This window comes from Leptonychotes weddellii, chromosome 6, assembly GCF_054177405.1.
Source record: "Leptonychotes weddellii isolate Sample4059 chromosome 6, ASM5417740v2, whole genome shotgun sequence".
Taxonomy (NCBI): domain Eukaryota; kingdom Metazoa; phylum Chordata; class Mammalia; order Carnivora; family Phocidae; genus Leptonychotes; species Leptonychotes weddellii.
The window spans coordinates 11,933,505-12,005,593 of NC_138374.1; the positions used below are offsets into that span (position 1 = coordinate 11,933,505).

General features: G+C 46.7%; 1 long non-coding RNA gene and 1 pseudogene across 2 annotated transcripts; one reads left to right on the plus strand and one right to left on the minus strand.

The window, feature by feature from the left end:
* Positions 1-18,153: 18,153 nt before the first annotated feature.
* Positions 18,154-49,766, minus strand: LOC145722131 (uncharacterized). Of its 2 annotated transcripts, none has more exons than XR_014146175.1 (5): positions 49,586-49,766; positions 46,786-47,011; positions 46,031-46,074; positions 42,260-42,470; positions 18,154-20,109 (listed from the first exon to the last, which is right to left on the minus strand). It is a non-coding gene; the product is annotated as an uncharacterized LOC145722131 (long non-coding RNA). The 2 variants fall into 2 exon arrangements; XR_014146174.1 differs by lacking the exon at positions 18,154-20,109 and adding an exon at positions 28,314-31,571.
* LOC115937366 (U6 spliceosomal RNA) lies at positions 33,552-33,648 on the plus strand (annotated as a pseudogene).
* Positions 49,767-72,089: the final 22,323 nt, after the last annotated feature.

A 72,089-nucleotide genomic window follows, 5' to 3' on the forward strand; every position in this document is an offset into this window, starting at 1 on the left:
CCACTCGTCTCTGGTCAGTGTTTACCATCAGCTCTCTATTGTGGCAGCCTGCTGTCCCCCTGGCCGCTTGGATCCCTGGAGAACCACAGTGACATAGGCCGTGGGCTGCGTCTCGCCTGTCAACTCCTAGCATCTCCGGACTCAGTGGGCTCCTTCCATTCCCCTTGTCTCTGCAGGAGACATGGTGAGGGGGGTGGGCTGGGCTAGGCAAACCTCCCCCTCCTCTCCCAAGGCGCTGCATTCAGTGCCTTGGAAATGGTAAGTACGTGGATTTGTATTTTTTTAAAATTTTTTTAAAGATTTTATTTATTTATTTAACTGAGAGAGAGGGAGAGAGAGAGAGAGCACAAGCAGGGGGAGTGGCAGGCAGAAGGAGAGGGAGAAGCAGGCTCCCCGCCGAGCAGGGAGCCCCATGCGGGGCTCAATCCCAGGACCCCAGGATCACGACCTGAGCCGAAGGCAGATGCCTAAGACTGAGCCACCCAGGCACCCCGGGTACATGGATTTAGCCATATGACTGCACGGTCAGAATGGGGGGCAGGCATGCAGACATCAGGAACACGCTACCCCAGCTGACGAACGTGCCTTCCTGTTCCTCAGCCTGGTAAAGAGAGGGGCCGGGGAAGATTCGGAGAGCTGGACACTGTGAACAGAGGGTACAGAACTTCTCAGGGGAGCCACTTCCCCAGGAACCATCATGCCTGCTCATGTCGCTGGACACCACTGCAGAGCCAGATGACTCTCCGTTCCCACCCCCATGCCCCAGCCACAGCTGGATTTACCTGTCACCCTTTGATAATTCTCGACTCTTCCACGAGTCAGCCATGAGACCGGCACCAATGATTTACTCTCTGATCTTCGGTTTTCCCATCAGGGAAAATGAACGCAAGGATGCCTACTTCTCAGAGATGGCAGAATTGAATGCGCTAACCCGGGAAAGCATGCAACAGAGCCAGCGCATAGTAAGTGTTGGATTAATTTTTTAAAATAATGATTGCTAGGTAATGTTCACATTTAACACCTTTTTTGAAAGAAAGCCTAGAGTCTCACCGGGTATTGTGAGTACCTCTGTCTATCTCATCACACCCCGTGAGGAAAAAAAAATAGTCTCCAACGCTCAGGCCCAGACATCTTGATGCGGCCGCCCGCCGTGGCTCCCTGGTTGTGTGCTGAGCCTGCACAACTGTCCATGGCTGCCCGGGGCTAGCTCTTACCTGATAACGTGTCTAGAGTCCAAGGGAAGTTCTTCCCTCAGTTTTCAGTCCTGAAAACCATCCAACTCCAATGGGGAAAGCCAATCTTTCTAGATTTGAAAAAGGAGCACTTGTTCCCTCACCTGTCTGTCCATGAGCCCTCTCTTCCCCTGTCTGTGCTTTTCTGAGTTTCCACCTCTGAGCAGAAGCTCCTGGTGACTGTCTGTGCTCTTCTGAGTTTCCACCTCTGAGCAGAAGCTCCTGGTGACTGTCTGTGCTCTTCTGAGTTTCCACCTCTGAGCAGAAGCTCAGTGGGTTCAGGCTCAGATGCCAGGCTCAGATGCCCTGCCTTTTGTGGTTTGGGGCAGGCCCATCTTGTCCCAGAGCCAGGCCTCCTGGCAGGATCTCCCCCCTTCTCCACGGCAGCACATCTGCCCAAATTAGGTTTTGCTTAACCCTAAATGCCCCCTCAGCAGCACTCCCTGCTAACGTCAGACTGGTCTCCCTGCCCCCTTTCCACACTTGGCCTTCTACAGTATGAATCCCCTCATGTTACCCACCCGCTCTTAAAACCAACCGAGAGCTTCCATAACCCTTGGCTGAAATTCCAAACTCCTTCCCAGGTTTTAGAAGGTTCTTCTGAGCTTGCCTTCGCTTCTCTGCCCAATGCCCCACTAATTCCTACCCCAGCTTCAGTTCTCAGCCTAGGTGTCACCTCCTCTGGGAAGTCCTCCCTGATGCACCCCCTCAAAGCTCCCACAGCTGCCTATTCCTTCTTGTCCAAACATGTATCAAACTGACAGGTGCCTGTGCACCTGTCTCTCTGAGAGGCTGAACTAACTGACTCCTCTCTGTTTCCCAGCGCCCGGTACGATGCTGAAAACTGCACAGAATTCATGAGTTCACAGGTCGGGGATGACTACTTCTGGAGACGCGATCCGAAGCTCTCTCAGCATTGGGGCAAGCAGCTCAGAGCTGCCCCAAGGCCCACGGCCCGGCAGAGGTCTGTGGTTTTACTGCTAATGGAAACTGGGCTGGCAGGTCAAAGGCAATGACTCCTTCGGTCCAGATGTCAGCAACCAGCACCAGCACTATCGAAATATCAGTTGAATCGGGAACTCAAAATTAAGTGGGTTAATGATTGACACAGGTTTGTAAAACCCAGCCCACCACCTCGCCTCTTGCACACACACGGCCTTTCCTATTCTGGGTTGTCTGGGAGCTTAAGCTTCCCAAACAGGAGTTCATTTAGCGCTAGCCCTGCCCCGCCCCCACCCCACCCCACCCGGCTTTGAAGGGCCCCTGTTCTCAAAAACGCTACACCATTCCTGTGAGGTGTCTTAGAAAAGGCTTAGCACCTGAGATCCCCTTTCGGAAATAAAAACTCACAAATTTGAGCCAAGGGAGAAAAGCCTGGTACAACTTTGCACCTGTAACCCATGAGTCACCTGATTAGGAAAATACCCAAAATCAAGTTCATGATTCTTGGTGTGGGGTACAGGAAAGTGGGGGGCAGGTGGAGAACGAGAAATACCTTCAGCTGCAACAGCTTTCAAATCCCAACCATGATCTAAATAATCTGGGCTGGCCACATCTTGGAAAATATCTTTTTCCTTTCTGGTGCTTTATTGGGCTAATCCGAGGGCGGCACCTACATGTGAACAATTCCAGGAGGATTTCAAGGCCACCCCACCAATGCGGCAGGCAGGGCTTTGTTCAGAAACTGGGGAGGAGAATGGGGGCCTGGGCGAGGGAGGGTGGGGGTCCACCTGTCAGATGAGGGAGACCCAGCCGGGAGCAACCCTCAACAAAGCCTCTGGCGCACGTGGACTTGTAAATGCTCTGACAATGCATGGAGAATCGGTAAGAGAAAAAAAAAGTCCTTTGTGAAGACCTCCAACCCTGCTGGGGGCCTGCTGGGCCACTGGGCAGAGTTCAAGTCCAGATAAGGCACACACTGCCTGGTCCGGTCTATCCACACCTCCTGGCATGCTCATCAGCATGATTCTAAGAAGGCTGACCCGGGCTAAGAATGCCCTAAGCACCCGAGAAGAAAGGACAGGGGCAGCCCTGGGGCCCAAACTTAGAGCCTCTATTTCTTCTCTAAAGTAGGGATGATCACCCCTTTCCTTCAGGTGAGGTGAAGATCCGGTAAGATCCTTTACCTACCGCAGCTGGTCAAGTGCCAAGCACCGCGCCTGCCCCCAACTCTCCTGAGAGGCAAGCGTATTAGTTCTCGATGACTGTGACCCACATGGTCATCCGGGGTCACTCTAGGAATGCTTTTTCCTGCTGTTTGTTTGTTTTAGGCCTTTCTGGGAAAAAGGCGGAAGAACTGGGAAGAGAGGAGGAAGGTGCTTTGTCACATGGGTTCTCAGACCAAGGGGACAGGAGGACAGGCGGGGACGGCTCCCTCCCAGAGCTCTGCCTGCCCACCCGCTTCCTGCCGGGGCTCAGACGGAGAGGACATGGGAGGGCCAGGGGGCCAAGGAAGGCCAGAGGACAGAAGGCCACCTCCATCCTCCCCCTCACGTCCTTTTGCCCAACTTCCCTTCAAGTTTGTTATGAGCAAGAGATCCTGGGCTGCATATTAATAAAACAATGGAATTTTTATTTCTTCTTCTCATAAATTACATAATTCAAACCTTAAAACACCTTTAATGAACAGTGACTGGGCATGTGACACTTAATAAAACTGGGCTCAGGTCAGTTTCTGCTTGACAGGCTACCAGCCGAGAATGTGCCTTACGAGTAAATGATTAAGAGGCGGGGATCTTTCCTGGGCTCTACTATTAAACACTTCAAAGGTTTCCAAAGTCAGATAAAATGAAAAGCAAATGTGTTTCACTGCCTCTCAAATGCCTCAAATGTTTTAGCAGGTGCAAGCAATGAAACCTTCCATGGTGACAGCATTTTAGGGTCTGCAAAGTGCACCCGACTGAATTCTGGGAATTCTGGACTGGCTTCATAAAAATTCATGATTCCCAATGAGGAGAGATGTTCAGTCTTGAGAGCCCATCTACATATGTGGCACAGAAGGAAAATAATCTCAGGGTCTTCCAGGTCATGGGTCAGCTTAACCCTTTCTGTTCCAAGAGAGACCCCTGCCTGGATCCCCAGTTGGAGTGGTCCACCTTGTGCCAGCCAAAGGGGGGGGAGCAAATCTCTGGATTGGCCTAGACTTTCCAAAGTCACACTAATGGTCAGGTTAAACCCAGGTCCTCTTTTTCTGGGCACGAGTACATTTTTATGTGATCTAGGAATGCATCACAGACTATGAGAGCCAGTGGACTTCGTACGGATAGACGGTGGGATTCTGCGCAAATTACTTTACCTCTTCATAGCCTCGTTTCCTCATCTGTAAGGCGGGGACAGTCGTAGCACCCACCTCACAGGGTTTGTGTGAGGATTAAACAGGGTTAACATCATAGAAGCACTTAGATCACATAGCAGAATTCAGTACATGTTCACGATTCTTATTGTCCCATTAGGAAAAATGAATATGAAAAGTGAACATTCTACAGCTTGGTGATTTGAGCTTTTCATTTAAAATTTGCTGTAACTTAGCTTTATAAGTCATAGTAATCTCTCACATAGACTTATAATATTTTATAGTTTACAAAGGACATTCTGAGACGTTACCTCATTGCAACTTTTCAACAGTAAAGCCATGAAGGCAGGGATGCTCTTCCATAGACCCAGGATGGGTTTCCAGCTCTACCGTGGCTTTCTGCCATGTTGGACCCATCGCTCGGAACTCTGAGTCTGTGAAATGGGTACAGAGAGGCTCCCTCCAAATCCCAGCATGTGCCACACTCCGGAACGGGCGCCACCACCATTTGCTGAGTGATCAGAGCTCTTGGCTCCTTTCTTATCCTACATTTTTCTTATGTATGAAAGAACGCAAATACACCGAACATATTATCTCTGTAATCTTGCAAGCAGTTGCTTATGAGACCTCAACTTTTATTCTTCCCCTTTCATGATGAGGAGGGCCATGAAATGGCATTCCAAGAGTCAATGAGGGAGAACCCCCTAGTTCTTTCCTCGGGGAATAGTTGAGCGGCGATTGTTATCAGAGAACATTCTCCTGATTTCCTGGCAATACAAAATTACTCACCTCCCCCTCAATGATGCCCGATACTCAACGCACATCTCTGAAAGACTTTGTAGGCTCTGGGTACGTGAAACTGAGCCACATCTCATAGCTCCTGCCCCACACGGAGGATACTTCAGATGCACACTGTCATAAACATCTCACTAACCAGCCCCCCAGCCCCTCCCAAACCCCCGCCAGTCAGCACACAGTAGATTCCCTTTGACAAAATCACGGTCAGTGTTTTGGCTCAGACATCTCTCCTCTCCTTTCCCAACAGAAAGCCCGCTGCGGCCAGCTTGGCCTCTCCTCGCTGTTCTCAGCATACAACACCCATTAACTATGCATCCATACCTGTCTCACCATCCAATTTCAAGACATAATTTTAAGACACATGTAAAGACATAATGACCAGGATGTCCTTCATAATATTATTTTTAATAGTGGCAAATACAAAACATCTCGAGGGTTCAGCATTAATAAAATTTGGAACAGCCATTATGCTAAAGAACTAGGCAGGCATTTTAAATGAGGTTGATAGCGACATAAAAAGAATTTCGCGTGTCAGGCTGAATTACAAATAAGTATGTTGTAATGCCGTATGTCTAGAATGATTCCTTGTTTGCTAGAGTACAAATTTTATATATAAATACTAAAAGATAAGTATACCTATTTTTTTTTTAAGATTTTATTTATTTGACAGAGAGAGCAGGAGGACATAAGCAGGGGGAGCGGCAGAGGGAGAGGGAGAAGCAGGGTACCCGCTGAGCAGAGAGAGCCTATGCGGGGCTCAATCCCAGGACCCCAGGACGACGACCCTAGCCGAAGGCAGTGGCCCAACCAACTGAGCCACCCAGGCTCCCCAAGTATACCTATTTCTAAGAGCCTATGAGGATAGACATAAGTTGGCTAACAATGTTTACTACTCAGTAATATATTTCAAATTTAATTTTCTTTCAATTTTTATTCTCAGTACTGTGATTTTAGATTTAATATTTTGTTCACTTTTCCTCTTTTGGGTCCATCTGTATTTTCCAATTTCTCCCTGTGAAACATGATTTCTTTTGTTACATATTTTTAAATGTTATTTTTAATTAAGAAAATACTTAGAGTTTCATACCTGAGAGTAGCTTTGGAATTCATCCAGTCTAATGGCCTTAGTTTCCAGGTGGGTAAACTGAGGCCTAGAGAAGTGAGTTACTTCCATGAAGGTCCTCAAGTTACTTGGTGGCGGAGCCATGACCAGAGACCAGGTCCCCTAACTTATCCCAGTTCTTTCCAAGAAGTCCTGTGATGTCTCTGAGATTTTGATAAATATTTCCATAAAGCCGACTGCATGGACAGAACTACCTTCCCTCTCAGTGAAACTAAGCATTCCTCAATTGGCTTAAAAGCAAACGTGCCTCATGCTGTATCCGTCTCCACCCTTTATCCCCAGGTTATGGGACCGATGGCAGGGTTACAAATCAATGGCACATATCCGTGTAGGTGCCAGGACCTGGGTAGAGCGTGACGCCAGATTTCAACACATTATTCTTGTCCATGCTCCCATTGTATACACGGGACGAGTGTGAGACACTGCCCTGCCCTCAGCCTGCTCCACCCCTCCGCTCATCCTGGTCCAGCCACATGGTTAATGAACAACGTGGCCAAATGAATGGGTGGAGATTCTATCAGCCTGTTTCAAACAAAGATTTTTTTTTTCCTTCAGCCACCCTAAGCATTTATGGTTTTCCTTCTCACCCATCATGACTCATTCATTTGTTGACGCTAAAATGGAAGGTGGTTTTTCCGTCCAGTTGCAGTAATTTTCCCATCAAGGACAAGAAAGAACCAATGTTCCAAGCAGTAGCTTTAAGTGAGGCCGAATAGCCCAGTTGAGACCACAGCAGCAGGTGGGCAACAGGGAGGACAGCTGGGTTGTAGCAGGGCTTCTGCCAAGGCCTCCGAGAGCAAGTTCAAGCTGGTGCTAACAGCGTCCACCCCGCCCAGGGCGTGGTGCTTGCGCCTTCACCTCCTCTTGGGGATCCCCAGCAGCCCTCTGGGGAGATCCACCCAGACCTACAGGGCTTCCTTTGCAGTGGAGGAGAATAAAAGGTGTGCAGAGAGGCCGGGTGGATTTTCAAGGTCACGGGCTAATAAGAGGCCCCTGCCCCCTTCTCCAGTATTTTTTTTTCCTGTATTAGCCTCAGGGAGCATTTGAATAGTTGTGGGACTCCTTGCTCTGACTATCTACAGGAGGCGGAAGGAACACTCTGACCCATTTAGGAATGAGGGCAGAAAAATTAAATCACTGAAAATGTCCCAACATCAGAAGCTCCGAGCTTGGGGCTTGGACCACATGCATCACTTGTCTTCCTTCTCTCATATTTTCTCTTTTAAGCCTTAAATGATCCCAAAGTCTCAGAGTTTCCACTCCTGGGAATCCATCCCATGGAAACAAAAGCACAATTTCCTAAAGATACGGATCTACACATAAACGCAGAAGCATGTTCCGCACACCATTGTTCCTTGTTGCCAAAAATAAAAATTAAAAATCAAATGAATTCTCATCAGTAGAAGAATGGCCAAACAAATAAGGGTTCATGCCCACTATAGGGGAATGAGGGCTTCATTGTCAGAACTGGGGGATGGATTTCCATGAGACAGGGGTGAGGGAGAAAAGCAGGAGGCAGGGGGAATATATGTATATACTTCGTACATGTGTTTATGTTTGTATGTCTGTGTATGATTCTCTAAGCCTTGAGAAAGGTAGAGAAGGACACAGAACAGGTTGCTGGCACGAGTCGTCGGTGGGGGAATTGAGGGGAGAAGCAAGTGAAAAAGAAAGCTTGTGCTGAAAATCAGCATATGTGATTAGGCCATACACACAAGTCACGTGTGTGGGGGGCACATGAACTTCAACAAACACAAAGACTGAGGTAGATTCAGATTAGCTGACTCGTAAAGCCATCAAGCATTCAAAGCAAGGTGGGTTGAGAAAACCTTATAAAGTAGGATTCCATTTCCATGAAAACAACAAATAAAACTCTGAGGTGTGTTCACACGTGTTTGGGGAAGGGTGTGGGAGAAGGAGAACAGTGTGGAAGGCCTCATGCCCACGAACATTGGCTATTGGCCGAGGGTGGTGTAGGAACAGGTGGCCAGACGGCTTTTCTTTACGCAGCTTTGTCTTGTCTCACTTAATGCTTTAAAAAACCATTTTTTTTTGTATTCTGAAAAGTATCCAATTGACATTGTTTTTAATGCTCCAATGTGCCGATTCTCTGATGGCCTTCCTTGAAACATTAAGTGATTCTGTAACCCTAACTGGTGTTCTGAGCCAACGATGGCTGTCCTTGAATGTGGGGAAGGCTTGGGACAGGCACTGCTTGGGGGTTCGGGGCTGGGCTGCTGGGACCCGCCTCAGGGCACCTGGGTGAAGGGCCGCGCTGTCTCCTGTCAGATGGACGGCGAGGCCTGGCCACAGCGCAGGTGAAAACACGTTCTTCACACAGACCCAGGGAAGGTACTATGCCTCTGGGCTCCTTTGACGGCTAGACAAAGCCATGTGGCCCATCCTGGCCCCTGGCCCCTGGAATCACACTGTCACCCATGCCAACCTCAAGACTGTGGAAGGCTCAGTCGGAGACACTGCTTTCTGAGGAGGCAGAGTTGGGGTCCTGAGGAAGTGACTTGGCTCAGGTTGTGGGGATTTGGGTCTCTACCAGCCAGCCTGCCTTATTATAATCATGATATATATTCGTGCCGGTGAGAACGCGGGTAAAGAACAGGCTGATATGAATTTTAGTTCCTGCAAAGTTTTCCTGGGGAGGAAAAAGCATGAGGTAGAATTTCTCCAGACTCGACCCTAACAGGGATGGGAAAGGAGGAAGGTGGAAGTCGGGTATCAGATGTCCTGTTGTCTCAGGAGGAGGGTATGGAACCCTCACAGGACTACGTGGAGATCAGCCAGGGTCATAAACTCAAGGTCAAGACTTGGAGCTCTGCTCAGGCCCAGGAGTGAACGTGGCAGCCCGTCCATCCAGACCTACCACTCTTTTGCAAAGTTTTCTCCGTGGCACCTACCACCATCCGACACACTCTGTGTTTTACTTATTTATGGCCAGGTTTCCGTTACTAAATTGTAAGGTCTCTGTGGTCATGGCTTCTTGTCTGTTTTGTTCACTGCTATACTCTCGTGACCTAGAACAGTGCACACAGAGCTTCCCGACAGTTACTTAATGTGTAAACAAATACACAGTAAGTGAAGACCAGAAATTCAGTGAAAACCTGAAAATATAAATGTTTAACAATGGAGGCAACAAGTAAATAGAGTGGGGTGTATCCACTTGAAGAGATGTTACACAGCCATCAAAACCGCTTTGGCTCATGGAATGTGCTCCAAACCGTCCACAGAAACTGTCTCTGAAGAGGGGTTTATGGGAGGCACGGTACCTTTACTTTCTTCTATCAGGTCATTCGAAATACTGTTTTGCTTCGTATTTCATTTAACAGAAAAAGAAAAATACACTATGTAATATAGAGAAGGGTTTGAAGGTTTTTGTAATGACATGACAAAATAAATGCGAATCGGAGTTAAATTTTAAAAAAATCAAGGTATAAGCGTTTACATAGAACAATTCTTTTTTTTTTTTTAAAGATTTTATTTATTTATTTGAGAGAGAGAATGAGGTAGAGAAAGCATGAGAGGGGGGAGGGTCAGAGGGAGAAGCAGACTCCCCGCCGAGCAGGGAGCCCGATGCGGGACTCGATCCCGGGACTCCGGGATCATGACCTGAGCCGAAGGCAGTCGCTTAACCAACTGAGCCACCCAGGCGCCCTACATAGAACAATTCTATGTACTTATGTGTCCAGAGAAGAAAGGAGGAAACTCTAACAATGATTATCTTGATTTTTCTTCTGTTTCATATTTTTCTTTTCTTCCAAATTACCTGCAGTGAGCATATAGTCAGTAGAAAACAAACAAACTTTACTTAAAAATACAAATTAAAAATAAAAATTTAATGCAGCTATCTATACTCGACTATGAGAAATGTGGTTATGTAGAAATAGAAGATGGGAAACAAGAAAATTTAACATTTTGTTTTTGATTTTTTTTTTTTTAATTATCAGATCAGACAGAGTCTCCAGGCTGCGGTGAAGGCTGGACCTGTTGTGCAGAAGACAGACATGTCTGATTGGTTCTACAGGGTTTTCAGGATGGGATGGATTCTACAACCTTGGTCCCAGGATCATGGCTGTGATAAATTACCCTGACTTCAAGTCAGCCTTCCTCAGATCTAACTTAATTCCCTCCTGCTTCAAAAGACAGAGCAAAACAAAACCAAAAAGCCACGAATCTCCATGGTAATGAGAAGTCTGGTGATGTTCTTACAAAAGCCGTCCGCAGACTGGAAAGTGGGTAGTCAGCAAGCCCCTCCAGGCTCTCTACATCCTGGCCCCGCCGGCCCTTCCCCCCTCAAAAGGCAAAATACTTCTGGCTCCTTGAATCCTGCTTTCCAACACTTGCACGTGATTTCTGCCTCTCTCTGGCCTCTTTCCAGGATCTCTGCATCATTCCCCAAACAGGTGCCCAAAACAGAGCTCAGGAACGGACTTGGCCACGGTTAAAATGGCTAAGCCACTTGTACTTCATGGGCCTGGCAGAGCCCCTTCCCACTGATTTGTCCCCCTGTCACTGGCGCAAAAGAGAACACAGTACGTTGTCAACAGGACCGCTGGCCGCTTCTCCGGGGAACCGGGCATTGGGTGACAGCCTCGGTGTCCCTCATTAGCGAGGCCTCACGACTCGGATTCCTGGGTCTCTTTGCCTTTTGGGTTCAGGATGGCTGCATTCACATTGTCCCTTTCTCTTTGTGCCCCTTGCCACCGTCATCAGTCACTAACTGCCTCAGGAGAAGAGCAGTCCCTAAGGGGGCTGGCAGTTTTAAGCAGCCTTTCCACCAGGGACAGACAGCCTGAGCAACTGTACCACCTGGACGGGAGGACGGACACTGACACGGTCAAGGCGAACAGGCAGCATTTCTGTGAATGGGCGGGTGGGCCCCATTCAAATGCAGAGCAGCCGATTTCAGAATGGTCAGACTGAACCGCGCGCGCGCTCACACGCAACACACCTTATTGCTGCATTCCAAAACAGTTTTAAAGCACATTTATGGAGTTAACAGACCGTGAGAGTTTGTTTAATAAAGTTAATTTGTAAAAGTTTCAAGATGTTAACATATGATCAATAAGACTGTTTCATAATTGATTTAGAAAATTCATTAGGTACACAGTGTGGCTTTCTTATTCACTTTTACTTTCGTTTCCAGTTGAGCCTCTGTTGCACTTAAGTGGGTCCAGGAAGAGGAATTCCCCCTGGCTGCCTGGGTTTGAGCCTCACCCTTTCCCTCAAGGCTCTGGGCCAGGACGTTGACCCCGGCACCAGGTTTAGTTACCTTTCATGCCAGTGAGGAAGTGGGGGTGGAGAGGGGCTTCAGAAGACTCAGGGAGTCCTCTAGTGCCACCCAAGCCTGTCTCATCCTCCCCAAAGTGTCCCTTAGGGGCAGTGGGCAAATGCCAGGGTGAAGCCACCCACACTCCCAAAGTCCATCTCTCCCCTAGATGGGTACAGGGCTGTCCTCAGCTCCAGCCCACCTCAAAATATTCCCATGTCAACACCCTTCCATTCACCCATCCAACCATTTATCCATCCATCCATCCATCCATCCATCCATCCATCCATGTATTTATTCATCCAGTATTCACTGAATGCCCACTAAATGCCAGGAACTTTGCTGGATACTAGAAATTGCACTCCCTATTTCTCTGTTTTCACTTGATTGTTTCCCAAAATGAGGACAGAGGCAGGAGCACAGGGGTCTCAGTGGAAAGTGGGCTGCCACTGGTTACCTGTGACTTCCAAGACTTCTTGTCCTTTGGAAGGAAATTCTGGGAGGCAAGTCTGTAGGCTTCTTTGAGGTCTTGATGGTGAAGCCTCTGTAGCCCATCACTCTCTCCTCCCTTTCCCATGTTGCTTTATTTTTCTTCACGGCACTTACTATCCTTGATATGTTCTACATTTACCTGATTTCTCTTTTATCATCTCTCTCCACCTACCAAAACGTAAGCGTCAGACATGTAGAGATTTTGTTTTGTTCACTGTGATTTCTCTCGTGGCCACATCAGTGTCTGGCACATGACTGGAACTCAGAAATATTTGGCTTGGGTGGATGGATGGGAGGATGGATGGATGGATGGATGATGGATGGATGATGGATGGGTGATGGATGGATAATGGTTGGCTGGGTGGATGGATGATGAATGGATGATGAATGGAGCAACAGACGGTTAGAAAACAGATATGGTCCCTGCCTTTGTGGAGTTTTGAGTTTTGTGAAGAAGACAATGAATTTAAGAGCCAAGAACAAAATCAATGTAAAATTGCAATTGTGTCAAATGCCAGAAAGAATAATAATCCAGTTTCAGGGAAGAATCTAACAAAAGGCTTTGGCCTGATCTGCGTGGGTGGGGCCCTCACTCTGAGGAAGCACTCGCCCCTTTCTAAGAAAAATTGTCCAGATATGATGGACCATAGTGGGGTTGCAAAACAAGATTGAAAACATAATTTTAGCCAAGTGGTGCTAGCTGGGGAGAGGGTTTTGTCGAGACTTAAACAGAACTTTTGAGGACCTAGAAATCAACTAAGTATTTCATCATCTCCTGGTGCCCTTTTAGTAATGCCTAGGAGACAAAGAAGAGCACTCAACATGGTGTCAACCTCCTTGGTTCAAATTCTTGCTTTGCTTCTTCCCACCTGTGTGACCTTGGGATACTTCACCCCCTCAGCCTCAGTTCTGCCATAAGTGGAATGGAGATGGTTGTAAAAGTGTTTTCTAACACAAGCCAGGAAGAACTTTATAAATATTGACTGTTTTTTTTATGATTCGTGGTCAACGATTCTCACAGAAGAGGAAAATGGACGGTTCTACTGGTGCTAATTGTCCATTCACTCAAAAAAAGTAACTATTGTTTGCTCGCCATGAGCTAGACCCAGTGAGGCCACAAAGATGAATCTGGTGTGAGTTCTGCTTCCAGATACACGATAACCGAGTAAGGGAGATTTGTGGGCAGTCATGGGCAGACTAAAGAGCTCTACTTGGGGGCAGAAAGAGTTCAGAGGGGAGTTCATAAGAGGGCAAGAGTACACTAGCAGAGGGAATCCCAGAGGGCTTCTTGGAGGAGGTGTTTCAGAACCCACTAATCTTAGTCCCTGAAGCAGCACCTTTCCTAGATTTTCACGGTCTGCACTTGGAGCTGCATTCTCTGCATTTGTGACTTCTTCCCGAAGGCTCTTCTCAAAACACAAACCAAAAGGTGAAGTGGTAATGCAGCAGGCTACTTTCAGTGTCCTGTGTCATGCTTCCTCGGGCTGTGTCTGATTCCATCTCTGATTTCACCAGAAGCGGTGGGCAGTTCTGTGCATGCTTGCAGAGTCCTACCTCCAGGGCATTCTTAGTGTTTCCCCCGTTTCTGTATTAGAATCTTCTTCAAAGTCAGGGGGGTCCTACTGAGCCCACCTGCAGGTGCAGTGTGGACGTGGAAGACAGGAAGCACCACTGGGCCAGCCTTTAAGCAACGGAGGATGGAACCTGGGGCTAAGTTCTCCAGAGTCCTGTCCTGTGGCCCCCAAGTTCTAGAAGGCAGTCAGCAGGCTCCGAAGTTCAGGGAGTTGAGCCCTCACTGTCCTGTGGCAATGACCTCATTAACAGCCTTCATGCTGATTTTTCTCCCCCCTTTTTCATTTTCTCTATACTCTTGCTTGTGCCTCTTGGGAAGCCCTCAATCATTGTCTGTTTTAATCATCATGATTATACTACTGGAATTCATATTAGGGTACTGTAATCTGTGCAATGTTGCTGTAACCAAAACACACCAAAATCTCAGTGGCTGAGCAGAGCAAAGCTGTATTTCTGGCTCATATTTCATGTCTATCTGGATTAGCAGGGGGTCTGTTTTGCATTCCCCTCCCTTGGGGACCCAGAGCAATAGAGCCTTCACTTGGGAACATACCAGCCTGTAGCAGGTAGAGGGAAAAGTGGTATTCGAGCACTCCATCTTAAAAGCTCTGCCAGGAATTGACCCACGTCACTTCTCTCCACATCCCCACTGGCCAAAGCAAGTCACCGTCCATGCCTAACTTGAACAGGGATGGAAAGACAACCCAAACTTATGCTTAGAAAGAGGCAAAGAGGACTGTAGGTGAACAGCCCTAAGTACTACCACGTTATTCTCCCTGCAAATAGCCCAGCTCTGTGCCCAGTGCTGGGCTAGCAGCCCTGGAGGTCGGGAGTTGGGGGGCAAGGTGGAATAGCAGATGGTGCATAAAGGAGAGGACCCAGGCTCTGTCCTCAGGCAACCAGAGCCTGCTCCCTCTTTCCTTCTTTCTTTTTTTTAAAGATTTATTTATTTATTTGAGAGAGAGAGCATGAGCATGGGGGGAGGGGGAGAGGGAGAGAATCCCCAGCAGACTTCCCACTGAACACAGAGCCAGTCGCGGGGCTTGATCCCAGGACCCTGAGATCATGACCTGAGCCGAAACCAAGAGTGGGACGCATAACTGACTGAGTGACCCAGGCGCTCCACCTGCTGCCTCTTCCTTGCCTTCTGGCCCTCATGTCTGCTGATGCATCTGCCTGGACCCCTCTTCTCACCCACAGAAGCCCTGACTCTAGTTCATTCTGCAGGTCTCAGACCAAACCTTACACTCTCAGAGCTCCCATTACCGCCCCCCTGCCGACAACTATCCACAGCAGGATCCCTGATTTTATTCTCTCAGTTCCCTCCATTCTTTTCCATCATAGGACTTACCACATTTGTCACTAAACATTTATTTTTGTGCAGGATTTTTTTGGGCTGCACCCCCCCCCCAGACTATAAGCGTCCATAAAAGCTGAGATCACATCTGTGCTTTCATAGTTATATCCTCGGCACCTAGCACAGGGCTGCATATGTAGTAAATACGTATTTATCAAAAGAATTTAATATATTAGGAAGGCAAGAAATGCATGGAATGAGCAGAAAGGAAATTAAGGGAATATAATAATCCCCTTATATTTGTATCATGCTTTTCATTCACACTGCCTTTAGCCAAGCACAAAGGTTAAGTGTGAAAACTCTATGGAACCCACGGGTGACTGGGTGGCTCAGTCAGTTAAGCGTCAGAGTCTTGGTTTCGGCTCAGGTCATAATCTTGGGGTCGTGGATCGAGGCCCGCTTCGGGCTCCACGATCAGTGTGGAGTCTGCCTCAGATTCTCTCTCCCTCTCCCTCCCGCTCACTCTCTCTCCCAAATAAATAAATAAAATCTTAAAAAAAAAAAACAACTCTATGGAACCCAGATCACCTCCATACTAGTGGTTACTTACCCCTCTTTCCTGTAGTTGTGGTTACTGCCTCAACATCCCTCATCCCAGGACAAGGATTTTTATCCTCATCTTACAGATGAGGAGTCTCAGAGAGGGGCAGTGACCTGCTTTAGGTCACCTGGAGAGTATTCCCGTTTGAGATCCTAAGCTTTTTCCTCTTCATAACCCTTTCAAATGCAGACTCTCAGCAAAAGCTCGGAACCTGTGCTGGTTGGTTAAATATGGCCACTGCTAAGTTTGAGTCCAAAGGTCAACCAGAAACACCTAAGGAATATTGCGAATGAATGGAGTTCATGATCTTGGTTGATTTTTTCAGCAGACTTCCATTTCTTCCTCTGGGGGGAAAAAAAAAATGTAGAGCTGGAAAAGGGCAAGGGGTTTCTGCAAGGCAAGGTCCTGAGAGTCTTTAGGGTTTGCTCCACAGCCCCGCATTACGGTTTTATTTTCACTACCGAATTCGGTCAATTTTGCTTCTTTGCCAAGCCTGAAAAGTCCAGCTCACCCTGCAGATGGCTTTAAGGATCTGAAGAAGAGCACAAAGGAAGGGCGTCTGGTAACCCTGCCTTTGAGGGACCTCCCCACACCCACCCCCGCTCTGATGGAGAGGAAATGCAAAGTCAGCCCCAGCCGCTGCTCAGAACCTGTTGAGGGATCCTGAGAGTCGAAGGGAGGCCCTCCTCTTACTCTGGAGACAAGGCTGAACCTGAGCCTTACAGTTCGTCCTCAGCCATGAAAATAAATTTCTGGCTAACAGCGGAAACTCAACTCCAACTGGCTTGAGGAGGCGGGAAGATACAAAGGAAATTTTGTCTTATGTCACCGAAAAATCCCAGAGTGAGGCTGAATCCAGCTTCTCCAGAGCCTGCCTCTCCTCCTCTCTCTGTTTGGTCTGCGACAGAAAGGCCTTCTGCAGGGGGCCCCCCCACCCCGCCCCTCCTTCTAGGTTCGAGCCCCCTGCAAGGGGCGTACAGCTTTTAGAGCTCTCTGGACACAGCCCCAGGATTTTGCTCGGACTCATTCTGATTGGGCCTCATTGAGGCCAGAGGGATGGGACGCTCTGATTGGCCAGTTCTGGTCACACGGTCACTGGAGTTTGGGTGTTGGAACCAACTCCCACCGCACCGTGTGAATTAAAAGCCAAGGAGCGAGGCTGCACCGAGCATTGGAGGCTGTTCCTGCAAGGATGGGAACTGGCTGCTCAGCAGGACAAAGCAAATGTTCACCATAGAGAACTGTTATTAGTATTCTGCTCTTAAAAATGAGAAAATTGAAGTCCAGAGAATTTAAATACCTTCCCCCAAATCACACAGAGATTTGGGAGAAATAGTCGGCATTGTTTAACCATTATTCTCCAAAGAGTAAGTACCCTTGACGCTGGATCACCTCCTGCTGTGTCCTGAAAAATCACCATTTCTGCCCGCATTTTGGGAGACAGGTTCTAAGAAGGATGTTTGTAATTCAGGAGGCTTTAGTGTGAACAACCACACCATCTGCCCTGTGGGCTAAAGAAAGCCACACATCCTTCTCCATGAATAGAGCTCAGAGTCATCCTCCTTTGACAGCCCCCCCCTTTTTTTTTTTTTTGCTTTTTACTTTTAGTGGGTTGGAATTGAAACATTATTGTAGTAACTGTTAGTTTCAAGGCAAAATTGTAATTGCTTCTAGATCCACTCACTGGTTTCAAGAGCGCTTTAACCTTTAACTTTCTCAGTACAAAAGGAGGCTTGCTGTGCCGGGAATCTAACAAGACCATCATTTATCCCTGGCAGAGTTCATTAGTCAATTGTAACAGTTTAATTATTAGCATTTTAATGCATGAGCATTTAACTAGACAGAACAACAAGCTTTGGCGTACAGAACAAGACTTCTTAAACGGAGCTGAATTAACTCACACAATTGTTTGTATTGTGTGTTATTAAAACGAGATGATTAAAATTCACGAAACAAATAGTTTCATATATTTAGCCAACAAACCAGCATTTAGCTTCACAGTATTGAGAGCATGCTTTCTTTTTCAGCTACAATTTTGAATTTTAAAATCTTTGGTATATTTTTCCTGTTCCAAATTATAAGCTAACATGATATAAAGAAGATTCACTTCAATCCACTGATTGTGATGGGTGGCTTTAATAACAAAAATTGAGACCCAAAGAGGAAGCCTGGGAATGGTCTTGAGTGGCCCAAGCTGGGAATCCTACTATTAGGTGTCCATGGGCAAAATTCCAGATGCACAGAAGAATCACCTAGAGTGTTCTTTAAACTGCACCTCCAGAGAATGTGACGTTCTAATGGTACAGAGTGGTTTCTTGAGTTTGTTTGTTTGTTTGTTTGTTTGTTTGTTTTTAACTCCCCAGGTCATCCTAACATCCAGTCAGAATTAGGAAGCGGGCTCTATGTGAGACAAGGTGGATCACTTAACCAAATTTGTCAAATAAGAATAAGTCTTGCCAATTTTCACAACAGCTCTATTCACAATAGCCAAAAAGTAAAAATGATGCAAATGTCCATCAACAGGTGAATGGATAAACAAAATGTGATACGTGCATATAATGGAATATTATTCAGCCTTAAAAAGGAATGAAATTCTATACATTCTGCAGCATAGATGAAAAACTTCAAGACCTCATACTCTGTGAAAGAAACCAGACACAGAAGGAGAAGTATGATTCTACTTCCATGAGGCCCCTAGAACAGTCAAATTCAGAGACAGAATATGGGTCAGAGGATACTAGGGCCTGTGGGGAGGGGAGAATGAGGACTTAATGTCTGATGGATATAGAGCTTTTGTTTGGGCTGATGAAAAAGTTCTGGAGATGGATACTGGTGATGGTTGCACAATGTTGTAAATGTACTTAATGCCACTGATTTTTACACTTAAAATGGTAAAAATGGTAAATTCTATGTTATATATGTTTTACTACAATAAAAAATGGAGAAAAAGGAATAAAGCGTGCTATATTCACATTGTAGAATCAACGTGTGTCATCAAATGAGATTGTGGATAGAAGCCTTTTGTAAGTTTAAAATGGTGTACACATTTAAAGTGGTAGTAATAGTCTTTAATTATTTGTTTTAATCATATTGTTTTAATAAGAGGCTACAATATAAACAGCTGGGAAGGTTAATTAATAATGTCAAACCTAAACGAGTATAATTAATGTCACTCAGCAAAGGCCTTCACTAGACTCAAAACATATTTTCTCCTGGGGGTAATCGTGGCCTGATTTTTCTAAACAGTTTCTCCTGTGAGTGGGAAGCAGGATCTCATAGAGAAAATGGGAGGAGATGGAAAGTCTTGCATTTTTCATTTGAGACTAGATATTCATAGCTCAGTTTCACATGGTGTCAGGGACACCTGCATCCTGGCCTCTTGGAAGAGGAGGTCTGTGAGCCCTGGAATGGGCCTTTCCTATGACAGACAGTGAAATGGACAAAGTGCAACAAACATTATGAGCCACCACTGATTGAATCTTTCCTCAATGCCAGGCTTCTGATGGAAATCAGGGTTGGGGGTGATTGGAAGGATAAATGGGCAGAGAAGCGGTGGGAGACCTCCTCCCATGTCCAGGCAAAAACAAACTCAAAATCCCAAAGAATTTTCTATTACTTTTTTACTTCTGATTCAAGCAATATAATCTGACCCGGGGAGTCTGGATTGGTGGGGATTTGGGCCTGACTCCTGGACTATGAAGATGTCACTTGCCCCTCAGCAAATGAGAGAATCCCCCTTGTTCTCCCCTCTCCTGCCAGATTCTCCTTAGAAAGTGACTTTGGTTCTGGGATGACACCCAGACTGATAGGCAGTAGAGGTTCTAACAAACCCACCATCTCACATGGCTACTCATTTTGGCTGAGAAGTCTCCTAAAGCACAAGAAACCAAGTCCCACTTAGGTCTTAATTTTATCTTGGTAATATCCCCATCTCCCATGTATAATTGGGCAACAGAACTTCCTGGAAAGTTCTTCAAGGCAAACTAGTAGCAAAATGAACCCAATAGGCAGAATCAGGATTTAGGCATCACATACAGTGATTTTTTCCCATTTCCCATTTGCCAACTTTCTCAGCAATATTTGTCTAGGGAATGATAGTGGGAGGGGTCACTCTTTCCACTAATCCTAACAACACGGACGGGCTATTCTTAGTACTGACTGAATTGTGGGCCACAGAGTATTCTCCAGGATGTCCTTGGTCCATTAGTTATTGAAGTTCAGGTTCATGAGTTTCCTGCCTATGACTGGAGTTAACATTTTTCATTACCAGTATTTGCAAAGATCAAAAACCACGTTGCCAGTCTCAAAATTCCATCAGCTCTCAATGGGCTGCATTCATGGAGAAGAAGCTGGTGCAGATGTTCCCTCTGTTGCCAATTCTGGAATGTGTCCTCGTCCTCCTCCTAGAGCATGTATGAGTCCTGCATTCCATGAAAAGAAGATTTTCAGTGTGAAAACATTCCTTCTTTACAGGAAGTGCCCAGGTCCCAAGTGTGCTGGCTTCCTACGGTTTGTCGGGACCACATCGTGAGAACAGGGATGGTTTCTACAGAGTTCACTGTTCGGTCTTCAGGACCTAGGGGAATGACTAGCAGTATGTATGTACTTAGTAAAAATGTATCTAATAACAGAACCCATCTTAGCTGTCATTTCTGAGCATCTCTAAAGGATGTGCAGATGGAGTGAAGAAGCTGGAAAGAAGAATGATCCTGATGTGCAAAAGGAGAGCCACTCTGGGGAACTGGAGAAAATACTGTCCTAAGAAACTGGTACGGCAAGAAGCAGAAGAAATTTCAGGAATGATCTAGTTGTGTTCTCAACACTATATCAAGAGCAGCTGATAATTTAAAAAGAATATCGGAGATCAGGAAATTCTATAAAATGATGAGAAGCACAATTGCTGAATTGAAAGCAACAAATAGCAGCTTGAATACTTCTTAAATTTTAAGTCAGTGAAATACAAAATAAAGTCAAGAATTTTTCCCAGAATAAAGAGATGAGCATTTTAAAAGGAAATAATTTTTTAAAAAATGATTCAGTAGATTCAGTTATCATTTATCAGGAACGTCAATGGAGATGGTCAAAAAAATGGAAGATACAATAATCTAACAATAGAAGAAGATTTTTATAAAACTTAAACAAAAGAATAATATCTTTAGATACAGTGCTCCCTGAAAGTCAGACAATATTAATTAAAATAGCCGCTATATAGAAATATTCCGGAAATAATGTTTTAGTCTTAGGTAAGGGAAATTCTATAATCCTACCCAAGAAAAGAAAACCTATCTGGCCTCAGAATTCTCCCCAGCAATACAAAACAAAAAGATTATATAGCATTAGCTATGGAGGTTTTTATTTTCTTCTTGGGAAAAAGTAAGAAATAATATACAAAATTTAAAGTACACAAATCATGAGTATACGGCTCAATGAATTTTCAAAAGGAAAACACCCATGTAATCAGCACCTAGTCAAGAACCAGAACATGACCATCAGCCCAGAACTCTTGTGCCCAAACAACCACTTATACCTCAGAGTAACCACCATCCTGACTTTTAACACCATAGGTTAGTTTAACCTATTTTAGAACTTAATATAGATGGAATCATTCCAAGATTGCCTTGGCTTTTCTTGGCTCTTAAATTTCCATGTAATTTTAGAATCAACTCATAGACTCCACAGAAAGTAAAGGGTTTCTAGAATTTGTTTGGGACGACATTTAATCTATAGGTGAATTTTGGGAGAAGCAACATCTTTACAATAGAAAGCTTTCCAATCCATGAACATAGTATATCCTTCCATTTACTAGGTCTTCTTTAATTTTTGTCAATAATGTGTTGTAGTTTTTCTTGCATACCCTTTGCTAGATTCATTTCTAGGTATATGTTTTTTGAATATGGCATTACCACAAGGATAGACAAGTAGATCAATGGAGGTTCTATTCTATTCTGGAGTGTTAAAAATGTTTAATATCTTAATCTGAATGTTAACACAGACATGTACCATTGTCAAAACTAATCTAACTATACTCTTAATTAATATACTTCATCTATTCTCCCTGTTTGTTTTACCACAACAAAGCAAAATGAAAAAGAAAAATATATAAAAGATATGACAGATAATTTAAAATAGAAAAAATATATTACTAATAAAAATGTATAAGTAATAATAAGTATGATTATTTTGACAAATTAGCACAAAATTTTCCTCTTTTTGATGGTATTACCAGTATAATAACCATAAGGGTACAAGAAAGCTGATACTTTTATATACTACAAGAGGAAGTATACACTGGTATAAACTTAAGAGAGGGCAACTTGGCAAAAGATTTAAAAATGTGCATGCAAGTCCACTAGAAATTCCACTTTCAGGAATGTATTTTAAAGAATATATCATATTCTTACTTAAAGAATACAGCATAAATTTAGCTATTAGGATGTTAACTACAAAATTGTCTATAATAATAAAATACTGAAATCTGTCTAATAATAGGGAATTAATAAAATAAACTATGATATAGAATAATGAAATAATATCAACCAGTAAAATTTATGACATAGAAGAAAAGTTAATGATATAGGAAAGTATTCGCAATGCAATATTTGGCAAAAGAAAGAAGTCTACAATAGTGATCATTCAAGAAGTTCCCAATTTGAGTTTTTAAATTTAAATTTATATATCTCATCACAAGAAAAAAATTGTAAGTGTGTGAGCTGATGATGTTAATTAAACTTACTGTGGTGATCACTTCACAATATATACAAATGTTGCATCATACTGTATACCTTAAACTTATACAATGTTATAAATCAATTATATCTAAACAAAACTGGGGAAGGAAAATATATATAATATGTCATATATATAGAGAGAGAGAGAAAGAGAGATACTACAAGGATATACATATAAATGTCGGCAGTGATTTTCTGTGTATTGAGATCATGGGTGATATTTTTGTTTCTTCCTATGCTTTCACTTTTTCTAAATGTTTAACAACGCACTTGTATCACTCTTGTTCTAATAAATGAGTTTTTTAAGAAATTATAAAAGAAAAATGGTAGGCATAGCACTATTCAATGTCAATGAATAAAACTGTTCTCTTGCCAAGAAACAGAAATTGACTAAGGAAAAAAATATATATTTATATGTATATATGGAGAAAAACACACCAGAGTTTTACTGGGATTGTGGGCGACTTCTCTTTCTTAACATCCATCTTTAGTTTTCAAGCTTCTTCCAGTAAATATGTATCCATATATAATCTGATAAAAAGCCATGCGAACCCAGGGGAAAACAGGGGACCAGCAGGAGCCCCCCATGTGGTTGGAGGACTGGCCTTCGTGTAGGATAGTAGACACTTTGCAGCTCTGGACACAAATACACAATCACCCTCTTGACTCAAACTCAGTCTCAGTGCCTACACTCCCTCCCTGCAGATTTCGCACACATTCTCTCAAACTTCGCAACCCATGGTGGTAGACATTACTCTTCAGATTTTTACAGGTGAGGAAACTCAGCCCCAACAGAATGGTCACTTACTCAAAGTGGCCAGGGACATATAAAGGGGAAGGAGGGATTTGAACCCTGGTTGACCCACTTTCAAAGTCTATGCTGTTTTCACTACTTGAATACTTTCTTATTATCATATCACAATCAAGACCACCAAAACTTTGTTATAAACTCTAAAGCCACATACACAAGGGCCTTCTTCAAGATAAATACAATCTGTTTGGAATGCACCAGCTTTATTGAAAAATATTACTGAAATCAAAGCATTTTGCACTACTTTATTCATTATTTTTATGGTACTCCAGGATTTTTGTGGGATTTGTTTTTCATTTCACTTCTGTAAGCCTGCCAATGCTTTAAAGCAATACTTCAATTGAAGAGGGGGGGAAAAAAACCCCAGTTTTCCCAGAAAAAAAAACTCAACAGTGTTTTCCATCCTTTCCTATGGTTTGGAGAAATCCTCCCCTCCTCCCCCTCCCCGTCCCCTCTCCCCAACTCCCATAAAGTGCAAATTTAATACTCAGGCTACTGTTTAAACAGCCCCAAATGTTTAAAAGAAATGAAATTTGCAGTTGCAAAGTTTTGAAATGTTTACATCGTCAGACGTTCCACCTAGGATGTCACAGATCATTCTGATACAGAGACAACCGAAAAACACGCTCTGTGGATCTGGAGCAGAGACTCCGTTGCCCTAAGAGATGATAAAGGATTGAGGGAGGGGTCTTCCAGGACTTGCGAAGCTAAGCCAGACCTCTGACGTGAAAACAAACGGCTTCCCTCATCTGTTTGTTTCACAGACACACTTGTGTTTTCAGTAGGCATCAGGTACTGCTGGCTCTTGAGGGGCTTACAACCCAGGTTTGGTTTAGGGCAGGTAAATTTAGGTACTAATTTTATTCTGGGTATGTCGAGCAATCCTGTAATACTGTGGCTTGAGATGGGCCCCCCTGGGACTCTAGGCAAGCCTCGGGGGGTGTGGGGGGGTTGTGGAAGGGAGCGGAGGGCAAGGTGAGGCTTCTTTGCCCACAACCCCACCCCTCACGTCAACCGCTGCTTTCCTGGATTTGGATTCCCCATCAGTTTTATTTTGGACGAAAGACAATGTGGTTTAAAAAAAAAAAAAAAAGTTTGGAAAGAATCCCTGCTTTACGGCACTGAAATGCAGCAGAAAAGGAACAGGAGGCTTCTCTGCTCCCCAGAACACTGAAAGAATGAAAGCATTTTTTTTTCAATCTGCAAATGCCCAAAATGACCCTCCCCAGTGTAACCTCTGCTTTGAAGAGCTGAGGAAATTGCAGACCAGAGCAAGGGAGAGAGAAAAGCTCAGGGTCACAGAGATCTCTCCGTGAATGCTACAGGAAAAATGAGTGTCAGAGTAACTTGCCCATCTGAGAAAACTTAGCCCCGGGCTTTCGGTCAGCAAATCACATTGCCAAAATGCACTTATTTACTCAAGTCCTGCTTCTTTTCAAAACCAGAAATAAGTAGGAGTAACAACCTGAGAGCAAATATTATTATTGAATGTTGAAATTAATTTTGAGCTTCCTACCACTCCAGGTGAAAAGAGAAACCCACAGTGTTCCATAGTTCTTATTGATGAGGAAACATCCATTCTTTTTATGGGAGATTATTTCGTGAAAAAATGTCCTTATTTAAACTTACGGAGGAAAAGAGTTGTGCCCTTTTTTGGATAGAATAAACCAGTAAGTCCTAAGATACTAACTTTCCCATCTAGACTGACTTCTTTGGTCAGTTTGTGGGTTAACATGTGAATTCACTCACTGGCCACTTCCACCGACATTATAAATGAAATCATTGGTTTTGTAAGTTGAGATATTAAAAACTCTTATTTTTCCTTTTCTATTTCTTCAGGGCTACATCTTTTTTCCCCAGACTTTGCGTTCTATGTGGCTGGTATCTGCAAGCAAGGAGTACAAACTCCATCGAAAGAAGAACAGAGGGGAAAGGAATAAAAATATTTGTGATCTGGGGGAGGGGGGGACTGAGCATTCCACATGCCATCCCATGAGTTTGTCTAACACTATGGGGTCCTACTCTGTGTCACGTACCTCCTGTACTCACTGAAACCCACCCTGGATCTCTGTTCATCTTTACCATACCACACCCTTTAAAATGGTATCAAGATACAGAAAAGCCACAGACTAACAAGGCTCAGAAGTTTGCCTGGTGACAGGGATCTTCCGTCAAATCCTCCAGCCACCTGCCGTATGTAAGCCAGGCACTGATCAAGGTATTCCAAGTCCCAAAACAATAGAGATCACTCCTCTGTTTTCGGTGACCTCAGTCTAATGGCCAGAGACAGCCAGCAGTCAACACACACAAAAAAGACAAAAAAGAACAACAAACAAGGAAATCACAACTGTGTCACAAGCTGGAAAGGAAAGAAACCAGGAGCAGTGATGGAAGGTCATGGAACATAGGAGGAATGGGCATGCAGCTTTCCACTGGTGATCAGGTGAGGCTTCTCAGGGAGGTGACAGTTAAGCTGAACCTGGACGATGAGAAGCAGCTGGGCAACCAAGGGCCAGGTAGAACCATCAGAGCCTGGATCTGCATCAGGCAGCTCAGGAGGCCTTGAGCCACCCCTTGTCTAGTCGTTCTGACAACCCCACAAGGTCAGCATCTTCTTCCACCTCACAGGCGTGAACCCTGGGGCTCAGAGAGGTGAAGTGATTTGAGCTTCACCACACAGCGAATAACAATGGAGCAAGATTTTAATCCAAGAACATCTGGCCCAAATCTCTGCTCTTAGCATTGGCTTCCTTTGACTTGACTCACTGATACATCAACTACCACCACTGACAACTCAACTTACACTGGGTCAGTTCGTTAACTAGTTAGTTGTCTATTCATTTTTTTAATTATTTAAATTCAATTAGCCAACTTACAGTACATCATTAGTTTCAGATGTAGTGTTCAATAATTACTCAGTTTCATATAACACCCATTGCTCATCACATCATGTGCCCTCCTTAATGCCCATCACCCAGGTACCCCTTCCCCCCCGCCCACCTCCCCTCCAGCAACCCTCAGTTTGTTTCCTAGACTTAAGACTCTCTCATGGTTTTTCTCCCTCTCTGATGGTCTATCCATTTTTACTCACACTCAGCCTCGTTCCAAAGAGGGTTTGAACCCCCAGGTTCTCTGTGCTTGCTGGCCTCTCTATACTCTCCTTCAGATAGAGCCCCCTGCTCCAGCTGGATTGGTATACAGAAATGCCATGACAATGACTTCTCAGGGTTCACGTTCAGACTTTTAAAGAAACTCACAGACAAGGAACCTTCTCACCCTCTGTCTGGTGTTCCCCTTGGATGCTGTTGTTCAATGTTCCAAAGGTCCTATGGATACCTAGAAACTCGACCCTCCCTTTATCAGGCCAAACACCAAGCAAAGAAGCAAAAATCCCCCCACTTCCTCTGGGGATGCAGCACACATCCCCTGGAGAATCAAGGGGGCACGCGTGCTCTTCTCCTCTGCCCATCTCTGCTGCCACCATTATGAACAGGGATGGATGTCACCATAGAAGCATCCCTTTGTGCTCTCGCAGCCCCGACTTGAGCTACACGGGGCTGAAAGCAGCCTGGCGTGGCAGAAAAGCCTCTTTCTAACCCCGTGGCTCATTCCCAAGCCTGCTGGTTGATGAAACCCATTGCAATGACTTCGATGAAGTACAGGAAAGTGGGTCACTCCCTGAATGACCACATCTGCCCCAAATAGGCATGTTACATCATCACCACACAGGACCTCTTACTCAACCCCGTGCGCAATTTGGGGGTTTTTCTAAGTAATCTTCCAGCTGAAAAAAGAGGCTGCCATTCAGGGAGCCCTCATTAGCTCAGAATAACAGTCCCACGTGTTCAGCCTTACCACGCTCGGCCTTTTACCACAATGAGCCCCTAGTTGTCCCGGCAGCTCGGCCGGGTTGGGAGGCAGGTGTTGTCATCATCACTATCTTCCAGATCAGGACACCAAGGCATCCCTTGCATCACTTGTGTGAGGTCTCCAGCCAGAAAGGGGTAGGGACTGGATTCAAGCCGCTACCTGCTTCCTTTGCTGGGTCTCATGCAATGAAACAGCTTTTCCGAGTCGTACGAGGTTCTCAGCCTGTTACTCACGCCCAAGTCAGAACCTTGTCACTATGGACAAACGAAGAGACTCAGAAAAGCTGGGGATGACCTTAGCAGGCTGTTCTCAGATTCAAGTTTCACTCTGAAACATGCAAAAACCATGCATGACAAAAAATATATCTTTTTTAAGAGAGGAGGCTGGACATGAGTAGGCGAGATCAGAGATGATGTTAGAAGGCTTCAGTGATAGGGTCTGAATTAGCAGCTGCCTGTGACAGGTCAACGCCAGGCTCTGGTGGCCCTGTCATTTGCAGAGTGACAGGCCTCCGCTCCCTAGACCCTCCCAGAGCCACCGGATGACCTTCCAGGAGACGGCGCTGCCTCATGGGCTTTGCCAGGGCCTCTGCCGCCTGGGTTCCTAAACACGCAGCTCCCAAAGGAAACGTGTCGCCGCCCCACCCCTGCAGCCATTTTTACTTTGGGTGGTGCTTTACTTTACTTTACTTTACTTCAGTGAGGAGCTCAGGGCTGAAGATAAAGTTTGCTTCCCTCCAGAGCAGCAGTTCCAAGAAATCACATTTTCAAGATAGAAACCGATGATCCCTGTAACTGCACAGCATTCTGTGTCCTGCTAGTTTGGACAGAACGAGAGGGAGAGAACACACAAGCCCCCTCCTCGCTCTCTGCCCCAACCCAGGCAGACAGGAGGCTGGAGACCCCTGGAGCTCTGTCTCTCTCTGCTCACTGCCTCCAGCACCGAGAAGAAACGGGCCACACGGGTTCCCCAGGGGAACGCACATGAGGACATGGAGGGGAGGGGGGCATCAGCTTAGAGCCCTAGTGAGAAGCCAGTCTCCTGGGGGCTCCCGTTACAAAGGGACCTGGGGGATAACGCAGCTCAGCACTGCCCTATAGAAATAAAATGTGAGCCCCCTATGTCATTTTAGATTTTCCAACACCCATATAAAACAAAATAAGTAAAAAGAAACAGGTGAAATTAATTTAATAGATTACTTAAGTTCATATATCCAAAATATTATCACCTCAGCATGTAATAAGAATTATTGAGATATTTTACATTCTTTTCTTATATACTAAGTTTTTGTGTATTTTGCACTCATACTACATCTGAGTTTGGACTAAGCCACATTTCAAATGCTCGAGGCATGTGGCCAGGGGCCACCACCTAGGACAGCAGGGGTCCAACTCATTGCTCCATCTGGATTATCACATACCTTCTGCAGCAGCTCCCCAAGGAACTAACTAGCTCCCTGCTACCCAAGTGTGGTCATTGGCAACATCAGCATTTCCCGGGGCTTCTTAGAAATGCAGAATCTCAGGCCTCACCCACGACGTATTTAAATCAGAATCGAAGTTTAACATTCTCCCTGGCCGATTGTTGCACCAGAAACTCTGAGAGCCTGTTGCCTTCTCTAAAGGACTTCCAGTGGCAGGAGACTCCCTCGCCCATTCCCAAGGAAGCTCAGGCCATCTTTAACTGGTTCCAATTATTAGAAAAGCACTCATCCTTCCGTTATTGAGCACTCTTGATGAGCCAGGCACTGTGTTAAGTGCCTCACACGAATGACCTCATTTAAGCCCAGCACCACCCTATGATATGGGGGCTAATTTTGGCTCCTTTTTTATAGATGAATAAACGGAGGCCCCACAAACCAAATGACTCACCCCAGATCATGTGGCTAGCCAGCTGCCTGTCTCAAGGCCTGTTTTCTTAGCCACTCACTACACTAGGGCCTCCCCGAACCTTCTGCCTCCTGGTTCCTCCTACACACTACCCAGTGCCAATTTGGAGCCCAGGAGACTTTTCCATCTTCATAGTAAAGGAAAGTGTTGTTGGGACTCCGTAGAGATGGCCTTTGGTACCACGGCTTAATATGTTTGTGGGTTTCCTTTATTACTGGTTTCATTTCTTTTCATTTAATATTTCATTTATTGCTTGAACAAACTCTATTGGTAGCCGCCTGCTCAGCATTTCCTTCCCTCATCAAGGTTCAGGACAAGTTGAGAAATTGGCAACTAAGCAAATAGGCAGAAATTAACAAAAGCCAGATGATGTCATTAGATAGCTCAAAGGTTCCTGGTTTCCAATTAAATAAGGTAGGTGGTTAGAGCAATTATGTAAGGTACACATATTACGTGAGGGACCCCAATTATGCGAGGTTCACGGGTAAGTACCATGCTGAGGACGATACCGAACTTGCACAAAATGTCATGAGACGCAAGCAGGAAGGCAGGGTGATCAGATGGGGAAAGGAGAGCGCAGATGGTCAGAGAAGATAGTGACTATCTAGCCCACGCAACTTCACTCGGGAAGGTTCCAAGGTATCCCAGAGAAAGAGACAGTCATCCTCCCACGCAGTGGGTAGTAACCAGAGGACTTTTGTCACGATCAATCTGATAGTGTCAAACATACCAAGAAGCCACAAACAGAGAAAACAAACAGTAGTTTCAAACATGAATCCCAATCTAGTGTCCTAGCAGCAGACCATCTGAATTACAGCCCATGATTTTTGATCTAGAGCCTTCTGACATGGGCATTTCTACATGGCTGCAGGTCCTGGTTGATTTAAAGATGGTTAATGATTGTCCAGCACGATTCAGAGACTACAGTCAAGGGGAAAATACACCCCACACACCACCTCGGGCCCCTTCAGAAGCAGTCCACACTCCAAGGTCACTGTCGTTCCTTTTGTTCATCAAACACCTCCATCGGTGTTAGGTATCTTCCTGCAGGACACGGGTCAGGGTCTCCAAAATAAGCAAGATTCCAGCCAGCAGGAAACTGTATTTGATTAATGTGCAACAGATTCTCTGGGACAGAACCAGCCTTTGTCACCACCGCATCCCCAGGGCCCAGGACAATGCTTGGCTCCCGGTGGGCATTCAGTATAAACCTGTCAACTGACCATCCTTGGAGACCTCACTCCTGTGTTCTAAAGCTCTTCATTGATAGCAGTAGTAATCACAGCAGCTAATAGTTATTGGAGGTTTATTTTGTCCCAAACACCATGCTAAACACTCTACTGACGTTAGCCAAACACCCCACCAGCGTGGTGAGACCGTGACCATTATTTGTATCTTCCTTACAAGGAAACTAAGGCACCAGAAGATTCGGGAACATGTCCAATACCGTCTGCCCGTAGGTGGCAGGACTGGGATTCGAACTCAGATCCACCAGCCTCCTTGCTTGGAAACACCTCGCTCTAATGTTTCATTTTTATTTTCCTGCTGGGCATCCAGAAGCACACAGTGACCCCAAATGCTTCTTCTCCGGCGGAAGGGAGAGGAAGGGCATTCTGTAGCAGGGACCGCCACCTTCAAAATGCCCCTACGGCAGCTTCATTCGAGGGCCGACACATTCATTCGCTCACTGTGAAGGCTGAAAGTCATTTTGGGGTTAGGACCCTGCTGCTAGACACCGGAGACAGAAGGACGAAGAGTTTCTGGTTCCCGCTCTCCATGGGTCACAGGCTGGGCTCAGTGGGCAGAGGAAGAGCCCAGAATGTCAATACAGTGTAGCATCGAAATAAACTTCTACTGAACACGGCCAACCTGGCATCAGTGAGCTAGGCGCTGAGCCTGCCGTGGAGACGTTATATACCCTGCCCTCCAGCAACTCCCCACCTGTCTGCCCCCAAACAGACCAGGAGCTGGGCGGTCCACACTTGAGCCCAATTGCAGGGTCAAGACCAAATGTGTTAGAGGCGTGCAGAGCGGGTGAGATCATTGTGAGTTGAGGTCATTGCCATTCTCAGGGAGATGAGAGCAAAAACAGCCTTGACAGATGCCTTGAGTGTCCTTGTCATTTCTAAGTGTTTCCCTGGAGATGGTTATTTGGAAGAAATGGGATGGTAATGCTTGCCGTGGCCACATCTGTACAGCAGTCCTAAGCTGAGGACACCCCAGGACTGCCTCTAAGCTTCCATGGTTCCACTTGGGTTAGAAAACCTCAGAAGAAGGTCATCTCAGTGAAGGGTGCACAGGGCTGGCTGTGGTTAGTGGCTGTGGATTGCTGAGGTTCAGGGAGGTCAAATAAGCTTCTTGAACTTGGCTCTAACTTTGAATAACACATATGAACTGCTTTAACACTCCAAAGGGTAACTTCTAGTGCAAATAACCTGGAGATCCTTTTCCAGAAGGGCCACAAGGGCAGGCCCACTTCACAGAGCCCTGACCAAGGCTCTGGGGAGCTCTTTCATCCTTCGCTGGACCAATTTTCCAAAGTGCTCTGTAATTAATGCCTCCCAGAAGAGATCCTCTCCTTGTCACTGAGAAGAGAAAAATAAAAGCATACTTGCAACAGTTTTGTACCTTGGGCAGAGCTGATTCATTTTTAGCCAGCTCAAATAAAGTGCCATGATGTGAGTAATAATAGAAGCCAATATTTTACAGGATGGCCCATCAAAGGCCCTTCAAGCATGTCCATCACCTTTAACGTGCAGAAGTAGAGCTGACATAGAGTTTGCAGGAGATGTTATTGCTCTGAATAGAATAATTTGGGGTTTTTTTTCCTATGGAATTTTTGCAAGAGAATAGCTGGTTTAGTCTGTGGGGTACCTGCAAGTATAATCTGTTTCTACACAGTGCATGGATTTATTTATTCACTCACCAACTATCTATTGAGCCTCTCCTAAATGCAAAACATTTGGACAGATGCTGGAGAAAAAGGACAGAGTCCCTGCCCTCATGGAGCTTGCATTCTTGTGAGGGAGACAGACACAAATAAAATAATAAGATATATATGTTAACTATCTCATGATTTGTGACTGATGCTGTACAAAAAATAGAAACAAGAAGTGACTAATATTAAGGAAAAGGTATATTTTGGGTTCAGGCTCAACAAAGACCTTTCTGCAAAGAGAACTTTTGTACTGCATTCAGAAAGGAGTCAGCCTTGCAAAGGGCAGGGGAAGATCTTTGGGGTATGAGGAATAGCTTGTGCAAATGTCCTGGGGCAGGATGGAGCACAGCTGAACTGGAGAAGCTGTGGGAGAAACATGGATGGGAGAGAAGAGCCTGGAGGAGTGGGTAGGAGCCAAGCCAGATGTTCCACGCTCTGAAGGTGGCCTCTCTTCTCCAATCTTCTGCCTGGTTTCCCTTAGCAACTCAACACAACAGACCAGTGCCTCACTCCTCCCACTCTCCCCCACTTAGCACCCCCAGGAACACTATCTTGTGGCCTAAAAAGAAAAACCAACACACTCTGGCCACCCTCAGCTTTGTTCCAGCAGCTTCCACAGTGATGAAGAAGCAGGCTCCATGAAAAGAGCGTGGGTGATGTTCCCCCAGTGTGCACGTTCGTCCCACCCCACCGAGCCAGCCTGGGGTGGCTGCACTCAGTATGCTGCCACGGTCGTTGATAATAATTGTTGCATTAATTGGTGCTGTCCGGACCAGACAGGACGTAAAAGATCCCACTGTGTCCAATAATTAATGTTTTTCCCTCACTGCAACGCCATTAATAAGGGGCTCTTCCAAGAAACGAGTAATTGGCTGGTTGGGTGTCATTAGGGTATTTATAGATAAGCTTTGGTCTGAAGACATAGAGGAAAGCTGATTATGTTTATTTAGACTCTATTATCTATCGCTAATGTGTTATCCTGCGTTCCGATCATCCCCATTCTCTGGGTCCTAATGATACAGGGCACACTCACAATGTGATTTCAGTGACCTGCAACATGGCTTGATCTTCGCTGCAAGGGACAGAGGGGGATGGAGGGGGCGGCTGTTCACAGGTTCCACTTGCTCCCACTCATCTGCCGTGAACCTTCTCTTGCCGCTGAGAAATTCAGAGCAAGGCTCTTGGAAGTACTAGAAAGACAGTTTCTCCTAATTAAACCTCAGAGGAGTGGAAGTTTCTTGGGTCTGTGATTATCTGAAGGGTTTTTGAAAATGTAAATCTGGTTGGGGAAACATGGCTTTGAAAAATAGAGGGAGGAAGAGGTAGCCTGGTTTTGAGATGCTATCTCCGCCAGTAGCAAGCAAAGAAGTCTCACGGCTGATAAAACCTGGCCGAAATATACATCTTAGCAGATAAGCGCATATGCTTCCAAGTGCACTCCTGCCCCCCGGGGACGTGAACAAGGTGGCCTCTGGGGCTGCCTTTTCTCCCGGAAGACTTTGATCCAGTTGTCCTTTGCTAGAATTTTTAGAAAAGATTTCTTACGTTGTTTTTGAAAAGTAGATATGTGCAACCACGTGAATGTACTTGATGTCATTGGCCTGCACTGTTAAAAATGATTAAAATAGTGCAGCACAAATACTAAAATTGGAATGATACAGAGAAGATTAGCATGGTCCCTGCCTAAGGATGACACGCAAATTCATGAAGCGTTCCGTATTTTTGAGTTTCTTTATGTGTACAGGGAAAGGATTGAATTTTTTCTCCTCAAAACTAGCTTTTTTCACAAATAAATTATCAGGTTAAACTTCCAAAAATGATTAATATAGTAAATTTTATTATATATATATATATATATAGCTACAATAAAAAAATTACTAGGAGAATAAATAGGATAATATCATTTATTTTTTTTTAAGATTTTATTTATTTATTTGAGAGAGAGAGAATGAGAGACAGATAGCAAGAGAGGGAAGAGGGTCAGAGGGAGAAGCAGACCCCCCGCTGAGCAGTGAGCCCGATGTGGGACTCGATCCCGGGACTCCAGGATCATGACCTGAGCCGAAGGCAGTCACTTAACCAACCAACTGAGCCACCCAGGCGCCCAGGATAATATCATTTATAAGCAGAATTTGAAAGCATAAGGAAGAACTGGGCTTTTAACTTTGTAACTATAATGTATCTAACATTAATTTTGGAAGCCAAATACTTCGAAATGGTCTCTTCTGCATGTGAAACTACCCTCACGTTAATATTCAAAAATCCTTACATCAACAACAAAAATTCAGGACAATTATTTTATCAGTTGACTGAGCTGGACTTTATGGGATAGGAGAGTGAACTCAACCTTTATTTATTTTTACCATGTCCTGTTAAACTTGTTCTGCGGACAGCTCGCTATCACTCCTGGCTATAATCTCACATGGGTTCCATGGGTTTTTGTGACTCTTATAAAATAAAGACCCCAGACCTATCCAATAATAAAAAAATAAAGTGTACCTCGCTGTTTCCGTGCTCGTACGCGCTATACCCATGTGACATGCTCTATACTTCATATTCACATGTCTCCAGGCATGGTGAGAGTCTAGAGACCTGAGTTCAAGTTCAGGTTTGCCCGTATCACAGGGCGTGTAAGGAGTAAAAGGATGCACAATGTCGTGAAGCTCAGTTTCCGCACTGTGAGATGGGGGTGCTGCAAATGCACACGGGGTCTTTGAAAGACGAAGGATGACGTCTATGCGGACGGGGCCAGAGAAGGGGCCCTGCGAATATCCATCTCTCCCCATCTGACCTTGTATACGCAAAAGCATCTGACCTGCACAATCCTCTACATCCTCGCCCATGCTGTCCTCTCTGAAGAACGCACTCAGGAACACTGACCTGCCTCTGGTCTTGAAATCAGCTCCCAGAGAGTTGACCTGTGCACGGATGTGTGATGTAACTTTGCAAATTAAGTGTGTAATGCTTTTAGAAAAACGATGCCCTTTCCTCCCCTGCTCCCCACCCCTGGGACCGGGTAATTTGCGGGCACATCTGTTGCAGGTGTTGGGGAATACTCTTGGAGATATTCTTAGATCCTGGCCTGGGGTCTAAAGGTTGAGAAGCTGGCTCCTGGGACGGGAGTAACAGGAGTAACAGGAGTGAGGGGGAAGGCCTGGGAGCAGGACTGGGCCTGGGTGGGTGGCCAAGGTGGGTGGCTAGATCAGCCAGCAGGAAAGTCAGAAAGGACCAGGACAGCTCTCAGGGGTAGGAAAGGGAGGCAGGCGCCAAACCCAGGCACATATATACACCGTGTTTACCAGATACCATTTACCACCTGGCCCAGACAAGTCACTTAACCCCTCCTGGCCAGAGCAGTCTCACTTGTAAGGAGAGGTGCAGGCCTGCTAAGCTCCCAGACTGAGGTTGTTCTGGCTGCTAGCATTTTAATTTACAGATTGTCTGCTGGGCACCTGCATTGTACCACGTTCTGAGGGGAACGGGTGCAGGATCAAAGAGAAAAAGAGGAGGTGTAATCGGCACCCTTGCCTGCAAGAACCCATCACTCTTCCTACAATCTTGCCAGGGCTCCTCAATTTTCTTAGCATAAAATCCAAACTTGGATTCAAGATCCACACAGAACTGTGGGATCCAGCCCTGGTGCGTCCATCAGACAATATCCCAACATGGCAAACAGCACTTGATAATGTTGCAAACAAAACACAGCGCAATCTTCCCTTAATTTATATGGTAGATCCATTCTTAGACAATGCAATGTATAACTGATACCGTGCCAAAGTTATCTTCAGTTTATATGAATAGGAGAGTTAAGTCCAGGGTAAGATCATCAGAAATTGGCTTTCCACCCACGTGAATATCCATTAGGACACCCCAAAGTCACACAGGACCCAGGACAGTCCATTGTCGTGTCAGACTGTTCCATGCACTGCTTGAAATCTTCTTGCATCCTTGGTGCCCACTCACTGAATTGATGGCACGCCCCCCACAAATATCCCAAACAAACTCAAGAGGGCAATATTGCTCCCTTGGGAATCACTGATCTAGCCCCTGCCTACCTCTCCAACGTTGGCTTTGTCCTACTCTCTCCTTGTCCACCACATTCCCAGCCACACAAGCTTTTGTCCATTCTTCCAACACATCAAAGGCCTTTGCACATGCTGTTCCCTCCCCGGGAAGGCTCTTCCCTAGCTCCTCACAGAGTGGCCTTCTCACCCTTTGTGTCTCAGCTCACATAACATTTCCACGAGAGCAGATTTCCCAGCCACCCTACCTACTGTAACACATGCATCCCAGGCCTGCCAGGCTCAGCCATATTACCCTGTTCGTGTCTCTCACACATCATGCTGGAATGATCTTTTTCTAGGTTGTCTATCTCATTAGACTGGGGGCAGCAAACCTTTCTGTAAAGGTCCAGAGAGCAAATATCTTGGGCTTGGCAGGCCACATTGTCTCTGTCTCAGCAACTCCATTCTGTCACTGTAGTCCAAAAGCAGTCATAGGCCACATGGACTATGGAGATGCTGTGCACCAAATAAAACTTTATTTACAAAAACAGGTGGCAGTTGGGCTCAGTCCATGGGCAGCAGTTTGCCAGCCCCAACACTAGACTGTAAGTTCCTTATCTGTCCAGTTTCCTCTTGAATTCCCTGGGTCCAGCACAGTGTGGGGCCAATGGTAAGAGCTGAATGAGTACATGTTAAAGAAATGTGTTTGTTGTCTGCCTAGAATGAGGAACCACCAGAAAACCCAAGAAAGACCTTCCAAATCTTAGCACCTAGGAAGGCATTTACATATTGGTCACACACCCAGCACCCAGCACCCCTTACAGTCTTGATAAGGAAGGGCAGGAGAATTCAGGGAGGGCTTCCTGGAGGAAGTGACCCTGACCAGCAGCTGAAGGAAGGATGGGATTTGGACCATGGTAGTTGTGGCACTCACTTGTTCAATCATTAATTCATTCCCTCGTTCGAGGGACTTGTGATGAGTGTCATATCAGGTCAGATAACACAAAGATGCCCATGAAGTGCTACTAAAGAAGGAGAAGACTTTGATTCTGTTGCCAGGGCAATCTAGAGATTCCAAGAACCCTGTGGCCCACTCACACTTCTGGGTACCTGATGCAAAGGAGAGACCAAGGTCACATCTGACATGGCTCAGTAACACCATAACTGGATTGTCATCCCACCAACCATCCATAGTGTCTAACCCCACAGTGAAATCAGTGTGAAACTGTCCTCAGCATCCCCCCAAACGCTCACCCTCCAACCCCACCCAATCGCAGGGCCCCAGCCCGAGGCCCTCCCTCACTCTGATCGCGGTCTGCTCTTGGGCCCTCCATCACCCAGTGGCATAATCATATGCTCTTCCCAGGAAGGGGTGCCCTAATGGTGGGTCTTCAGACAGAAGTCTGGGGCGATTTTTAGCAGCAGTACCCCTGGGCCGTCAGAACACCATGACACACCCACTAGGCAGTTCCAAGTAGTTGGGGAGGAATATTTCAGCAGCAGGATGGGTACCTTGAGACCATGAGTGACAAGTTTTTGGTCTTTTAAGGGGTTATTCGAAACTCTTTTCCAAAAAAAGGACAAAGGTTATCCTTACTCTTCCCCCTTGGTTTTCTTCCCTCCAAAGCCCAAGGCCCTGAACCTCCTACAACCTCATCACTGCTTCTCCTTCTCTCTTCGCCTTGGCTTCTCAGAAACTCAGAGCCAAACGTATAGCCCATGACCTTCCAGGCCCTATCAGGGACGTGCTGCATAGTACATCTTCAGGTGAGCGGATTTTGCTGCCACATTTCCCTTTCCCTGGGATTTCTCGTCTGCTCTTGAAGTGGTAATAGACACACCTCTGTAGGGCAACTCAAGTCCTCTCAGAGGTGAGCCAGGTGTCTTTCTTTTGCATAAGAAAAAATTGCAGAATGTTCTCCCTACCTCCCCACCCCCTCCAAACCTGAACCCATTTTGTTAATATTAAGCTTAATTATTTTGAAGTGTAGTTTAATTTAAACCCAAGTTACTGTTAGCATTTCATAAGTAATAAAGTCATTTTCTACCTGCTAATGAGGGGTAAAAATAAACCTATTTCTCAACACAGTATTGATACCGTGTCATAAAAACAAACAAGAGAAAACACTCCATATAGGAACTTGAGGCCATGATCTTCTTCTTGTCTTCATCTCCTCAGATCTGTGGCTTTGTGGTGACCCTGACTTCGAGCTGGGGGCCATGGCCCAGAAGCTACTAAGGGTCCCAAGGGAAAAAAATCCCCAAAGGGCTGCTCTTCATAGAGTGACCAAGGGCCAGGCTTTGGGATGGGAGAACCCCTCATGCATTCCTTTGTTTGTTGGCCCATTCAATCAACCAAGTACCTTTTGGGTCAGGCACTGTGCTGAGCAGGGGGGACCCTTGAACAAGATGAAGAAGCGTCGGGCCCCACCCCAGCCCCAGACCTAACCTCACAGCACGGGGAGGCCACGAGAAGCAAGGGAGCTACCAAACGAACAAGGTCATTCCAACCTGTGCTAATGTAACAAGGAGCAGAGGGAGGGGGAGACGGACACATTAAGAAAGGCCGCTCAGAGGAGGTGATGTCTGAGCGGGCCACAGAAAGGGCAGGGGAAGCGAAAGTCAAGGAAAACGACAGAACAGGAAAGAATACAGACCTGGAAAACGCAGGGGTATAAAGGCCATCGAGGATGCCTGCCTCCACCTGAAGTTTCAGGGTAGAAAGGTAATTTTCAGGATGCCCGGGGAAACTGTTCAGAGTCCCCGCCTATAAACCTATGGGGACAACCCAATGTCACCCCCCTCACACGAGAGGGAGAAGAGGACAAAACACAGATCCTGACAGTGGGAGACCCAAAACAGAGAATAAAAAGTGGGGGTAAAAAACGAGCCAAGAACCCTGTTCTTCTAACACAAACCAGTGGCCTTGTGCAAGGGGACACTGCTGGGACGTGGGACACCCAGGGGGCCGTCAGCCAGTCCCTTGGATTCCAAGGGTCTGGTCCCTTCCAGACTTTGCTAAAGACCCCAGGCCCCTGCCCCAGACCACGCCGGAGGCTCTGGGTCCTTCACTATGCCGTCTGGAGGACCATGCTGGGAATCGCCAATGATCTTTCATTAGCTGATGAGCTAAAGCTCTTCTCTCTGCTTCTGTCTCGAGATAATGCCATCCAGGGCCTGCCTCGGAAGAGAGACGAACCCACTTGATAAACAGCAAGGGCTTCTCGCCCCATCCAAGAGTGGGAGGCGCTTTCAAAGCCTTCAGAAAATAGTCACCGATGCCAGCAAGCTGGGGACACTCATTTGGGGTCTGCTGGCGACATCTGAACGCCAGGATCCCACAGTGACAAGCAGGGAAGGCACAAAACTCTACCTCGTCACCTTTTTAATGAGTAAAATCCTCTGGCTGCTGCCGGGGCCCTCAGAGACCTGCTATTAATGAGCGCTCAGAATAGACTGTGCCTGTTTTATCCATGTACGGAGGCCTGGGAGAGACACTTCAATTTCCATTTTACATCTGCTGCCACGTTCAAGTGGCTCCTTAAGGGCAGGAAAACACTTGGCAAATTCTGTCTTTAAAGAGACACGTTCAAAGAGAGCTTTTGCTCCCCACAGCCACATTCTATATGTGAATGCTTTTCAATTTGCAAAGCATATATTTAGATTATGTATATGGAAACCTGGTAGGCAGCCGGCCTCAGCTGCACACACAGCTCCCCCTGCCCCTTGGGGCGGCAAGAAGAGGGCTTCCGGTCTGGTCCTCCGATTCGGTGCCTTCACTCACTGAGAGGGGGACAAGGACAGCCTCCATGTCGTCCCTATTTGTGAACCTTGGTCCTAGGCAGCAGCCCCTGCGGCTCCTAACGTGGTAAGCACCACTGTCCGCACAGGGTTGTGCGTGAGCGGAGATCTGGGAAGGGGGCTGGCCCCAGGGCGTGAACCACGTGGGGCCCAGAAAGGAGGTGTGACTGACCTGAGCCCACAGGGGAGCTGGGGGGATGGGGCGAGACCCCGGCCTGGGTCTTTCCAAGGCCACGAGAGGGTGTTGAGTAGAGGAGAGAGGAGGAGGAGGTGAAGGCAGGGAGGAACTCCGGACCACAGCATACACCTGGAGGTCTCAGCGATGGCCCCCTTGTCCCGGGAGCCACTGCCTGCAAGGGGGGTGAGGGTGAAGTTGGGGAATGCACCCAGCGTCAGGGACCGGGGACAGTGTAAAGTACAACCTCGAGCTCTTGCATTTACCACCTGTCTCAGTTTAGCCACTATCGCAGAAATACCACAGTCTGGGGGCTTAAATAGCAGACATCCGGGGTGCCTGAGTGACCTAGTGGGCTAAGCGTCTGCCTTGGGCTAAGCTTCTGCCTTCAGCTCAGGTCATGATCTCAGGGTCCTGGGATCGAGCCTCCTTTCGGGCTCCCTGCTCAGCGGGAAGCCTGCTTCTCCCTCTCCCTCTGCTGCTCCCCCTGCTTGCTCTCTCTCTCTCTCTCTCTCTCTCAAATGAATAAATAAAGTTTTTTTAAAAATAGCAGACATCTCTTTCTTTCAGTTCTGGAGGCTGAAGTCTGAGGTCCTGGTGCCAGTATGGTCAGTTTCAGGTGAAGGCTCTCCTCCTGGATCGTAGATGGCTGCCTTCTCACCATGTCCTCATATGGCAGGGAGAGAGAGCTCTGTGCCCTTTACCCACTTATGAGGGCACCAATCCCATCATGGGAGCTGCACCCTCATGGCCTCTTCCAAACCTAATTACCCCTGAAATGCCCACCTCCAAGCACCACCACACTGGGGATTAGGGCTGCAACATACAAATTTGGGCGGGAGGAGGGGGACACAAACATTCAGTCCATAGCACCACTGTGTGATCTTGGGCAAGTTGCTTACCGTCTCTGAGCCTTCACTTTTCATCTGTAAAATGGGATCAGCATCGCCCTGGCGGTGGGTCTGGGGATGCTGTGACCTGCACTTGGACAGTGCCTGGCACTCAGGCAGAGCGAGCATAGTGGTCTGCGTTTACTTCTACAGCCCCGTGATCATCAGAATCCTCCAGAGTGAGAAACCCATTCTCCAAGCAACCTCAAAAGACCCACAGGATAAATGCGTCGTGAAGAGAAGAAATCCAGAGAAATCAAACTTATCCATACTTTGAAAAAGGACGATGTGGGATGAAAGCCGCCGACAGCGTGAATTACTGTTGATTTCATCATTGTTGCCATCCCCAGAACAAACAGCCCCAGAAAGCACAGTGGTTGTAACCCTAAGCCTGTGGCATCCCAGGGCATTTCCAATTATCTCAAAGTGTGTCATAAAATGCTCACCGAAGATAACTTGAGTTTTCTCTCATTCAAAATGCCACCATTCTCCATCATCAGCACTTTGGCAAGTGGGAGAGGGGGCACAGCATCGTGCTGTGGCAGAGTGTGCCTGCCGCTTCCCTAGTACCCATCCTCCCTCACTCATGAGCATCTAGCGTCTGGAGGCGATGATGTGCCCACTTGCAGAATCTGCTTCCCAGCCTCTCTTACAGCCACATGACAACATTCTGGCCATGGAAGCAAGAGAAACTCATACAAGGAATTCTGGAAAGGTTCTCTGAAAGGGAGAAAAGACAACTAGAGAAAGACCCTTTTGCTTTACCCTCTTCTTGCTTCCTGCTGCCTGGAATGTGGACATGATGGCTGGAGCTGCAGCAGGCATTTTGAAACACTGAGGACAGAAGCCAAATGTGGGGAATGGCAGAGCACGGGAGAGACAGAGCCTGGGCCCCACAGGATCATGAAGCTGCCACACCAGCCTACCCAGGACTTCTTGTACATCAGAGGGGAAACTAGGCATTTCAGCCTTTGTTATAGGAGTTTTCTGTTAGGGACAGCTGAACCTAATCCTAATGTACATACTTAGTTACTAGAGGCTGGTGAGTGTGTGGAAGAGGAGCCCTGGGTCCCTGGCTACCGATCCGTCCTAGGCAGGTGACACAGGTGGGAGGTGGAGAGGAAGGGGATGGAACATCATGTGCAGGATGAGGGTCCAACAGCACCTCCTGGCTAGTGCCTACTAAATTCAGCTAGTGCTGGACCCCAGGTGAGGGATCCATCTCTCCCTGTGTCACCTTCTGGAGCCCTCCAGCCTAAGCCAGAGTCTAAAAGGGGACAGGGTGCGGCCACAGGAAAACAGCCTAAGTCAAAATGAACTCTGGTTCAAGCCCTACCTCTGACTTAGCAGCGGTGCAACTCTGGTGAAGCCACTTCACCCCCGGGCCTCAGTTTCCTCCCCTGAAAAATGAGATTCACGGTAACACCCGCCTCAAAGGGTTATGTAGAAAGTGTAAACACAGTACCTGGAATTCAGCCCTCAGAAACGATAGCCGTGATTATTATAGATGAGTTGTGAATTGACATTATTTTCAGAGGGAGGTTTTGGGGCAAAGGCACATCCTCCCTGGAAAGGCAGGAGGGAGCAAGGCTCTGGCCAGTGGCAGTGGTCCATTCTTCCCAGGTAGGGTGAAATCGGCTCGGGTACCACAAACGTCACTCCCAACTGTCTGCGAGCTAGAAAGAAGACAGAACCGTGAAGGAGGAGACCCAGCTTCCGTCACTGGCTTCACCACTAACTAGCTGTGTGACTTCAGGTGAGTCACGGCCTCTCTCTGGGCCTCAGTTTCCCCACCCCCACGAAATGAGGATGCCAGCTCCCATGTCTGAGGCCCCTCCCAGCATCAAAGTGCAGCAATCCCATGACACAGAGAGACTGGAGAACCAGGATGGAAACAGCCAATCCACCGATTTTGCCCCCAGCGTCCTCAACCCTACCATCCATTCTCGGATATTCTTTCCAATTGTATTCCTGTCATTTTGAAGGCCTGATTCGGGAAGAAGCATTATTCCTGCAGACACTAAGGCTTGATCTGAGGAGAGGGGTAAGAAGAGATTTGAGGGAGCAGTTTGCCTCCCTTTATGCACACCTGATGTGCAAACCCAATAAATTGGAAGATTCTCAGTTTACAAAAAAGAATCATCTAGAAATGCAAACAATTTTGCTCATCTGAGTCTTGCTCATAGGCATCTGTGCATTGATGATGGGAAGGAAATCATGCTGAGTGTTAGCTACCTAGTTTGAGGCCTTAACCACATGGTTAACATATATCACTAACTCAGTCCTTTCCAGAAGAATCCCATCAGGCAAGCACTCCTGTCCTCATTTTGCTAGCAGGACAGAGGGACAGTAAAGTTACATGTTTTTTGCTTAAATTAAGGTCATGCTGCCAATCAGAGATTGAGCTGGGATACTAATCTTGAGCTAATCTAGGCTGTTACCATCACACCTTCACATCCGAAAGAGAAACAGCACAGATGGGATGATGTCCAGCAACAGAACAGAATTTCATCCTCAAATCAGCTGGCGGTGGCTGTCTGTGTGACCTCGACGCCGTCCCAGAATCTCTCTTTGCTGGTGTTTTCTCATATACAGGTGGGCACTGGAGAGATCCGAGCCCCACTCTGCAGGATCTCCAAGTCGTCAGGATGCCCCGTCCCACTCCATCGTCAATATACACCGAGGCTGCAAAGCTGAGAGCACACAGCCGTGGAACAATGCCCTGCTTGGGAACCACCGATGGGATGGACAGATGGCTGGCGACCTTGACTTCACATGTCTTCTCTTCCCTGCCCACCCCTGACCAACTCCAGAACCCTGTGGGTCCCTCCTCAGTTTCCAAACCCAAGCAGATCTGCTTACAAACCGGAACGTGTAACACGGAATATTTGGGATAACTGGGGGTCGCTCCAAATGTCCACCCAAGTGCCATTCTAGAGACTCCGTTTACCCAGCAGTGTCGTTAGGAGGTGGGGAACACTGGCTTGCATTCACATTTACCTGCATCAGCCATGCGGTGCCAACGGATGTAACTGCCCCATGGCATCCGCTGAGACTTTTGCAATATAGAGACGGTGTTGCCATAAAGAATTTAATAGGCCAGCAACTGACACTCAAACTCTTTTGGATTCACCAATGAATCTAATGCCCAGGTGTTGCCAGAAGCATTTATTGTCTCATAATTTGATTTACTTTTTTTCCAGGCTGCTCCGAGTGCCTGCAAGTAGGGGCAAAATGGCTGATGTCTCCAGATGCCACGGAGGCTAATAAAGCTTACTGTGCTCCCAGCATGCTCTCTGCTGTCAGAAACCGGCAATTAACTTAATAGGGTTCTTGAAATGGAGTCGATCCGGGAAATGTGGCATGTGTTGACACTCTCCCGCTGATCCAAGCAGCCTCCCACCATTGATTTGCAGGGTCTGTTTGCTATTTGAATTATTTAGGAGCTTGTTATGTGAATTAAAAAGCAGCACTTTGCAGCATTAAGTCTAATATTTTATGATCTTCAATTGATTAGGTGGGCTTTCAGGATTACATGGAAAGGTTAAGATAAAACACGCCTCAGACAGGCAGCGCTCACCAGCCTGCTTCGCTCTTCAAAAACCTAGAGGAAAACCCAAAAGGAGCCTGCCTCCCTTTTCCCTCCCAAATGAGTCCTCGGGAACCCGTGTTTGGACCATCAAAGAGCTTTTTCACCCCAAGGATACCAGGTGCCCTGGCTTCTCAGGACCAAAGGAGGGTGGTCCCCCATTCCTCCACCTTTCATTTATGTCTTTCTTGGCACAAAGACGCCACCGATGATGTGATGCCCAGAGGGACTGCATCCCAAGCCTGGGCCTGCAAAAGGAAAGCCCTGCTGTGGGTTCCCAGCCACTCGATTGGACCTGGATGGACATGCTGCCACAGCTGCCTGTGGCCAAGGGTGAGTCCAACACGCCTCCCTCGACCATGAGTGCCAATTCATGCTTTCTTTGCCCTACCAGTTCTCACCACCCTCTCCCCTGGCCTATGACCCTAGTTTTCCGCTGGGCTTCTCCCAGCACCTCCCTTGCAATCCACCCTATATTCTGCAGCCAAAGCTACTTCCGGCGATGAAACTCCCCTGTTCAGAAACATTCAGTGGCTCCCCATTGCCATTTGTTAAGTATATATACTCATCAACCTGAGCCCAGACTCTCTTTCTAGCCTCGTCGTCCATTGCCCCCGTATCAATCAACCAGACTGAGCTACTTATTATTCTTTAAAAATACTTTTTTGCTTTCTCAACTCTCAAGCTTTGCTCATGGCATTCACTTGGTGCGTTACGCCTCCCTTCCTCACCTGCTGAAACTCTACTAGTCCTTGATAACGACAAGAGTAAATAAGTACATAACATAGAGCTTCCTATATTCCAAGCACTTTAAATATTATTTAATACTTATAATCCTGTAAGGCCGGTACCTTTATTATTTCCACTTTATAGATGGCAAAATTGAGGTTCAGGGAAGTTAGCTAATTTCCCCGAAGTCATTCAGTGAGCTGGGGTTTAAAACCAGGTAGACAAAGCTCATCTCAATCCCACTGCCTTGGTAAAGCCATTCCTGCCTTTACCTGGGTGCCCTTTTTCCTCCGAGCAGACTTCTTCAGGCAGCAGGTACACGTACACGGCTCTCTTCTCTGCCAGGATGCTGATGCCTTGGCACAGTCCGGGCCTCTCTTGTATCACTGCAGGGCTTAGGACCCAAGTTTGCACACAGTAGGTGCTGACTCAAGCAGGCTGGCAACCTGACCACAGGGTGGCTCCGCACCCCATAGTCACAGCCCCGGAAGAGTATTTACCTGGTCCCTCTTGCACTTTCCAAGAGGTGGACGAAGGCACTGCCAAGTGCCAAGCGAGTGACAGTGCAAGCTCTAAAGAGTGACTTGAATTTCAATCCAGGCACCACCTCTTTTAACCATGCAACCTTGGGGAAAAGAGTAAATTAGCCTCACTGAGCTAGGTGTTCTCCCCTCTAAACGGAAGTAAATAGTCCACACGCCATAAGGAAATTATCAAAATTAAATGCAATAATGCATCAAAAGCACTTAGGACACATGGTCCCTAGCACATATTAGGGGCTTAGAAAAAGTCTGTAGTCATTACCATTGGATTGACCCCAGGAGAGTCTCTAAACCACCTCCAGCAGCTCTGGGCCCTGGGCCCTGCCTCTCTATACCTCCAGTTCCTCACCTGGAACATAGGCTATTTCAAACTCACCTGACAGGATTAGGGGGAAGGATTTAATGAAATAACAGATGGATCTGGAACAGAACAAACATTCAATATATGAGTAATAATATCTTATTTTTAATTAATATAACCTTCAGCCAAGCTGAGAATATTTACTTTTCTAGAACACCATAAAGATGGTCCCTGACCCCCAGAATCAACAACCTTGTGCAAAACACATGATGTCTGCCTCATTCCAACTCCGCAGCAGGCTGTGAGGAGAAAGGGGATAGAAGCCACCCAGCCCCTGCCTCCAGGGGGCACTTATTTGAACAGGGGAGGCAGGACAGAAAGAGCTGATCTCCCCCAGGGCAGGAGGAGGGCAGGGCTGCATGCCTGGGGGCCCTGAGCAAAGTCCCAGGGACTCAGCTGGGAGGAGCTGCTGCCTGGTCCTGTGACCTGTGACCCGTCAGATCTGTTGGATGTGCCACGAGGATGACAGCAAGCACTTTGGCAGCTGCGGCATGGCAGAGAGCGTCTGTGTGAATAGCGAGGCCTTCATAGGAGACCTTCTCCCTGGGAGGCTAGGCCGTCACTAAAATCCCTTAAGTAAGGTGTCACCTTCGGAACCTCTCTGCTGCAGGGAGGCCCTGAAACCAGAAAGACGTTCCCAGGACCATTTAACTGCCACATTCTGCTGGATCTTATTCTTTAAGGCAGTCGAGGTCTTCACCTTGGGCCATGTGGATGAGCTTAAGAGGGCTGGGACCCAGGAAGTCTCTCAAATATGTACAAAATCTTACATGAAGGTATGCAGCTGTTTATACTAGGTAGAGGTTCTATAAGATTCTGTATATGTCAGGAGAGACTAACTGCTCGCTGCAGTAACAACCCCTAAGTCTCAATGGCTTAATGCAGCGTGTCACAGTCCAAGCAGGCTGATAAAGCATAGTGGTGAAGAGCAGGGGCTGGCAGGGGCTCCACCATCTCCACCACGTGGCCTCCGAGGTCACCGTGAACACTGACATCCTGTTGGCAGATGGAGGAGAAAATGAGCATGAGTGATCTTACAAGAAACTTTAGGGGCCAGGCCTGGAAACAGCACACGTTACTCCTGCTCACATTCCATTGGCCAGAACTTGGTCACATGGGTCCCCTGACTGCAAAGGATGCTGGGAAATGTAGTCTTCCTAGGTACCCAGGAGGGAAGGAAAACTGGTTTTCCACAATGTATCTCAGAGTCTTTCAAAAAGGACTTGTATGGGGGGGAAGAAAGGCAGAGTATAAAGAAGACTAATAAATACCATTTGCTTTATGTACATTATTCATTTAATCCTAACTATTAGTAGCAGATTTTTTTATTTTATATCCATTTACTAGATAAGGAAACTGAAGCTCAGAAGAGTAAGTCACTTGCAAAGGATCACACGGTAATGGATGGTGAAACCCAGAATATACCTCAGGCTCCTCTCTTGTCAACATGCAGTTTTAAAGGCACTCCATTCTATGACTTCTGTGTATTACATATTTTGAGTGGGAAGGCAAACGTGAATGGAGAAGATAATTTTGAGCTTGTATTTTAGGGTCAGCTAACATTTATGGACTGCTTACTCTGTGCCAGACACCATTTAAAATGCTTTTCCATGTATTGCATAATTAACTCCTCCCACTGACCTTATAAGATCATCTAGCTATTATCTCAGCTTTATGGATGAGAAAATGGAGGCACAGAGAAGTGACACAACTTTCCCAAAGCCCCACAGCTAGTAAGTGGGGGAACGGGGACTCCATCCCTGGCAGTTACTCCAGTCCCATAGGTATGCACTGCCCCCACCAACCCGTGCGTACACCCATTCAGGGTGCAGTTGCTCTAGGCCACGCCATGAGATCAAGGCAAATAGAGACTGTGTATCCTTCATCCTCGAGCCCCCACCATGCAGCCCGTTCCTGCCCCTCTCCCTCCAAAACCATAGCCTGACAGTGGGAATCCTCCCAAGGACATGTCAACACACCAGCAGAGTCCCCAGCCACCCGTTGTCTGGGAGCACCATGACAGAGCCCATCAGCCCATGTAGGGTCGCTGCTGTAACCCCACGGGGTGGCTACCCTCCCCTTTCCAACCCCATTCAATCCACTTGATGGTTTCATGAAGGTAGATCTTTTACTATGTCCAACCACTGCGTCATTTAAGCCAAAATAAATTTAGTTAATGGGGCCAGAAGCAGGTGTGGGGTGAACATGGAGGGGAACGAAGGCAACAGCATCTCTCCTCACACCACCCTGGCCCTCCTAGGGATTGTTTCCCCAGGGAGAGGTCCTGGGGATGGCAGACCATGTCCTCACTTTGCGCCTTGTACAAGGCCAAGGTGTCGACCTCAAGCTCTTGCACAAAAGCAGCAGGCTGGTGGGTGGGTGTGTGGAGGGGATACAGAATCAGCCCAGAGGCGCTCAACAGAGGCCTTGTGTGGTGACGGAACCCCAAGACTGAGGAGGGCTGAAGGATGTAAAACACCAAGGCTGAAGGGGGGGAACCTTCAGACAAATGTAGAGCTAAAGCCAAACGTTCAGAAGCAGAAGGGATGAGGGCAGCCCCCCTCCTCCATGCCGGCTCCACGCTGGGCCCTGTGGAGCTCTGGCAAAGACACCAGGACTGGAGTCGGCCAGACTTGCTTCAAGGCCGGCTCCTCCATTCATTAGCCCATTGTTTTACCTCTCAGTCTCTCGGCCTGTAAAATGGGTATAATGTCTGTCCCACCTCACAGGGCTGTTGGAAGGCCTGGGGACTTGAGCACATGAAGCACCAAGCACAGGGTCTGGCATGAGGCCAAATCCAAGTGTTGGCCCGGAGGGCCTTTGAATACGGTCCTCTTAGAAACAAACAAACAACAAGTAACAGACTCAATTGTCTAGTCATCTGTTTCACCAAACAAGACACCTCATTATAGTCATTTGTTTTGCAGTTAAAATAATCACCTCTTCATTTGTCCTGGGCCGTGCAGCAGGATCGATGAGGTAGGCCATTCACTTGTCCCCCGGCCCACCGTGCCCAGCAGGGACCAGTGCCCACAGAACCAAATACTTCTGAGGTCAGCAGTTCGCCCTTTACTGCACTCGTCCCCGGACACGATCTTCATTAATGCTCGCAGTGGCCCTGGGAGGCAGGTGGAGCCGACCTCATGACCCCTTCTACAGACAGGGAAATGGAGACTCCCCAAGGCTTTCAGTTAGCAAGTAGCAGCTCCAGGGCTCTAAGTCTGGTCCTCTGGCTCCAAACGCAGGGTGTTTTTTGGCAACACCGAAGGGGCTCAGCACGCTCTCGGCTGCCTGAGGACTGACAGGCGGGCGCCAGGGTTCAGAGCATGGGCCCTGGAGCGAGGCTCTGTGGGTCCCCATCCCAGCTGTGCCATTTACTATCCCTGAGACCTTGGGCAAGCTGCGGGACCTCTCTGTGTCTTATCTATGAGATGGAGCTGATGTCACTTCCTCCCACTTAGAGTGCTGAGATATGTGTAAAGCCATGAAAACGGGGCCTGGTGTAGACAGTAAGAGCCATTAGGCATCACAACTGATACCCTTCATGGGGAACCACACCCGCTCACCTACCTTCTCTGTTTGCTTCTGATGCTCCGTGCCCCTGGATGGCCGAGGCTGTCTTATCCATCCTGGAGATGAAGACAGAGGGTGAGTGTGGGGTGGTGGTTAGGAGCGCAGGCTCTGGTTCTAAGTCCAGACCCCGTCACTCCCTGGCTGTGTAACCCTGGTGAACTCGGTGTGTGTGCGCTCTGAGCCCATTTCCTTCTGCAGAAAAGGGGATAATAATAGAATCTGGTTCATAGAGCTATAACTCAGTAAGTGATGGAACACACACAAAGCACCTAGAACAGTTCCTGGCCCGAGGAAAGGGCTAAACAAGTATGAGCTATTATTGTATCGATGTTCCCGGCACCCGTCACTGTGCTCAGTCCAAAGGAGCTAAGCAATCGGTTTTGGATGCATGGATGAGTTGAGTGTTTGTGCTTCTTGGTCTCTGGATAGCCAGAGGTCCTCAAATTCTTATCCAAAGATATGACCCTGGGATGGGAGTTGGCCACCAAGGATGGTGACCGTGTCCGAGATACTCATTATTTATAATGACCTCACCGAGTAAATAAATAGCGTGAGAGGGGGAGCCAGGCCAGGCCTTCCAGAAATACTCTGTCCCTGGCTCCAGCTTGGGTACGGAGACACAGTGACCCTAGCCAGTTGACTCATCTCCCCAACATAAGCTGAGCTGCTGAGGCAGCCCCACCCAGCCTCTCTCGGCCCTCACTGGCTCCTTCCCATGGTCTCTGGCAAGCCCGGCAGGAGCCAGTCTACTAGAAGCAGCTGGTTCTGGGGAGGAGGAAAAGCAGGTGTGAATCTGTGATTAATGCCAAGAGGGACCATCAAAGGAGCAGAAAAGTTCTGGCTGGGTTGATGGAGGACAGAAGGGCAGTGCCCAGTGATGTAGTCACTGCGGGGGTTTGGGGGGTGACAATGAAGGGCAGGTAGCCTGAGATGAGGATAGGCATTGCTGCTCTGTGGGGTGGAGGTCTGTAGAGTTCCCGGGCAAGTAGGGAAGAAATCAGGACTGGGAAGAAAATCCAGAAGGCCCCTCCATCAGGAACTCCCAGGATCAGGTAGCCATGGGGAGAGCTCAAAATAGACTGGCTCCAGCCTCAGGGTCAAAACTAGTCAGTGTAGAAAGATGGTGACCCTGAGAAACGTCTCTAAATGACACCCTTCTTGAAAACCTCGATCTCTTTCAGAAAATTGTCTCTTTAATTAAAAAAATAGAACTTCCATGCTGACAATTTCACTTATTGAACAAGAGAACGAGGCACTTAGGTATGATGTGGTTCAACCACTCTGATGTACAAGTCAGAAGACGTGACTCCATCCATCCATCTACAGTTTTTCCTGAGCACCTACGACAGAGCAGACACTGATCAAGGTGCTGGGACCTGCAGAGAAAAAGACCAATGAAGTCTCTGTCTCACAGAACTTAGAATTTGGGGAGGAGACAGACAATAAACACAAAGCAAATAGAGAAAAACATTCTGATCAGGATTAGATATTAGGAAGAAAACAAAGAGCTTTGTAATAGCCAGGGGTGGGATGGGAGAGCCAGAGGGTCTTGAAGATCTTTCCGAGGTGACAGCTAAGTTGAAGCCTAAAACAGAAGCCAGGACAAGAACAAGGGAAGAGCTCTGCCTAGCAAGGGCAAGAGGCCCTGGGGCAGGGACGCATTTAGGGAGGTCCAAGAAAAGGGAGACCGTGCAGGTGGCTGAGATGGAGTGAGACCCGCTAACACGTGTAGACACGATACTTTGCATCCGGCACCATCCTGGCCCTGACCGGCAGTTCATTACGTGCCCAGAAGGACCCTTGAGGGTAGGGCTCCATTATCAACTCCATTTAGGTGGCTGAGACTGAGGCCAGAGAGGTTAAGTAACCTGCCCAGAGTGACCCACTGAGGACAGGGCAGGCAGGACTCCGCCTCTGACACCTCTGACAAATCCAGAATTCACTGGAGCAGACCCCAGGCAAGAGCGAGAGGACACAGCCCCTGTGGGCCTCAGCCGGGAGTTCGGGTTTTGTTCAAGTACAAGGGGAAGTGACCAGTTCCCACAATATGTTAGTGGTCAGTTCAATGACTACTGGCGCCCACCGGGTGCCTGGCGCCCAGCCCCATCCCAAAGCCCCCTCCTGCGCCCCAGGCTGCCTGCGGTGAGCCTGCGGTCGGGACACCCGCCAAGTGCCCCTCTTCAAGCGAACCCCACCAGCGCCCCCCGTCCACCCCCCTCACACCTTCCCGGCGCGTCTCCCCCACCCCCGCCGGGGCTCCCCCCGGGTCTCCCTTCCGACCCGAGCGCCCCGGGTTTGGGGGCGAGAAGTGGCGCTCTGCGCGCGGAGCGGCTCTGCTCCCGGGCCCCTCGGACAGCAGGCGCGCCCGGGGACGCGCGGAGCCCAGCCCTCCAGCGCCGCGCCCACTCGGGGCTCGCACCTCCGCCTCCCCGCACCCTCGCTCGGCCACGCCGCCTCCTCCGGGAGCCCTCGGGGCGCCTCTCCGGGAGGCCGGCACGGCCAGGCCACCGGGAAGCCTTTCTGCCCTCAACTCGGCCGAGCACGTCCCGCTCCGTAGGCCGGCCCCGGGGGCCCACCCGGCCCAGGGTAACCACGCGGGGGCGGGGGGGGGGCGCCCCGGCCCGTAGCGCGCAGACGTGCGGGCACCTCGGGGGCGGGGGGGTGGCCCGGGGCGGCCCCGGGCTCCGTGACCCCCGCGCCGCCGCCGAGACACCGCACGTTGCATCCCCGAACCTCCGCAACCGGAGGATTGCCAGCCTCGTGGCGGCGCGGCCTGATTGGCAGGTCCCCCCTTGGCAGGGGTGGGGACCGGGGAGGGCTATTGTGCACAATTGCTGTTTTTACTCCTGCCATCATTAATTCAACTACTGACAGAGAAAGGAGGGTCCGCCGCGGCTTTGTGTCACGCACTCACTGTAATTTACTTGAAAAGAATTAAATCACAATTACCTGCCATTCGTTTTGCATAAAACGAGCTGTAAGGAGCTTGCCATCGCTGAGCGCTTGGAAGGTCAACAGCCCCATTGTTGCCATATTAGAACAATATTTCTCAATTCGAAACTTAAAACATTCGAATTAGCAGCTTTGTTTGACTACGGTGGCCCACGGATAGGCAAGGCTGACACCCCACCTCAGACTCCAGACGTTACAGTTAACAAGCATAATTTTCATTCATTTGAGTCTAGACCGATCTTTTAAAATCGTTGCTTTTACTGAACAAATGTCCCTCCCAAATGTTGGAAAGGAAAACGTAACCTTTTATCTGTTACGTAGCCCGGTTGATAAATTGTCTAAATGCCATGAAAATTCCTCTTGCTGGAGCTAAAATCAGAGCAAACTGTAATTAACTCACTTGAGATTTGTTTAAATGTCCAAAGAAATCACACTGTTCTCAAATAAAGTTACTTCTGTTCTCATTTCTCCCCTTTCAGATATGGTCATCAGGTAAACATGACTGATTAGCTTTCCAACCGTTTTTCAAGTGTATTTAAAATATTCAATTCTGCAAAATTACATCACCGTGAACCTGTGTGTTCAGCAAATTTGAAGCCAGGCTGGGTTTTAACAACTTCTGTAAAAGTAAACTGCTGCTTTGAGTGAGCTGTAGTTTCCATTAACATTAATAGTTTTTCAGTAACAAAATGTAACTGTTCAATCAAGCTTGAATATTAAAAGGAACCCAGTTACTAATTGTAAGAACTCTGGAACCATCAGGAAAAACAGCAAATACAAAAATACAATTGGTAACAGGGACAGTTGTGTGCAGGGAGAGTAACATATTACAGCAAATTTCTGCATTTGAAAATAAAGAGAAGTGACAGAAAATAAGGTTTAAATTAGAAAAGATGAAAGACCAGAAAGGCAGAATTCTAAAAATCTGAGTGATAAAACAAAACAAAACAAAACAAGCTGAAATGCAGATTTAGTGCAGAGAATAATTAAAATGTGAAATAAGAAAACTTACAACCTAGAAAAGCAAGTCAGAAAAGGAGTAAAAACACATTTGCTACTGTTAACACTGGATTTTTCTAATTTTAAAAATGCAATTTTGTGATTAAAATGTTATTAGTATTTTAAGAGGTTTTTTTTTAGAGTGAAAACTGCTAGTTGATTTTTTTTAAAACGGGTGGCCTTTTCCTTTAAAGAAAACATATTTTATTGTCTGTTCCCTTTTATTTTTTTAATGAATGTGAAAATTAAAATGTTTACTTTGATTTTTAGTGACTTAAAAATTTTTTAAGTTATTTTTCCTTTTGTGTGTGTGTGAAAGAGAGAGAAAAGAACCATTTGGCTTCAGCAGAAAACAAATTACAAGTGGATCAAACCAAGGACTCAACTCTGTTTTCATGACTGGGTTTTTGAAGAATAATCCATAGAGATGGGGGAGGAAGGGATTCATCAGGCAAATGAAACAAAGTTCCTGATCTATATTACTATTCTGATATCACCTCCTGGAATATCGGCAACATTTTAAGTTCCAGCCTAAGCCATGAATTCCTTCAGAACAAATCAAATGTCTTGAAAGAATATTTCTGTTTGAAAAGGAATTAAGCTCTCCTGAAAGAATTTTAAAGGTTGTGATATTCACAGTCTGATAAAGCAGCACCTTTAATGAAATTCTAATTAGCAATTTCATGCACTTTGCTATTAGTCATATCAGATTAGTGCACATTTTCACAGCCTTCCTTTAATTAAGTGCACTTATTCCAAGTTTCAAACACTTTCCTTATAAGATGAAAACTGTGCTGAAATGTTATTTAGTAAACAGAGGAAGTGTGAAAGTGTAGGTGTGTGCGTGTACACGGGCGGACATTTTTAACTGTCTACAAATTTTTTTTACAACCTTAGAGTTGATGAACTCAGGTTTTTCTTCCTTTTTTTCTTGTATTCTCAATGTTTCCTTGGGATTTCTAAGGGACCTATTCAAATCCTTAGTCCAAGTGCACATCGTGTGTATTTTTGCTTAAAACATATATCCTGGATGTGTATATATGTGGGAGGATTTTTTGCTTGAAACATCTTTTCTGTATGTATGCGTGTGTGTATGTAGTATGTAGGTATAGTATATATATGTATATACATATATATGGGGGAGAGAGAGAGAGAATCAGAGAGAGAGGGAGTGAGAGAGGAAACTACACAACATACAATATTTCACTTTTTAAATCTCTGAAAAGCAGTGAAAAAGCATTTGCCCATATAACATTCCCCCACCCCTGTCACCTTTTGCGGGCACCTCTCTTCCTTTGAAAACAGCAATATGATTTCATTCGACCTTCTAAATTTCATTCTGAAGCTCCAGCAAGGAGCAGGCAGCTAGCTTCGTGAGCTGGATCCTCGGAGCACAGGATATCTTCCTTCATGTCAGACCCCACTTCTCCACTGTGAGAGCTCAGCAGTCAAGCCAGTCTTTTCCAGGCAAAACAGGACCTAGTCTGGGGGCTCAAACCCTACAAACCCCTGAGTCCCCCGATCATCCCTCCCTCCTAGCCTGCTGGAGGGTTGCTCCAATTCAGGAAGATTGTATTATCTGGGAATCAACGTGAGCTTATCTGTAGCCTTTTGTCAAGCGGAAATTTTTGTTGCCTGTTTTGCTCAGAGGTTGAAACTTGTAACATATTAACTAATTGCTTGCATCTCTAACACATGTTCTCTTGTTGGTGTCATTCATTTATACTGTAACATTTTTGACATTTTTAGATTGTCCCTTGGGACTGCTGGGCCTCTTAGCGGTTCCCTCTATGAAGAGTGTTTGCCTAATGATTACTGACTGACATCTCAATAACGAGCAACGTAGGAGTTGGGTGCATCTATTGAAGAGTTCGGGGATGTGCATGTGTGTGTGTGTGTGTGTGTTTTAATTCATGGTCCACTTTGTCAAGTCATGTGTGAGCCATAATTTAAGCTAATAATTACCAGACATGAATTCAATGAAACATTGGTGTCTACACTTAAAAAAAAAATAGTCCTGAATTTTAATGCATTCAGAAAACGTTTGCCTAGGGCCAGGCTGGGTCCAACACGCATATGGAAGCACTTTAAAAGTGATAAATGATTTGGAATCTACCCTGTCTACTGGTGTGCTTCTCAGGAAAGAAAATTAGAGCTAACAGGTGTTAGATAGGGAATGCTGGGGCATTTTAATAGAATTGTCAAAATGTTGGTACCAGATGTTGACATTAATGCACACAACTCGGAACGTAATGCCGGGCCGCCATTTAAATGATTATTTGTTTAAATTTCAAGTCGCCAGCAGGAAATCCTTACTTTGTTCAGCACCTTTCTCTACACACCATCCCCCTGCTCTTTCCCCTACGATTTGCATCAAAGTGAGTGGCTGCTCAGCTCACATATGCAGGCTTTAAATAAGCCATGCCTGTCAAATTTCATTTTTTCTTTTCAGATCATACTCATCACATCCCCATCCTTGCCAGCCTTGAAGTCTGCCTCAATGTATTCGTTTATGAGAAAAAATGATTTAAATACTGCCAGTTACAGGCTAATTAATCTTTGAACTCCTCGGCAACTTCAAATGTATATAGCAAGTAATCTGCATGAACTTGTAATTACTATGTATTTATACAACCTTTTCCATGTAATCACCAAGTCGTTACATGGTTATGTGAGCCTTGTAAATCATGGTGATAGCAGAAAACGAATCTTGCCCATGCCACTGCAAAAAAACTCATGCAGGAGCCGCCGGTATCCACCGCAGTCCATTAATCGAAGGATCCAGAAAGACTCTCTGCTTTAAAGGACACTAGAACGCTCGCCTGCAATAGACTCCCAACTTAAAGAAATATCAGGGGATTGAGAAACTGGTGAGGTGGGCAGAGAGCAGCCTTTTCATCCAGCTTTTGTACAACGACTATGATTGGTTTGGGCCATTTATTCCTGCAGGAGTTGAAAGGCAATTAGGAAAAAAAAAAAAATGTCTAGGCAAAATCCACCATTGGTGTGCAAGCAGCATTCTGCTGTGACTTGGGGAAGGTCCTGAAATAAATTACAATGTGAGTTTCCAGAGCAAACCCTGAGGCGGACTTGGGTTGTCATCTTTTTTGAACCCAATTAAAGCGGAAGTAAAACCTCCAGCTTTTCCAGACCTGGGCTTCTTGTCCCAACTCTTCAAAAGTCACCCCCTTCATAAACAAACTCTGTGTGTGTGTGTGTGTGTGTATACACATATGTATTTGCATGTCTGTGTGCCTGTGTGTGAACTAATGTGATATCTTCAAAAGCCACATTGGACCATGTGGGTGCTATTGTTCGAAAGCAGCCACCCATATGGGAAGGCCCTTCTCTCCTCCTTGGGAGGTCCCCTCCTCTCTCTTCAACTGGACAGCTAAGGTCGGGTTCTCCTCGGCACAAGAAAGGGTGAGGCAGGATACAGAACCATGGCCTTTCTAGGAGCCCCGAGGGGCCCCTCAGAATCGAGCAAGGGGAACCAAGAGGCTAAATCTATGCTGGATTCTGAATTTCTGCAGTCATGAGCTTCCCTCTTTTCTCAGCCCTACTTAGGAATAACGAGGGAGAAAGTAAGCAACAAGCACCTGCCGCTCAGCAGACCCTCGGCTGGACCCTTGCCTGGGGCTCCCAACACAGCGCCAGATGACAGTCCCAACCCACTCGGGCCTGATGGCTGTGTGGCTCAGTGTCCTCAAAGCCCTTTCTCTTCAGAGGCTCACCCATCCAGAACCTCACTGTCCAATATGGTAACCGCTAGTCACGAGTGGCCATATAAATAATTAATTAAAAGGAAAGACCCGGGTTCTTGTTGCGCTAGCCACATGTCAAGTGTTCCAAATGTGGCCAGTGGCTACCATCCTGGACAGTGCAGATATAGAATTTGTTCAAGATCTTCAGTCTAGAACTCTACATAATTCTCTGTTCTCTGTCCTGATAGTTCCCTGCCCAGAGACAGTGGCATTTAACAGGGTCAAAGCACAGAACCAGAGAGGTTTCCCCGAGCCCATCAAGAGGCTGCCTTGCCTCCTCAGTAAGACCCCTCCTCATTGTGCAGGGCCTTTTGGGCAGGGCCAAGGTCAGGCCTGGGGCCCAGTGTGTCACCCAGAGCTCAGTGGGCACTGGCTCTGAGGAACAGAAGCCCCACAGAGCCCTGGGATGTACCTGAGGCCACGGAGGCCTTCAGTGGCCAGTGGCCAGTTCTGCTAGCTAAATTGGTATTTGCATCCTGGCGAGGTCAGCCTTTGCCGGTATAAACCCGGGATGCCACTTCTGGGGTAAGAAATTCCAGGCTCATTAGCTAGGAAGAAATTCTAATTATTCATTATCTTTCAACATAGGTGCTGTTATTGGCTGCTTGACTGCTATTATATGCTACTTGTGATTATGGCTGTTTTTCCAGAGCTACCACGTGCCAGGCCCATTGCATCTGGACTCCTCACCACAGCCCTATGAGGCAAACTGTGATCCCATCTTACAGATGGGAAAACTAAGGCAAAGACATACTCACTGATCCCGCCAAAGCCACAGGGCTCATGAACAGTGGGTCAGGATCCTAAGCCTCACCCCATTCACCATTCCCCCCCACATTAGCCTATTCTTCAGCTTCCTATGAGCTGCCTCTGCTCCCCACAGGCAGCCAGGAAGCTAAGTGGAATGCCTAGCTTCCCAAATCCTCAGCAGAGCTCGTTGTCAGCATGTGATTCCTTACCTGCTTCACTCCCCTGACAGCTGCTGATGGAGCATCCCTCACCACCTGCAGCGGTTCACAAACTGGCCCCAATTTTCCACCTTTCCCCATATCCATTCCTCCTTTGCAATGGGACTTTGCAGCACCTTTCCTCAAGAGCTGGGCTGTATTTTGCAAAGTGTGTTTCTGAATCTAAGTTGGTCTTGTGACTTGCTTTCTCCAGTAAAACGTGGCAGGAGCAACTAAGAATGTACCGCCACTGAGAGCAGGCCTGGAGACATTGCATCCTTTCGAATCCTGCCACCACCACCTAAATGAGCCCCAGCTAGCCTGCTGGATAATGAGAGATAAATGGCCCAATTGTCCCCACTGCCCAGCTAATAGCCAGCCAACATCCAGAAGCAAAGCCAGCTCATTGACCTGCAGCTCCCCACAGACGCGTGAGCATGCGTACTTAGGTAAGAAGAACAGCCCAGCTGAGCCCAACCAAATTTGTTGGCCCATAGAATCATAAATAAATGCTGGCTAAGTCACTCTATTTGGGAATAGCTGGTTTCCCAGCGGGCACTAACTATAACATACCCTCTAAACTGGATGGTTTTTCTTACGATCGGTGATCTACTCATGTTGTGCCCTCCACTTCTTTGATGGCCTGGTTATCTTGTAGGGCTATGTAAGGACTTCTAGAGATCCTGAAACCCATCAACCTGGCCAATTTCACCTGTGCTCCTCCTGCCCCACCCCTCCCCCCCGCCCCAAGTATCAGGAAATCTCTTTGCTCGCTAAGCAACTGACAAATGAGAATTTAATCTCACTGGACATGAGACTCATTCCCACTTTTGGTTCTGACTTTGGACCAAACCACAAAACCTCCCACATATCCACCAAGATGCTTGCCTCTATTTTCTTTCCTTTCATGGCCAGGAATCCAGAGGCATGTTCCGGTCCCTCCCAGATCCATCAGCAGCCGGCAGGGCTGAATGAGACTCACCCAGCTTATTTTCCATTTTCCCATTGGATCCATGGATTCCGGGCCTTCCCAAACCCGGAGTGGAACTCACATTGGGAACCCTGTAGGGCTTCGTGTTGAGAGCAATGCTGCAGGGCCCCCAGCATATTCCATGCCGCTGGAAGTGAGATTCTGGAAGCTGGGTCATGGCCAAGCTGGGCCGTTCCAGCAACCTCCACAGAGCTTCTGTGGTCAGTGCTTCGGGTTTTATGGGTTTTCCTCTGTAGAGGTTAGTTCCTGAGATCCCTGCACACTTTACACGCCGCATTCATTCAGTATGTAGGTCTTTGTCCTACTGTGTGCAAGCAAGACTGGGAGGGATGAAGCAGGGAAGGAAAAGAGGCCTACACTTGGAAAGAGCACCCTAGTGGGCAGGCACGAAAATGACACACAATGTGGAAAGGCAGAAGCGATGTCCCCCAGAGAATAAAAAATGAATAGCTGGTATTTACAGGCACTCAGGACTTGCCAAGTCCTCTTCCAATTAGTCTAACAGGAATTAATTCACTTAATCCTCACAAATACCTTATTATGAGGGCACCATTACCTTGTCCCATTTTACAGATGGGAAAACTGAGGCATAGAGACATTAAATAATACAACGCTCCCTTCCCACGTTCCTGACAATATCCATGAGGATTCAACGTATGGAAGGTGACTAATAGACTGATGTGTTATAAATGGAGCTCCATTTCAAGGGTATAGAACATAGAAAATATCTAGCTTATATTGTCCATCTGATTGTTTAAACATTAAAAATTATTAATACATAAAAATGATTAAAACCCTAAAATATTAATTAAAATATAGACAAAGGCATCTCTAACGTAATTTCTTACGCCAAATCCTTGACCTCTGGCTGACCTGAAGTGGTGTTTGTAAAGCAAAAAGAGCCAGTTTTAATCTGGGCCAGAAGCATTTGTTGCGAAGGAAGCTTTGCTACAGAGCCAGAGAGACCAGCTCAGCTCCGAACGTGCTCCTGAGCTGAGAGGTTCTGCGTCTGGTGAGCCAAGCAGAGCCCGGGAGCTGGCGAAGGGCTTCTTCCCTGTAGCTGGGTGTCCTTGGGCTAATCACTTAACCTCTCTGAGTCTCCTCAGTTCCTCAGTTTAGCATGGATAACTACTTTCCAGGACTCTTGGGCTTTTTGTAAGGATCAATTAGAATGTTGGATCAATATATTGTCCCATCAGTTGTGTGAACTGTCAAGCACTTTTTCTCCAAGTCAGGCTTCTCAAAGTATGGTCCATGGACCTGAGGCATCAGCATCACCAGCGAACTAGTTAGAATGCAAATTCTCAGGCCCTAACCTTCCGGAATCGGAATCTCCGAAGGCAGGGCCCATAAATCTCCTCCGGCAATCCTTAGCCTGGTAAAGTTTGAGAACTACCACCTTAAGTAATGCCGATTCTGCAGAAGAGCCCCAGGTGACCACCGGGGTCCCAGGAGAATTATGGAGCGTGGCCTTTCGAACTCACAGGTGTCTCAAACTGTATGCTAAATTGTATGCTCCCTAAAAATGGCTCCTATGGGCCCAGCAGCCTTCCCGAGAGATGGAGATCACATTATCTCAGGTGGGCAGGCTTTCTCTAGGAGCTGTCTTTAGGACAACTAGAAATGACTGGAATTCGAGACCATGGTCATAGGCCCTAAGACCTGAGTGGTTCAGAGGATCCTGCCTGTAGGGGCTTGTTTCTATGTCAACAATCACGTCGCCATCTATATGCTACAGGTCACTCACTGGTTCTTGCTTCCACAAAGCCCAGCTGTGGCCTCGAAATTCTTCTAGCCCAGTGCTCCATGCTTCTCCTACTTACTTGCCGGACCTGACTCAGTCCTTCCCCCTTCGCCCGAGACGTGAGCAAACTGAGGCCCACACCACAACTCCCCCATGGCATCCAGAGTGTGGACACAGCCCACAGTGCCTCACAGAGCTCATTCTTCCTGGCCCTCTGAGCCACCTGAGATTGAATCTCCTCGTACCACTGGGCCTGCTGAGAAGGAAAAAGGGGAGAAACATCACAACATTGGGGGAAGCAAGCCTGAGCGGTCCGGGGGAAGTAGCCTCAGCTGTAACCTAACCAGGTAGAGATCGCCCATTTTTCAGATGAGCAAATGGAGGTGTGGTGAGATTAACTGGCTCGCCAGGGTGGCTAAGAGGAACCTAACCTGAATTTCCTGACACTACCTGGTCCTTGGATATTTGATTTGAAGCTTAGTTTGCCTTTGACCTAAGGGATCCCACTTGCTGCTGGCCTGAAATTCTCACACTGGGGATTCGTTCCAGTGGATCTGGAGAACAATTTGGTCTTCTAGAGTCTTATCTGTGCCCAATCTGCAAATTGGTGGCAGCGAGCTGAGAATAAGGCCATCCCACCGGTGTGGCTGTCCTTTATTATTTACTCAAAATTGTACTTTTCATTGATTTGCTCTTTTTACGTAATCACTTTAATACATCCATTTTAAAAGAACACTTCACATTAGTATCGGAAATGGAAAGCCAAGTTCACTCACTGTAACTCATTAAAGCAAATATATAACCTTGAAAATATAAAAATGTTCCTCAGTGCAATACCTCCCGTCAGCTCACACGCCGCCAGCATGACACATGGGGAAAAGCCCACACACAGGGAAGCGTGAGGCTGGGAGAGGGGAAGGGAAAGAAATTCCCATTTCTGTGCTGAGGCTGCATGTGTCTTTTGGAGGAGTCCCAGGGAGTGGAGGGAGGGGTGGACGTGGCCTTGGCTAAGCCACTTCTACTGCAAGCTTCAATCTCCACAGCTCTAAAATGAGGCTAAGCATGATCATTCTTTCCCCCCAGGATGCTTGGAAGGTTGATTAATTGGGATTGTGGCTGTTTGTGAGCTTTATAAGTAGTGACACAGCATAAAATTGAATGTTCGAGATTTTTTATCATTTTATTTTATTTCTTCATGGTAAGTGGACTCATTAATTCCCATTCCTATTTTCCCCATCCCCTCACCCAACCCCCTCTAGTAACCATCGGTTTGTTCTCTATAGTTAAGAGTCTGTTTCTTGGTTTGTGTCTCTTTTTTTCCCCTGTTGCTAGTTTGTTTTCTTTCTTAAATTCCACATATGAGTGAAATCATGTGGTATTTGTCTTCCTCTGACTGACTTATTTCACTTAGAATGTTCGAGATTCTTGTTCTCAACTCTCCCCATAGTGTGGAGATGCTGGTCCTGAGCAGATGAAGGCTGCACAAGGGAGGCTGCTTTTGGAGGAAACTTTGTAACATTTGTCATGGCAACATGTAAACATAAAACAGAAACAGAGAAAATGCAAATAAGCGTAGACCATCAAGACCAGGGATAGCAAAAGAGGAGTATGCAGGTCATACGGGATCACATAGTTGCCCTAATTTGGCTTCAGATTTAACACCGAGCCTCCCGGTGGCAAAAGGGAAAAGGGGAACATGGTTATGAAGGAGGAAAGCAAAGAAGCATTTTTCGCTTCTTGGGGAATACAGAGCTCTTCCTAGTCTTGACTTAGTTTTTCACACAGGGTTTGATACAGAGACACTAGATGACAGGAAAAATAGTCCTATCCCAGGGCGGTACATCCTGCCTCAGCAGCACCTTGCAGATCTCAGTGCCATTTCTGAATCTGACAACGCATCCTGCCTGCTTTCGGGTTCTGTTTCATTTTGTGACTATCTCCACACTGTGTACCCTGGGAAGAGTGCCGAACTGTGAGCCTGAGAACCCCAGGTCCAGTCCTGGTTTGTGGGACCCCACATAAGATAGCTAACTCTAGCTAGCCCAAACTTCTCCATCTGGTGGTGCGGCACTGAAAATCATTTTAGTCAGAGAGTGATGGCATCGGAAATGCTCACAAGGCAAAAGTGAATGGGGAAAGGGCAGGAGGCACTCTTGTAGCTATGGCAAGATTTCCCCGGTAGTGCGAGTGTATAAAAGGCCAAAGGCAGAGTGCTTAGGAACACAGGACAGGTGGTAGAGGCAGCCAGTCTGTCTAGGTTTGCATTGGACCTCTCACTGCCCCTGTCTGTGTGACCTCGGGCAGGTCAAAACCTTTGTGCCTCTGTTTTCTCATCTGTGCTAAAGATCATAGCAGTCCCTACCTGCTACAGTTGTTTTGAGGAATAAATAAATTTATAGGCACCAAGCACGTACAATAGCGCCTGACACACTGAGCATTCAGTTCGTGTGCGTACGAGTGTATGTGTGTGTACTGGCTTGTGAGTCTGTGTATGGCCACGGCGAAGCATCCACAAGGAAAAAATCTGAAATGGTAAATATCATCTGATGGTGATTTTGTTTTTCTTCTATATGCTTTTCTTTACTTTTCAAATGATTTTCTTTATTTTACTTTTCTACTCAGGGGTGTAGGGATGTTTTACGTTTGACTTTCATCACCTGCAAAATCAGGATCACAGGCTTTGTTCAGCATACCTCCCAGGGACACTGCGAGGTTTCAAGGAGACACTGTGTGCATGGGGTTTCTAAACTGTGAAGGCCTGTACCGTAGGGGGGAGGGTTACCTGGATAAGATGACTGGAGCCTTGACCCTCCAGCTCTTTGAGCAGGGTTCCCTCCCCATGGGTGAGTCCTGTGGCTGTGTCTCCCTCACACTCTGGCCCAGGATCTGGGCTGGGGGCTACCTCCCTCACTCAGGTGAGTCCTCTCTGAACCCCTCCCCCAAAGGTCCCTTGAGCAGCAAAAACATGGGTCCCCCTGTAGCCATCAAAGTTTCGCTATCCCCTCAGATTTAACAGCTGGTTAGTCCTTTATCATCCCCTTCCTCGTGGAAAGAATATCTTTCCTGCACCGTCCCACCCACATGCACCCCCACTCCTATTGCAATCCAGCCTCTGAATGTTTTCCATTAAATTCAGTGATTCTTTAAAAAAAAAAAAATGTGCAGGGTCGCCTTCCTTGGGCATTTATCCCACCACTCGGGGAATATCTGGAGCCAGACTTCTCCAGCTTCCTGATCCAAATTCATATCTAGAAATGAAATTTTAAAATAACCAATAAGCCCTTCTGGGCTCCTCCACATTTTTTTGAGTCCCCCCCCCCCGCCCTTAAAGCAAATTTGGCATCTTAAGCGAGATACCACCGTATATTTATGGGAGTTTAATAACTTCTTCCATTAATAACATAGACAAACTAATTTACCCAAACGTGTCTGTTTTAAACTCTGGGAACAAAGGGTGGGAGGATGAAAATCAATCTTTCCTTTGTACTTGAGCCACTGACCCGTTAAAGCTTTGAAGATCATTTCTTTAAGAAATTGTGAGGAGTTATTTAACTACAAACAGCAGCTACCTTCCCATTCCAGCTGCGTAATCAAGCATAATAAATTAGAACTTAAAAAAAGTTGACTCCATTTTTTTTTTTTTTTTTTTTTTGGATAACCGAAAATCCCTCCTAGCACTTTGACAGATCAGCTTTGTGGCAGACCCCCGCGAACGCGCCTTGCACTGGGGGCTGGTTAGGCCAAGCCGAAGCTGTCTGGAGACGTCCCTGATCGGAGGCTGTGGGGAGAAACCCAGGCTGTACCTTTGAAGCTGGGCTCCGTCAAGCTCCTGCGGCAGCAGGAGGAGCGGGTATGGAGGTACCGGGCACCCTGAGCCGGCCTGCAGGTTCCGGCCTCCGCCCCAGCACCCACCGGGCCGAGGGCCGCGCGGGGAGCAGGAGCGGCTGAGGCTGGCCCCTGGGAGCGGCGCAGAACCCCCTCCTGAATCTGGGCAGCATTCCTCCATGCAGACCGTTCTGATCCACTCTGATAAAAATCAGCCTCCGTGGGTCTTGAAAGAGTCAAAGGCCCTTCTTAATCAAATGATCAACTGTTCATTTTGAAAGCTTGACTGGTTCAATTAAGATCACAGGCAGGAGACAGGCCGGTCATATTACCCTCCTTCCCAGCTGGTCTGGCCAGTCGCCGTCCCCAAGACCTACCTTTGACCAGCCTACTCCTGTGCCTGCCTGGAATGCTCCACCACCAGCCCGCCACGAAATCTGGCCACCCTTCCAGGCCCTCTTCGGCGCCCACCTCCTCCCAGAAGCCTGCCCTGGCCCTACCAGCTGGTGGTGACCTTTCTCCCCTCCCCCCCGCCCCCCAAAACCTCGCAGCGGTCTTGTGTGTCCCTTCACTCAGGGTTTTACTGACATCTGCCTTCAGCAGCTCTTGGCCTACTGACTGTCAGCTCCCTGAGGAGCCTCCGGCCTGTAGGAACAGGACCTCTGTGAGCACGTCCTGTTCCTTGACTGAAGATGGCCCTTTCTAACCCTCCCCCCCTCCCCCCCCACACCAGGTTTGCAAACAGGCAGCCCTTGATGACAAAGGGTTGGCTTCCAAAAGTTTACTTGTGAATCAGTTGTTTGGAATTTAGAACGTAGGCTTTCATTTTTTCAGAGTAACAATGTTCGCAAATGAGGCGATAATGTTCTGGAGGGGCCAGGCCCCAGGCTAGCCCACAAAGTCCTATTTTGTCTGGAACCTAACCACAGTGCTATTCAACAGACAGACGCCAGGGAACGGCGTTAATCCACTGTGAGCTAAATAACTTTTCATGGGCTAGCCTCGGAACTTGACCCCCGTTTCCACTAAAGGGAAATGCTTTGGTGAGAAGTACACTCACTTCCCCACACTTCCCCCCCATCCCACGCCCTGCCACGGCGGCTGGCAGGGTACAGAAAGGGGCAAGGCTAGGAATCCCCTCTCCCTCAGCCTTCAGACGTGTTCTCTCCCAAAGGCATTATTTTAATCCAGAGATATATTAGAGACCCCCATAGGCTCCGGTGTTACCTTAACTGGCTCTCTGATCTTCCCCCCTTCCGTCCCTGGCATGGGGCCACGGCCAACAGAGCCTCCCTGCACACTCCCAGCCTCAGAGTGCAAGGTCAGATGATGCCAGGACCTCCTGGGCTCTGACCCTGCCCTGCTGTCTCCTTGGAGCCACTAGCCACCCTGAATTTTTATTTTTTGAAACGGCAACCCCTCACGGATAGAGCATTTTCGATCTTCCCACGAGTTAATCTGCCCTTGAATTGCTCCTTCCTGTAGGATTTGTGCACTTAACAGACAATAATCACATATACGTCTCTTCTGATCAAGGGACCACGATATTACGTTCCTGTCCGCTGTTTTTTCTAGAAATGTCTCCACCTCAAATTTCAAACCCACCCTCTATTCAGTTCATGCAACCCCAGAACACCTTCTAAACTAAAATATTAACCCTAGGGAGGATGAGCGGGGAAGGAAAGTCAAAAGAGGCCTGGGTCATAGGACTGACACGAAACGAAGGGCAGAAGCCTAAAAAGGGGAGCTTTCCGAGCTGCCTTACCTTGTCGCTACATCACTTTGCAGACGCTGTGTTAGAACCCATTTAAAGCATTCAAGCATATAATCAAATTTCAGTAATGAGTTATTAATTAAGCAGGGGCAACCAATTCTCTGCTAACTGCCTCATAAACAATCGACAGGAGATTTGTGAATTTTGACTTCCTGACACTATTAAACAAATCAATATTAGGTTTCAGACACAGCAATTCAGACAGTTTTCTCTGTTATTTGGCAACCATCTGCCTGGAATACTAATGAAAGAATTAAGAGCTGGAGATTTTGCATGTGTTCCATCAAAAAGATCCTTATCTGTGGGGAATTGGGGCCTGATTTGCATGGAAGAAGTCTTTGCTTTTGTAGGTACAATTTTTCTCAATATGTCACTCATTAGTATTTATAAAAGCACTGGGCAGTGGAACGTCCACCAGGCTTCATAGCAACCAGCCAGAGCCCTACAGGAGATAGCTAGGAACAAAGCAATTCATTTATTTATATATTTTGCAGACTGGTTAATTTATAGCTAGCCTAACCCATGGAAAACTTGGGTCTACGATTCCAGCCAAGCTTCTTACTCAGCTTTTATTTTTTAAAAAAGAGCTGCGTGTTCCAGTGCAGCAACAGTTCACTAAATGAGAAAGAAAGAGTTTTGCAAAATCGGGGCAACCTCTAAGTGGCAAAATGTGGTCATCTACGACGTTCACCCTTGACCTTCTCTCTCTCTTTCTCTTTCTTTTATTTACTTCCCTTCAGAACATATTCCCTTGATAAGCAGTGCTGTTAAAAATACCTTGCGGAGACAATGACAGAGACTTAACTCCGTTTATCTAAGGAAGAAATATAGTGCGAGGAGTAGCAGTGGTAGGCATCTTGGTCCTTCCTCCACGCCCCCCAGGCCCAGAGCGGGGGATCGGCTCAAGGGGCCACTCCAGTGGGCAATCCATTCTCTCTGTGGCCTCCTGGATTAGTAGGGCAGAAAGGTGCCAATTAGGAGTCAATGTGAAGGTTTACGGATTGGGACTAACACAGTGACAAGGACGCTTTCCAGACATGCAGAGGTGGAAGGTCTCCTACTTCTCATGTATTTATTTCAATTCCTTGAAGCTAAAACAAAACAAAACAAAACCCAACTGTAAGTGTTTGTGTGCATATATACACATACATGTGTCAAGATGATTTGATATTCCAAGATCCAATTCACATAGTACATTTCAAAAGTGTAGCAACTGGTTGTGTTAGATCTCTCAACGTACAGAAATAGGTAAGAGGAAGACAAGAAGAGGGACCTGCCATGAGTTGGGTGTTTATTATGCGTCGGGCCCATTCCCATACATTGTCTCACTTAATTCTTACCGCACAGTAAAGTAAGTCATGTAGACATTCTGTCCTTGTCCAGGGTCACCCAGGATGTGGCATATTGGGATCTGGGGCTGGTTGACAGCATACCCCATTCTCTCTCTCTGCCCTGGCTTGTCGTGAGGTGTCTCACACTATTTCTTTGTCATGCAGAATCCCTCTTCATCTTGTCCAAGTGTCATATTTTGGTTTTTCACTGAAAACCAGCAATTAGAACAATATGAAAGATTAACTATACATATGGTTTGCAGTTTGGGGATATGGAAATCTCCATCACTCTTTTGTGGAATTATAACTTGGGTTTTTATTTTATTTTTTTATAACTTGGGGGTTTTTAAATTTTAAAATGTCCATGTCATATTTGCAATCAACATCTCCTCGTGCACCAGTATTATTAGTTTGAAATTACTACAGATTGTCAAAATCATTTATATAAAAAAATCAAGAGAAAATTCAGAAACTATCTCTCTTCCCCATCAATCTTATTCTTTTCCTTGATAAGGCCACCTGGAGACATATTAGGTATTTGAAATGATATTCGTCCAGGGAGCTGGCCCCATGACAAGGAACAACTTGAACACTAAAGTTGACATTTACAACACCCTATTCTTGGTTGATAGTATGTCAGCCTTTGAATATTATTTCTGGACAACAGAATCAGCTCTAGTTAGTTTAGGCAGAAAGGGACTTATTCAGGAGGATTAAGTAGTCCACAGAACCTCCAGGAGGGCTAGGGAACCAAACTTGGATACTACAAGAAATACTGCAGCCAAGGTACCGCTTCGCTAGAAGAAAAACCACCATCCCATAGGACTGCTATATCAGAACCTACCATATGAAACAATGAACTCCATACACTCCACCATAGCCAGCTCCAAACCCAGATGCCTACACTGCACTCAACAGCACGTCTGATCTTTCTGGGCACGGCCATCAACTTCTGTTGCTCTCTTCACTTCCAGGATCTGGGTGGCACATCCACTTGGCAGAATTTAGATGCTATGCAGATTCCTAGCTGCAAGGGAATCTGGGAAATGGAGTTTTGTTTTTAGCTCTACAGGATCTATAATACAAAGATAAGCTAGAAGGGAGTTGCAATGAATAATAAGTGAGGTAATCTACAAAATCGGTTCTGGTTTTCCTTCTGTAAAAATGAACCCATAGACCGTAAGGCTCACAATATACCTATGGTGTTTGGGTGCTGAGATAGTACAACACATCTATAATCTAATTTAATTTTCACAAAACTCCCCTCCACTAGGTATCTTATCTGCAGATCTTATCTGCTGTGGAGAAAACTGACGCTTAGAGGTGTTAAGAAATTTTCTTGACCTCGTACAGAGAGTGAATGGCGCAGCTGCGCTTATTCTAGTCCAGCAAAAGAGCTACTATAGTGAAAATATCACAGAAGCTCAGCCGCTGATGAGCCCAGTGACCTTCAGTGAGTTTTTATTTGACTTCCCTAAGCCTCAGGTTACTCATCTGAAGAATGGAAATAATTACTACTTTCCTCAGGGGAGTGGCAAGGATCAAATAAGATCATGTAGGTGCATCCTCCACCTTCAGATCCAGAATAGAATGTGTCTAAAATAAGTGTTAAATAAATAAATGAATGAAAAAAAAATTTTTTAAGGAAAACTGTTCTAACTTTTCACCCCCTCTGACAACCACCCTTTTTTTGCTGAGTAGAATGATTTGCTTGATAATCTGCCTACTGCAGGAAGGTCTCATGGCCAATAGCTCAATGTTCAGATAGGATTACGTGCCCAGGGAGAGGGAACCTTTTCTGGTAGCAGAGGCTTGCTTTAAAACCAGGAGGGCCGTTAACACTCAGGCTTAATTAAACTGATTTCTTGATGAATCCAGTGTGACAGGGACCAATGCTATTAACTGCTAACATGCGAGCAGTCCCAGGCTTTCCTGGGGAGAGGGAGAAAGGGGCATTTTAAGTCCTGTCGTTGAGGTTATTCAGTGGATCTCCCTTAATGTTTCTGTGATGATGTAAGTCAAATTTGGAATTCCTTTTTAATTAGTTTTGGCTGATGGATTGTGCTCCTTTAAATATGATCCTATAAAGACTGGGTCACATAGGGACGGACTTCTATTTGGGTTACACTAATTGTTAAAAACGTGGCCAATAAGGCCAAGGTGGTTGCCTTATTTAAAGGTTTAAAACTTATGGGTTTGGTGCCCTCAGAAGGCAGAGCATAGGCAAAAATCTTGCAAGAAATCTCTGCCTTTAATTGTTAGCAAAACATTGCATACAGATTGAATACAAAATATGCCTCAAACGCACATATACGACAACTATTCTCCTTCTTTTTATTGGAAAAATTTTAATTATACAAGTAATGGCACCTAATTCTTGTTGCAAAAGGTTCAGAATTAAAGACCCCTTAACCATTCGTTTCATTTAAAAATAATAAAATAGGGGCACCTGGGTGGCTCAGTCGTTAGGCGTCTGCCTCCGGCGCAGGTCGTGGTCCCAGGGTCCTGGAATCAAGCCCCGCGTCGGGCTCTCTGCTCGGCGGGGGGCCTGCTTCTCCCTCTCCCCACTCCCCCTGCTTGTGTTCCCTCTCTCGCTGTCTCTCTCTGTCAAATAAATGAATAAAATCTTTAAAAATATAAAAAGAAAAAGAATAAAATAACACTGTGTACCTACTTGTCCCAGACACCATTCTGAGTACTTTACATGTATTAACTTACACTCTCCTTCAGACAACCCTGGAGATTGCTGCTTGTATTACCAGAGTTTTACAAATAAGAAAGCCAAAGCACAGGGAAGTTAAGAAGCTGCCAGAGGGGGCACCTGGGTGGCTCAGTCGGTTAAGCGACTGCCGTCAGCTCAGGTCATGCTCTTGGAGTCCCTGGATCGAGTCCCGCATCAGGCTCCCTGCTTGTCAGGGAGTCTGCTTCTCCCTCTGACTCTCCCCCCTCTCATGTGCTTTCTCTCTCTCATTCTCTCTCTCAAATAAATAAATAAAATCTTTATAAAAAAAAAAAAAAAAGAAGCTGCCAGAGGTTACACAGCTATCCTGTGGTAAGACTGAGATCTCAACCCAGGCTGTGTTTTTTCTTAACCACCGTAACATGCCGATTTCAATCCCGTTGACCTCCCCAGAGAAAGATACTAGTGTCACTTCACTGTGGTGCCTCCCAGATACTTTCCTTCACGTTGACAAACATAGGCAAACCTATAAAAATATTTTTTAAATTGGGTGTGTTCTATGTTAACAGAGGGATTCTCAAAGTGTGGTCCTTCCCAATGGATCGGCATCACCTGAAAACTCATTCAAGTGCGAATTCCCAGACCCCACCCTAGAGTGCAACTGAATCAGAAACTCCAAGGATGGGGCCAGAAATGAGTGTCTTAGCAAGTCCTCCAGGAGATTCTAGGTCACACTGAAGTTTGAGAACCACTGCATTCATGGTATGCAATGGGTATTCCAAGAGGTAGACAACCAAACAGGGCTAAGTGTGTACGATTTTCAGTAAGGGAGATCCCTGGATGAAAGGATATAGGGCAGGCGTGATGTAGGAGGGGAATAGAGTGGAATTGGGAGGAATTCTGGGAAGACCATCAGACCACAGTGCAAGTCTGACCCCAAGGACGGAAAGGAGAGAAGGGTAGGTGGAAGCAGGCTAGACTGCCGCGGGGGAGTCCCTGAGTAAAGTTGGCCAACGTAGGAGTCTCATCTCTCCCAGGACCAGGTTTGCTTTAGTATCCTTCCCACACCTGGTCATTGCAAGGGAGCACCCCAAGGGGAGCATGACCAGGATTCAAACACAGGGATGGATTTGAACGTGCAACCACTCGGCTCCTCCATCAATGACACCACTTGGATATATGTTAGACATTCCCATGACCACCATATAATATCACGGGGAGTGCAGCATGCTTGTTTGTTCGACTCACAGTATGTCTTGAGATCCTCCCCCCTCAGTACATACTGATCTGCTAACTCCATTTAATAGCTGCATGGTATTCCATTGTATAAATATTCCATTTTTTTGTGCCATCATCCCTCCATTGATAGACATTTAACTTACATCTGATGTTTTGCTATTCCATACAGTGCTTCAATGTTCATCTCATCTCGTTTGCTAGAGGAGTCACCAAGAAGTAAAGTTGCTAAAACCTAGTGTGTGTGTGCGCGTGTGC